A 56,811-nucleotide genomic window follows, 5' to 3' on the forward strand; every position below is an offset into this window, starting at 1 on the left:
ACGGGCACGCTGCCCCGCTGGAGCCCCGCTCTGCGCTTCCCTCACCTCCTCCTCACGGCGAGGCGCGCCCGCCCTGCCCGGCCCCAGCCCTGCCCCAGCCCTTCCCGCCGGGCGGGCGGCTCGCCAGCCGCCTCCACACGGCCCGGGAAAACAAACCCGACTGTCAGGCGGCCTCCAGCCGACAGTACCCGGGCCCGGGGCTCGGTTTCCTCTTCAGAGGGCTGCTGGGGCCACCCCGGTCCGTCCCGGCGCGGTTCGCCGCGGCCCAGGCTGAGGAGGAGCAGGGCGGCCTCCCCTCAGCTCACTGCTGGAGGTGTCCGTCGGGGACCCCGTGCGCGCCGCGCGCTCCCTCAGGGAGAGCAAAGGCCGCGGGCGGGCGGGGAAGCGGCGGGAAGCCCCGGGCTCACCTGCGGGACGCCCCCCGCCTGGCTCCTCCCCGGCCCGGCCCGGCCGCGGCGCCCCCTCCCCCGCTGGAGGGGGCGGGCAGTGCGCGCTGATCTCCGGCGGCGAGCGCGGCTGGCGGGGCGGCGGAGAGAGCGGCGTGGAGTTGGTGGGGATCCCCCTGTGGGACAGAGGCGGCTCGGGACGGGTGAGGAGAACGGCAGCGGGCAGTCGGGGAGCTGAGGGGGACACAGCGTCGCCCGCTTTTCCCTGCCGCGATGGCCGGGGCCGGGTGGGCACAGGACTGTGGCACCGGAGCGTGGCGGGCACGGGAGCCGTCGCCGTGCGGTGCCGCAGGCGCTGCTGCCCGCGGCTGTGGCAGTGGCTCCCGGCGCCGAGGCGCCCTCAGCTCCGTTAAACACGCGCCTTTCCAAAGGCCGAGGGCGTCGGGCCCGCCCGGGTGAGGCGAGAACTCGGCGGCTCTCCCCGCACCGCCGGCGGGTGACGCGCGGGGAGCTGGCGGAGCGCCGGCCGTGCCGGGGCAGCGCTTCCCCCGGGCGCTCCTCGGGGCTGCGCTGGCGAGCGGAGCGGGGCCGCCCCGGGGCGGGCGAGCTCAGCGGTTGAGCGGAGAGGGAGCTGCCGGGGGAACAGACTCCCGGAGCCCTTCTGCGTTTGCTCTGCGGCAGTCACGAGCGAGGGTCTTCCCTCCGAGCCGCGGCTGCCCCGGGGCTGCGGTGCCGCAGCTGGAGGTGCCGCTGCCGGCCTTGGCTTCCAGGTGGGCGGGCGGGGCCCGGAGCCCCCGCGGGGCGCCCAGACCGCCTGCTCGCACACATTCCTCCGGGGATTCCTGGCATTCCTGGGCAGAGGGCACTCTTGACTTCTTTATCTCCCTTTTATTCCGCGAATTAGCGTATTTTTTTGCGAAAGGGTGTGTCCGCGTTGTGTGTGTTCTTTTTCATGGGAAAAGTTTAGAATGGCAGTTCTGCCATTTGTTCTTCTTCCAATTAACTTTGCATCTGATGTAATTTATATCCTTCCAATTCGATGACAACTTTATGGGGAGATCAGTGCTGCGATAAAGCTTCTGCGGTGAGTTTGCATTAGATTAGCAGTTGACAGAACGATTGCTGGGAATTTTATCTTTCCCCTTTTTTTAGCATGCAGATATTTAAAAAAAAAACTTTTGCAGTGCAAGCTGAGTGATTATCAGAATAGAAATAGTGGAAACCTCTTGTTGAAATTTGTTCTGTTTTTCTGAGCATCTACACTGTGTTTATCTTGTGCAGGCTCCTAGAAGTGAACCCTGTAGGTGAATCAGAAATCCCCTAAGTGTATCCTGACTTCTGCTACTCCCAGGGGAACTTGATAGATTCAGTGCCTGACGCCTCTGCTGACAACTGTCAGATGTGTTGTAGTTATAAATCTCTTTATAGAGCTTGTTTTAACAGACCTTGAAAACTTATATAAAAAGATAATTGAAATGGCAAAACCAAGCTGCTGTTTACTTTTTAAAGGTGCTTTGTAAGAACTTGTTTGACTAGCAATTGTGTTTTCTAGAAATGTCATAGTCATTGAATTGTCTTGGGTTTTTTTCTCATGTTAGATCCAGGAGAAATCTGCTTATGCTCACACTGTGTTCTAAGCCAGATGTGGTTACTGATGATTAATGTAAAAGTGTAACAAGTTGCTATAAGTTTTTGTTTGTTTGGTTGGGTTTTTTTATGATTAGTTTGAATTTGAGTCTTTTCTTTTGGAAGACTCAATTTTGGAATTATAAATGGAAATGAAAACTTTCATACAGTATTGAAGCCTGTGATTAACATGTAGTAAACATTATGTTTTAGAAGTTTTTCATGTTATGGAAGGCAATTAAGCTGCTTTTTATTTTATATTATTAATTTCGAGACACAGCTACATTTCTAAAACAGAAGGCTCTGTAAAATAGGAAAGCAATGCTTCTAGGTTTTGTTAGAATTCTCTTAGGATATTAAGATAATCATTCACATAAGAGAAGATGGTTGTTTTTAGCAGACAGTTGGTTGTTTAATATTAATGGAGTTTTTTAAAATAATCTAAGATAAATAAAAAATACAGTGCTTCAAATGAAGCATCTATAAAGTGACCAATATTTTTACCTGTGTGCTGACAACTTAGAGGTGTTTCTGAAATATGTTAATCATAGGAACAGTATTCCTACTTGGTTTGCATACACCTTGAGTTGCAACTGACATTAACTGCTTCTAAATGCCACCTAAATGCAAATACACACTACAAAGGTAACTAATGTTGTGACAGGCCTAAAAGGCCTTGTATTGCTGACTCCCCTGATTACTGAATTTGTGTTGATATTTCCAAGAGCCTGTCTGCTCTGTGAGTGTATCACACAACTGTTTGGGTTTTTTAATTTTATTCTCATTATCTGACTTAGTTACATTTTGCTTTTAAATCTAATGAATCTAGACTGCTTAGGCTGCCTGAATTGCCTCCAGCTTATTTTAATTTCTTTTAATTGCATTATTAGATCTCACTGTCGTTACTAAAATGTCTGAGAATGCACTTAGGTTCCCCTGGCAGGGTTTTTGTGGGAGATGTGAGATTTAATTTTCTGCAGAAATAGTCTAAGGATGTCCTGTATAAGGAATTTTACCTCAAACAGACGATGACAAAGTTGCAGAAAAGAATTGGTGACAGTTCCTTCTTCTGGTGTGCATTGTGTAATAGGAAGTTGATTATTCTGGGAGTATTGGTGAAACTGGTTTGTCTGGGTTCTGCAGTGTCATCTGAAGTGTGCAGGTGGAATGACATGACCTCAAATGTGAATTTTTAAATCTTTTGTCACGGAGTAATAGAAGAACATATGTGCTATGAGTTTATTCAGCCTGGATCATAGTGGGCAGGTTTTTATTTAAAAATAGCTACTGGAGTATTTTGACACCAAATAATTCTGCAGATGCAAAAATGTAAACAAAAGTAGATCATCACAGTTCCATGCTACAGTCTGCTGTTTTACCGTTTCTGCTTTTGAAGTCATACTGATGATGGTGTCATTATTTTTAGAACCTTTTTACCTGTGAAGGTAACCTGAAATCTGTATATTAATACCAAGCACACAAACCTGATTGTGCAAAACAACATTCAGCCTGTAGCAGCATCTACCTAAGTTGATAGAAGGGAACTGCAAAGATAGTACAAGATCACTGGTACTAACAGATTTCTGATAAATAGCAATGAACACTGAAATAATGGGGCATTTTTTTTACTTCTGCACCCTCTCTGCAACTCTGAATGGCATCAGAAATGTTGCAGCAACCTGTTGCCCACATGTTCAGATAAAGCAGGCTTAAGAAATTTGTGTTTCTTCTATCTGTCCCACTTATTTTTTTTTTTAGAGGTAGGAGGAGGTTATCTTCTACCTGATCAGTTCAGTGATACCATTCAGAGGCAGGCTTTGTAAGGAATTGCATCCTTACAGTATTGAGATTAACAAATGTTTTGAATGGCCAGGATGAGATGAAGGTGTTGGAATTTCTCTGATTTTGTTGCTAGGTCTCAACAAACTGCGCAGAGGATGATGGTTCAGACTTGACACATCCTGAACTTAGGTTTGGTAATTCTGTTTTTAATGCATCTTGAATGAGGTGTTTCGAAGGATGTGCAAAAATACAATAAATAGGTTGGGTTTTGCTATTTCTCTTCTAAATTGGCAGAAGAATGGAGAATGCACTCCCTCACTCACCAGGTTAATGTATGAGGGAAGGTGTTTCACGTGTCCATGGAGTGTTTGTTCCAGGCATGTTTATCTGGAAACATGGACACATTTCAGAAGCTGCTTTGACCTTGACTTTGAATGGTGTTAAATCAAAATGGTAATACTTTTCAGTGTAGCCAAGTATGAAAATTTGATCTTAAACCCCAAAAAATGGACATGTTAAGAATGCATGTGCTAAAGATTTAGTGGAGTGGTAGTCATGGAGTTGTTTGGAATTAGAGCTCACTGTATTTTTTCTGATCTTTACCATCTCTGCCAACACAGCTGGCAGCCTCCATGGAGGAGTTTATCCAAATGTAGGCTTATAACCTTTCATTTTAGGTGAAATGAAGTGGCTAGCAAGATTCATAGCCAGACATTTTAGGTACATAGTTTCATTTTTCAAAGAATGCCTCTTAATTTTTAGCCAAATGAAATATTTAAATTTCTATTAGTCCATCTTTTGTATTTAAGAGTTTCATTAATCAGGCTGACAGTATGAGATGTAAAGTTAATATTCTGTAATAACTTTTCACATTCTTCTTGATTTTGCTAAAAAAAAGAGAGCAATGAGGAATAAATGTGATTGGAGAAATGTCTCAGAAAGCACTTAGACTGCAAAAAGCCACCAGGGAGCTTGGTAAGACTGGGAGATGCTGCAGTAATTACCATGGTGGCCCCTTTCTGTGAGGGTCCCCAGGCATTGCAAGGAGTCAGGACCACTCAGATGTGACTCTCAGCAGTCTGAGCATGACCATGTTTTGACTCCAGGCATTTGCAGCAGTTCATGATACTTTAGTTGCATGTGCATCGCATGCACCATTTAAAAGTAGCTGAAATGTGGACATGAAAGGTAAATACAGTGTGAAAAGGAGATGTATTGTCTGGGCTGCCCATGCTTACATAGTCATCATACCCACATGTGTTTGTGTTTCTGTGAGTGTATATATAAACCCTCATACACACTTGCAGAAGCCTGGTAAGTAATTACCAACCTTTTGGAATGTTTTAACCCTATTCTGAATTCTGTTGAAGGATATCTCTAAGAACTGTTGGAGGTGTATTTAATGTACATAAAGATGTGCAAAAGGGGGTAGTTATTTGCATTCTGCTTCAACATAAGCATAATGCAGAAGTAGGGTAAAATGTAGGCTTTTATATTGATATGTGGGAGTGTTTTCAGTGAGTAAATCAAGCTCAGTATATTTTGTTGGCCTTGTTGAAATGGCTGGGTTATGCCTTCATACGTTTATTTGCACGCCATTAGCTGTTACATGCAGGGAGCAAGTGTTCAGCAGTAGCAGCCTTTATTTACAAGAACAATTGGCATGTAGTGTTGCATTAGAATTCCACAAACACTTCAGGCTTCATGAAGAAGCAGCCCTGCCTCTCTCATTTCCCTGGTAATTATGCTATTCCAGTGTGAAGGTGAGGAGTGTGGCAGCTCAGGGTAGCTGGTTAAACCTGTGCTTGCAGGGCCCACACCAGGTCACTTTGGCTGCATAGGCTTTGTAAACCTTTCTAAGTGATTCAGTGCAGCTCACCATGATCTCCTTTCCTCTGTGGAGTTTTTGAACCTCTCTCTTCTATACTCAGCTCATGTCTCTCAGACAGTGTGATGATATCATCTTGTCTGGTGGGGCCTGGGCTCAGGGCCTGCAGTTCTGGCTGCATATTTAAATTTGAAAACGCATGGCTGAGTTAGTTGAAAGAAACTAGATGGGTGTGAAGCCAAGTGTTTAAGGAATACAATGTAATTAAGACAAAGTCTAACAGTAGAAAAATGGAAGGCATAAGTAGCTTGAATACACATGAAGCTGTGGCCTTATGTTGGCTGTGTAAATATGACTCCTACAGCCTATTTTACATGTAGATTCTGTACTTAAATACTTGCATCTCCATAGAGATTAACCCTGCTCTGTGTGTCTTTATATTGGTGAGCCCTTGGTCTTTGCAAGCAGCTGTACTCATAGTTCATTATTAATTTTGTTCAGGAATAAGTTACACATACATAATCAAGGTCATGCAAGTTGCATCTGTTGGGTGGCTGTAAAAGTAGTTCCTGTAGACAAGATTATAGTTTTCATGGGAAAAATGAGAATGTCCACTGAATGTCACATTTAAAGTGAAGGAAAAAATGTTTGGAGTATAGGAACCTTTTATTATTTAATTATGTAAGATGATTTTATACATAAACATGTTTCTGAAGCACTTGTAAAACTTCTTAGCAAAGGTTGCCCTAGCTGTGTCCATTCCTTTGAGAAGAGCTTTCTAAGAGACTCTTAACAAACCTGAGATTTTTTGCTCAAGCCACTAAAAGGATACTCTCTTCTATTTAAACAATGATGATATCATTGGGATGTACTAAGATAATTTCCTTTGGAACAAAATACAGTTTCTAACACTGACAATTGGAGGAAAATGTACTGAAACAACACAGAATCTCTTGTGGAGTGAATGTATTCATGTCAGATGTTTGGATGCAAACCAGCTATTGTATTTGAAATCACAAACCACTTTTAGAATCTGTGAGTATCCTTGTGTCTCTCAGCAACCTTTTCTGTCAATACATAAAGACACAAACATAGAGAATTTGGTAAAGTAGAAGAGTATATATAATACCATTTCCTCTTAGTGTCTTTATTACTTTTTTTCCTTGTTTTTAACCTTTTTTGCAAGTTTTTAAGAAAAGAGAGGCAAAATTGAGTATTGAGTGTATATAGTCAACTCTGAAATAAGTATTTATAAGGTTTTGTTGCTGCTTGCTTTTTGTATTTGAAGTTTGTAAATATTAATTGTAGTGCAGTACTGTCAGATACTCACAAGATAACGCCAGTAACTGGATCCTGTTAGTGGCAAAACCCAACCTGTTCAGGAGCTTTGTCTGAGCCTGTGTGGGAGCTGAAAGAGTAGCGTGGCACAAATGCACTCAGGCAGGTGTTTGTACACAGGAGCCATGAACAAACAGGTGCAGCTCCCCAGCTCCCTCCAGGGCCTTAACCACTGTCACAGTCTGCAGGGCTGGGACTGCTCACTGCACATCACATGGATTCTTTGCTTGGACTGTACTTCAGGTACAGGTTCACTTCTGGTTTAGTATACTTGGAATGTGTTTGATTTTGTTTCTGATTCCCTTTTGCTTATGATTTGGGAAAATATGGAAACATTACTTCAGTAAAGAAAAAGAGAGCTCTTAAATAATGATACAAAGTATATAATGCCAGTGGTAATAGCTTAGAATATTACATGAGAAATTTGGAGGTTTCTTAGCATTTTCATCATAAACAAAATTAAGTCTTTACTTTGCACTCAGTAAGTGAAGTTAGCAGGTCATGTGTTGTTTCCTCTAGGGATAAATCCTGTAAAATTATGACTACATGAATTCATACATAGCAGATAAAGAAAATTGGATATATATATTATGTCCTTGTTTTCAATAAAACTCTGAAAATTTTTGAGACCTGAGTATCTGCCAAAATATGTTGTTGTTGACTTACAGCCATTGAAGCAGATTTTCAATTGGAAAAAAAAAACATCAACCAACCAACAAATAAGCCAACAAAACCTGCTAGTTGTCACACAGCTCAAGCATTTGGCTGATCTGTCACATACTTTCATAGGACTAACAAGATGTTTTACATTTCAAACACTGAGACTTCCTCACACACAACATTTTTCAGCCACAGGGAGTATGAACCCAGCTGTAAGGAAGTGAACAGTATCTTTTGCTCTAACTGCTTCTAATTGTTCCTTCTGCTGACAGTCCTTATTAAATACAGCCTCTTCCTCTCCTTGGAAAGGTGACTGCTAATGTTTTGTGTTGTTGGCTATCTGAATAAGGTGAACTGAAACTGAAATTCTCCTTTCTAAGGCAGCAAGCCCAAAGGTCATCCACTTTACTGCGTTTTGGGAGAAATTAATAAAATAATATCTGTAATGCATAGTAACTGAAGCATGGCTGTTGGCTTTCACTAACAGTATGGAAGAAAAGTATTATTTGGGATTTTCATCCTGCAGGAGATTCTAGCATGTCATCTATAGACTGCCATCTGAAATCAGAAAAGAGAGATTTTTTTCACAGAATAAAAGTGAAAGCAATTGATTGAGAAATGTTGAAATCCTTCCTATAAAAAGGTATTTCTCTGAGTCAGTCAGTGTTCCTGGCTGGACTTCATGCTTCATTATACACCCAAAGCTATATGACTCCCATAGTTAATCACAGCTTGGTCAAAGGAGACAGAAACCAACTCATGTCATGTTCATGGAAGGCACAGAGCTACAGGGCTTCTGGTGTGGGGGCTGCAATCCCTGCTCTCCCAGGGAGGCCTGCATGGCCCCTGGCAGTGTGCAAGGCTGGGTGCTCCTCCAGCAGTTGCTTTTCCCCATGGCAGGGTGGCAGCTGGGACTGGCAGTGCTGTGAATGTCCCTGCAGAGCAGTGCAGGGTTGGGCACACAGCCCTGCAGCCACACTGGGATGCAGCAGCTCAAAGCTGCTCCTGTCCCTTTGCCCTGCACCAGTCACTAATGCACCTGCATGGGGGGCTGGAGCTGAGGGGGTGCAGGGCATGCAGTGCCAAGTGCTTTAGATGGAGTGCTTTTGGAAGAATGTCATTTGCTAGCTTTTTATGATATATGTAAGGCTAATTCTGCCCACAGTGATAGGTCAGCCCTGTCTTGGATGCTGAAGAGATGCCTTGATTTCGTCTTGTGTCTGTGTGATACCAAGTGTAATCCTTGCAGTCTAACACTGGTATATGGGGCTTTGAAAAATACATTCTGTGTGGCTTAGGTTCACAGGAACTCCTGATTGTTTTCAAGTATAGAATTTGTCACCATATCTTTCCTTCCAACAAGTACTGAGATGGGACATGAAGCTTTTGGGCTGATTTAAAAGGGAATGAATATTTGAAAACTCAGTGGTTTGGTTTTTATTTCATTGGTAGAAATTTTTGATCTTTGATGCTGACATCAGAAACACCAACAGCAATAATAAAATAAATCTGAGTAGTTTTTTTTCCTCACTGATGCCTACAGATATAGAATGACATGATATATTGTAGAAAATCCTTTTTGATAAGCGTTTTGAAAGTTTTGAATTTTGACCACTCGATAGGTAGTGGCAGTTTACAGACAGTGCTGGGGAAAAACAAAGGCTGACATTTTCATTGTGTACTGTAAGTATCATAATTTTCTTTCTAATGACTGGGAGTAGTAACTGCCACATTTGCTATAAATATAATTTTATAATTTAATAGAAAATTAATAGAAATTTATAATTTAATATAATTTATAATTAAATTATATTCAGTTATCAATGTATATTAGTTTTATATAGATAAAATTAATTTTATATAGATTAAAAACCCTCTAGCATGAAAAAATCTTAAATGGGAATAAGGAATCTGTTGGAAAAATGGCAGACTGTTTTCAGATGCCTTTCTATTGTTGGATGTTGTCAGTTTGCTGTTAAATGAGTTTTACTGTCTTTTTTTACAGCCCCATATCTAGAATTTGAAAATTTCACTTTTCTCCCTTCTGTTCTCTGTAAGCAGTAAATCAAATAAATGTATCCTACTCCAGAGCTGTCTCCCACAGGGACTAGAAGGGACAGCAGCCCAGGCCCACTTTTCCTTGGCAGAAGCAAACTGTAGCTAGGATTGACAGTGATGAAGTTTCCCCTCATACTTGCAAGGCGTGTTTGTGAGAATGTTTTCCATCAAGTGTGAAACCATTACAGTTTTGGTCTTTCCATGAATTATCCTGTCTGTTTCCTTTTCTTTACTCTCACAGTGTGTAAGTTTTCCTTCCTCTTCTCTCGTAAAGTTGTTTCCTGTCCTTTTTCCATAACACTGTCATTTATTATTGACCTAACACCTTTGTGTGATGTTGCTGATACTTTCTGAATAGTCAGCTGCACAGAGAATCCATTATTTAGCTTGGAGAGCAAGCTCAGTGTTATGTAAGGCTGGAGAACAAATTTTATAGTTCCTTCCTGACATTTTGCTGTGCATGTGAAATATCTGAAGTAAACATTCATAAATTGTTACATCCTGCTTTTTCAAAAGAGACAACTGATTAAATAATGTGGGCCATGAGGATTTTTTTTCTTATGGTAATAAAAATTTGGAAATAATTTACATGGAACCAAATATCATTTGTAATTTAGCCTGAAATAGTTTAAAATTTTCAGAATTCTTAAAGTTCTCTCCTCCAAAGAGGATATAATAGGATATGTCCACATCTTCCTTTAATGAAAAATCTTCAGGTAATGCAGTCTTAGGAGACTCAGGATTGTGATATTGGATGTGGGTGAGTTCCTGGTTTTCTGACATTAGGGGGGCCAGGGAGGAGTCCTTGTGCCATAAATAAATCAGGTCCCTTTTATTCTCCATATCCCTCCCTAGATGGGTGCAAAAGGAGCAGATGTGTAATGGGAGGCAATACCTCTGAAGGGTGTGTGGCTCCTTCAGGGGACCAGGGGACGTATCCATTGGTGGGACAGTGTGTCCCTCCACTCTGGTCACCATCTCTGCCTGGACTGTCTGTCTGTCTGTCTGTCCCGAGCACGTGCTTGGCTCACAGGCTGGAGCTCAAGGTGGGATATGCTTTGTGGAGGGTGTGTGGGCAGGATACAGGAGAGCAAGCTTCCCATGCAGAGTTTGCCATTTAACAGGATTGGGAAAGCAATTTTTCAGAATAAATCTGCCTTGTAGATTTGGCTCAAGAACTGCAATGGGTGGTGGAGACAATTCCGTGCCTTTGTGATGCTGTAATGTTAAGAAGGGGAGAGACATGTCTGGCACAGGAGGATGTTTCTCAAAGGAACTCCTTTCTGCTTGCAGGGAGAGCAGCCAGGGTTCCACATGACAGAGGTTTCCTTTATTGTGAGCAGGTCTCACATAGCTCCTGGTAGCTAGCTATAAAGTAGCTGTGAAAGGAAATGTTTTTAAGGAATCTAAAAAAAGTTTTTGACCTGTTAAACCTTCAGTGTTCATCTCCTGTGGCTCTTTGTAGAGTATCATATCACTCCTGTACAACAAAGTGCTACAGAAGAACATGCAGAGTATTGGATTTTCAGGTATGAAAACCTCTGCTGACAAGTTCTCTTTATAAACAAAAAATGTCATAGTTTCTGGTTTTGGCAAAAAGAAGTTGTTCAGAAAAATGGAACCATTTCTGAGGAAGGATAAAATGTGGGACTTCCATAGCCACCGAAGTCAATTTTTAAAATGAGTGTTTAAGCACCTATATGAAGTCTTTAGGAAGAAATCTCAAAACTGAAAGGCTTGAGGAATTTTGAGTGCCAGTTTTGTTTAGTTGTTCACAGAAGTTTTTAAAGGTTGCTATCCCTGACAATGAAGTTAAAACACAAATTCAGTTTGAAATTTTCTGCTCACCTCAAGCAGTCTAAGGCCATGTTGCTGACAAAATATGTGATCCCATCATTCTGTGGTACCTTACTTGCTGACCTGACAGCAAGATGCTGATGATTCTGTGTCCTTGGCTGTATTATCTGTTTTAGCAAGTAGAATATTTTCAAAAGAAAATAATTAATTGAACTAGTCTTTCCTTACATCCCAATTAATTTGTATGTGATGTTGTATAGGAGATAGGAACTGGTTTCATAATAGAATGGCAGTCGTTCACCTATTTAAAACTTTAATAGTCATTGCTTCTGTCTTCTGAAAATTGTATTTTTAAACTCTGAGATAGCAAATAAAATTACTAGCAAGACAGTATTGTTTGCAATTTAAAGAATTACTTTGGTAGAAAACCTGGAATTAGGACTTACATCACTCTCTATTTCAGAAAAAAGCTTCTTCATTTTTTTAAGTGACTACAAGTATGTAACAAAGAGCCACACAAACAGGGAAATTGCCTTCCCAGCTGCCATTGAACTATCTAACCTCTTTTCATAAGCTGAAGAGTAAACAGACTGTTTTGTCATAACATCTGAGGGCTTCAGCAGCCTTAGAGGAGATTAAAAGCGGGCAGTTGTAGCTGTCAGGGCCCCCAGCTGTCAGCTCCTGCCCTGGATCAGATGTCAGGATCTCAGTCGGTCACAGCAGGAGCACAGGCTGATTTCATTTACCACACTGTGCCAGTCTGAGGTTTTCCAGGGCTGAGGTGTGCACTGAGCCAGCAGAGGTTTCAGATGTTCTCATTTGTGACATGGTGACATCTGTCAGAGGAGTGGGGCAGACAGATGGGAGAGGAGCAGCTTCAGCCCTCTTATCCTCCCCTGTTGCTGTAACCCTGCCAGAGCCTGAGATGTGAGTGTGCAATGTGTGTGCAGGAGAGTGACTGTAACTGTAATTAATCAATTAACATAGTTTCAGGATTTCCTCAGAAAGGCTGTGTGTGATGAAAGCCAGTAGTGCTTTTTCTTTAATTTAAAAATGCTTACAAAATCACAAAACCACTTTGTGTATTGTATAACAACTATTTGATATTATGTAGTTCATGTGAGTATTACACAATGCAGCTTGACATCATATAAAATAGAAATTCTATGTAAAATCTTCAAATATCTGAATAGTAGGGTCATCTGTCTTTTCTTGTTGGTGTCATGGGAATTTATAAATGTAATCTTTTTTTTCACAGTTCCAGAAAGATAAAATGTGTTATTTTAAAAATTGTTTGTTTAGCTCTTTTATTTCTAAATGTTTTATCCTTTTGTACAGTAAAATTAAGAGTTTTGTTAGTACAATACACATGAACAAGACAAATACACATACTTCTTTATGGTTTTAGAGACAAATGAAACACATTAATTTAAGGTAGATTATTAACCTAAATATTGATTCCCCTATATAGTAGGGGAGTTGGTGTTCTGTGGTTATTTTTGAGGAGATGGGGGTTGTTTGGGGTTTTTTTCTGGTTATTTAATATTTTTAGCAACTTCGCAACAAGTTTGAAAGGACTGCTTTTGCAGTCACCCCCAAACAGACATATTGTAATTGTATTGCAATGTATTGCTTATTTGTTCCTTGTGCTGATTGATATAAATCCTTTTTATTTTTTGGCTTTTAGGTTTATTTTTATTGACTCCTTTTTATATTTTTTTAGTTGTTGCCATTGTTGAAAAATTCAGATAAACTTTACTCTTTTTTAGATCTGCTAATACAGCTTGAAGGTGTAGTGTGCAGTTCCATACACTCATTATTTTGTATTGGTGGCATTTCTAATCTGGCTGGGGTTGTTGAGTGGGGAGCTTTTAGTAAAGATGTTCACACACTCCTCCACTACAGATGAGTGCTACCAACTGTGTGTAAATCAGGGGTTTCTCTCAAAGGCTCACATGTGAATGTGCCATGTGGGACTTCAATTTTTAAGCCTGCTGCTGAGGAGGAGCTGGAGTTGGTATTTAGAGAGGAAGAGGTTTTTGAGGGGAGCTTTCCTGCTAGGAGGATGAATTGGGTAGAAATTAATGTACTGTGAACATTGAGCCAAACGTTTTCATTTGCTGTCAGGAAAAAATGAGAACTCTACTCTTGACTGGAGTATCTGAGGGAGGTGCTTCATGCTGAGATAGACAGGAGAGTGAAACTGGCTGCAGAGGGTTGTTTTTCCATGAGACATCCTGTTGTTTTGGTTTCCTCTTGCTGATACCATCGCTCAGTGATCTTGGGTTTGTCAGGCAGCAGTGATGACTCAACTCCCCAGCTCAGTTCAAAAGTTTATTCCCTCCAGGTTTTGTGTCAGACTCACAGTCCTGTGTTCCATTCTTCTATATTCACACTCATACTGTCACTGCACACCCTCTGCCTTTAGACAGTTGGCTCATAATCTGCAACAGACTAGAGTAAATCTGCCTGTAAACCCAGCTGTTAGAGAAAGAAAGAATGGCATTTAACATTACAAACACAGGTAGGGGTGAATTTATTGTTTTCTAGATTGAAACAGTTTTGGCACATATAGGCTGGAGTTAGAATTCCTGTTGGATCTGAAAAAGGCACTGTCAGCCTTGGAAATATGAGCAGTGTTTTTCCATTTTTGTTGCTCAGCAAGTATCTTGTTTTAAAATAGCAACTGGAGTTTTTTTTTGAACAAGCTTGCATTTGGGAGGTTGTAGGAAAGGCTATTCTTAGGGATGACAATGAGATAATGAATGAAAAAGTTTCTTTTAAGATGTCATTAGAAACAAATGTTGAAACCCAAGAACGTAAAAACCACAACTCGAAGAATGAGGATGTTGACCTTCCTTGCAGTGCTTTAGTTACCTGAAACTCATAAAACCTTAAACTGCCTGGTTGTGTTTTGCTCTCCTGGGCTTATGTTTAAATGTTAATATAGCTGGTACTAAATGCTGGCTTTAAAATTATCACTGGTTTGTGAAAGGTACAGTCTTCTTACATCCTGATTAATTTGTATGTGATGTTGTAATGACTTCAGGATAGGAGATAGGAACTGGTTTCATAATCAAATGACAGTCATTCACCTATTTAAACTTTACCAGAGTCATTGCTTCTGTTTGCTGAAAATTGTATTTTAAAACTCTGAGATGGCAAATAATTTCCACTTCTGGGTAGTGCAAATACCCAGAAGTCATGTTTTGACTTAGAAAATTGTACTGGAGTTGTTTATATTTAAAGTAATTTGATTCCAAAGCAATGAGCACAAGCTCTGTGAAGGTAACATTTGTAAAATGACATGTCATTGATCAGAATGTGTCAGTCTGACATTTGTCTCTGTACCACAGCATATTCGCTTTGGGCAAGACAGAGCTTGGATATTGATTTCCCTGCATTATTGCCATTAGTCTTCATTGTCACATTGAATGGTGGAATAAAGTAATTAATGAAATAATCTAACTTGCTTAAAACAATGAGAATTTTGTAATTTTTCTCCTGTTCAGATATAATCCTCTGATAGACATGGAGCCATATTTTGCTGGTTTTAAGCACATGCAGCAGGATTATGAAGTCACTCTTGAACTTGCAAGTGAAGAGACTCAGAAAACTAAAAATGCACTAAATTCTAGGACGGGATCTTATGGTGTCAGCATTAGAGTCCAAGGAATCGATGGACATCCTTACATAGTACTGAACAATACAGAAGGATGTTTGCCAGAAAATCCTCCTCCTCCTCCTCCTGGAAAAGAACAGCAGGTCATTCCTCAGACTGTACACAAGCCAGCTGTGGACTCCAATACTGCTTTTAAGTTGGACGACAAAACCAGTGAACATACAAAGTTTGCTGGAACACAGCACGTGCAACCCTCTATGCCTAAAAAACTGCAGATAACCAATGTCCATGAAAAGGATAGTGGAATGCCAGATTTTAAAGATGAAACTATAAAATCCTCAAATTTGTTGAACTTTCAAAGACATCCTGAACTTTTGCAGCCATATGATCCTGAAAAAAATAACTTGAACATGGATAATTACCAGTCTTCTGTATGCAGTAAATCAAAGTCTTTTGCAGATGAAAAAACTGAAGCAAAGCCTTGGATTTCCTCATCTAAAGTAGTGTCCCTACAGAAAACAAATACATACCTTGCTGAGTCAACCAAAGCAAATTCAAAAAAAATACATCTGAACAGGTCAGTAGAAGATCCAAATAAGCAGCTGCAGGATTGTCCCAGCAGCACGATCAGCTGCAGTGAGGTGTGTGTTTCAGAGACATTTTCTCCTGCAGGAGGGTCCCCCTGTGTTAGTCCCACTGCTTATCCCGAGACAAAGAAACCCAGACCAGATGTTCTTCCCTTCCGCAGGCAGGATTCCACTGGGCCAGTGCTGAATGACTCTCGAAGATCCTCGTCCTCATCAGCCACTCCCACCTCTGCCAATTCCTTGTACAGATTTTTGCTGGATGACCAAGAGTACGCCATCTACGCGGACAACGTTAACCGCCACGAAAACAGGAGATACATTCCGTTCTTGCCGGGAACTGGTCGTGATATTGACACTGGTTCACTTCCAGGAGTAGATCAGCTAATTGAGAAGTTTGATAAGAAAGTTGATGCTCACAGAAGAGGCAGGTCAGGAAAAAGGAACAGAATTCATCCAGATGACCGTAAAAGATCAAGAAGCGTTGATAGTGCCTTGTCATTAGGACTTGATGTAAATTCAGCTTATTTAGGTGAATTCAATAAAAGCTTGGGTAAGTCAACTGAGCACTTGCTGAGACCATCTAAAGTTTGCCTTCACAAGCAGTTATCCAGAGATCAAAAGTCACCTTCCAAAGAGACAAAGATTTCTGCTCGAAGTGTTGGAAAACTGCAAATGCCCAATAAAGACACCCAGAGCAGCAGTTTCAGCTCTTTGCAACACCATAAACAGAATGGAACAGATACAGAGAGCTTGATGGTCAGATCAGCTACACTCCCAGGACAGAGTAAGAGAGAGGAAGTTAAAACAGTAACTTCTACTTTGTTGTTGCCAAACCGAATTGCAGTTACACCTGAATCAGGAGCCAAGAAGATTTCTGTAAAAACATGTTCATCCATCCCTAATATACAGGTAATTTTGAGTTCATTCTTTAAGCTATCCTTTCCACTTTGCATATGAATGGTGCCCTATTGTTAATTATGTATTTTTCTGTTCTTCATTAGAACAAACTCCCATCATACAATACTTCCAAATGGGATTGTTTTGGAGAAATGTAAATATAATTTTTTGTTGTTGTTGTAAGTATAGAAAACCTGATTTGTAAAGCAATGATTGTTGTATGAGGAAAGGAACATGGTGAGGCCAAACAATATCAAGATTCTTTAGCATACATGCACAAAAGTAGATTGTGAAAAGATGTATGCAAAATCAAGTTGTTTTTTCTTTTGGTGTGGAGTATGGTTTCTTGTTGCAGTAAGGCAAAACTCCAGTGGATCTTTCAGAACTTCGGGTCCATAGCACATAAAAGTTTTCATTGATAGGAAAAAATGGGGAATTCCAGTTATACTGTTTGTATTTACAACTCTCACAGGATATTTATCTTTTGACATTTTATCTTTATCTTTTAGGCAACTCCTGATCTCCTAAAGGGCCAGCAAGATCTTGCACAGCAGACAAATGAAGAGACTGCTAAGCAGATTCTTTACAATTACCTTAAGGAAGGGTCAGTATACATATGTAACTTTTGGAGGAGAAACTGCATTTTCTCAATATTTGTCTTCTATTACATTTGAAATGTGAAACAGTAAAGTGAAAGCTATAATTAAATGAAACTTCTCTTTCACAATTCTGTATCTCAGCTGTGTCCTCTAAGGCATTATCTGATCTCAAAATACCCAGGCTATCAGGACTTACATAAGGTGTTGTATAGGATATGATTAAATGCACTTGAAACTTGTGAATCAGAATATGGTTTATCTTTTAAATACATCTGGAATTAAACTTTGAATAATGTAGAGGTTGTTAGAGAATTCAAATAGGGCCTCATGGAACTTTAAGCCTTTGGGTTTTTAAACAACAACAAAGTGTTATTTCCTAAGGTTTGACTGAAACCCTCTGTGCTTTTAATACTTTGTGCACCTGTAACTCTTGGTATTTTCTACTGATAACTTATTGAAATGTAAAGGAAGGTTAAATTAATTCAAAATACACAATGCATTTAAATTTCTTTTAATTCCGGATATAGCAGGTTCTGGGACCTGTTCAAGTGTTATTTTATGTTGCAGTAGTCAGGACTTCTAAAACCTAGAACTACTTCTTATTTCAATATGTCTGAGTAACAGACATGCTGAATATCTGTCTTTCCACAGTCACAGTCCTACAAAAGAGATTTGCACTTCAAGAGCTCAGTACTCTTTTTTTGTTTGGTTGGCTTTTTAGAAAACATTTGGAATACAAATTTTTAACTCCTCTCTTTGAAGATGTAGCAAATCATAGTTAAGATAATTTCTGATTTGTTTGTAGTATTTTGGGGTTTTTGTGGAGATTTTTATTAGATTGGACAGTCTGAATTTGGTTTGATGCTAACAACATGGTAACTTTGATCATATCATTGCTTATTTGTACTGTCTCTTTTAGAAGTCCTGATAATGATGATGCAACAAAGAGGAAAGTGAACTTGGTTTTTGAGAAAATTCAGACTTTAAAGTCAAGAGCTGCTGGAAAGACACAGGTAAAGAATTTTTAATTTGCTTTGGCCTGTTTCAAAGTGGTGCAATATTCAGACAGGGCCTTAAGAATCTGAATCCCCTTAGTGACTTTTACTAGGCTATTCATGTGGTCCCTCAGGAACAGAGCTTAATTTTGATGGGATGAGAAGGATTAAATGCTTATTGTCTATTATTTTATCCTGGGGTATAATTAGTAAAAATGAACATTTTTTTCTTCATATTCTTGTTAATCTAGATATACATGTGCTTTTTCAGAAGATTTTAAGTGTAGTGCTCACAGCACAGTTAACCTTTTTAAGAAATCTCTTAGTATGTGAGAAGGAGTTTGGAGCAATGAAGAAAAATGTTAGCCACACTCACATAAAATTTCTTGGGTAAAGATAAACTTTATTTGCAGAGATAAATGTTAATCTTTTGATTGCAGTGAGACAGACATAGCATGAGAGACTCATGTAGCTTTTGTTATTAATGACAGCATTATTTATTTGCAAAATACATCCTAGAAAATTACCTAAAAAATATATTTGAAAACCTGACTTAACATATAAGCATGCTTTCCTTTGATGTCCATTTTTCATAATTAGTGATATCTCAGTAAAATTGGCCCAAAGTACACATGATTTGAGTCATATGTTGCCTAATTTGAATTTTTCTTTACGTTTGTATATTTTCTGTTTTGTTGTCAACATGCCTTGAGCAATTTCCAAGAAGTTTTATGAAAACCAAATCATGGTTCCTTTGAAAATCTTAGCTGGGCCTGACCCATGTGAAAAATCCCTGGTGAGCTCAGGCAGTTGATGCCACGCTTTGTTAGTCTTGCTCGTAGCTTTGCTTTAGATTACAAAAAAGAAACTGTTCTCAAAGAACATCTTGGCTTTGTGGGAATAAATGTCTCTATTTAATTGTAGGTTTCGGATTCTTCAGCTGAAGTAAAAGTATTGGTGGAACAAAAAGCAGAACTTGAAAGGAAAGTGGAAGAGTTGGAGAAAAAACTGGAACTGGAAATTAGGGTACAGCACTTTATTGTTATAAAGCTTCTGAATATTTTAAATATGCTTTTTAAAATAAGTGACAACTGATCATCCAGCTGATTCCCTTTTGCTTCATATTCTTCTTAATCCAGATATACCTGTGCTTTTTCAGAAGACTTTATTTAAGGGGTGATTGGTGATAGCATTGTTACCCTTTGTTACAAATCTGTTCTTAGTATTTGAGAAGGAGTTTGTGAATAGAAGTGTTAAGCACATGCACAATGCACTTCTTAGGTATCTGCTGAGGTAAATGTTAATCTGTTGATTGCAGTGAGACAGACACAGACTGAGAGACAAACTGTATTAATCATGTAGCTGCTGTCTATTATTTTGCCTAACTTTTGGTGTACAAAATTCAGAATCAGCAAAATTCCAAAGAAGAGAGAGATGCTACAAGAGCAAGTCTGAAAGATCTTCAGTTGCAGCTTGATCAAAGTCTGTGTGAGAAGGAAGCCTTAAAAAAGCAGCTGGAAGAAAATGAAAAGGAACTCAGGCAAAACCTGGAAGAGTGAGTTAATTCTAGCAAAGTTATTATTGAAATTTTACCTTTTCATAAACCTTTTAGATTAAAAGGACCTGTGTCTCTAGAATATGTTGATGGAACCAGACAAGTGACATTTGTTCCTGTAGGAAATGTTTATACCATTTAAAAGAGTCGTGTCTTTAGAATATCTGGAAGGAAGAGAAAGGTTATAAATTCAGCAATCTTCCTCTCAGTGCAAGTTGCTTTTAATATTTCATGGTCAAAATATATAGTTGAAGTATTTCAAGTGTGGGAATAGTTCAATGACTAGAGTACCAGGTCTGAAATAAAATACAACTCCCCACTTAAATACCTAGTTAGAAGATTTCTCATTTTTACCCCTCTGACATTTATTTTTTCTCCCTCATTTTATCCCATTCTCTTCTGGGTAAGATGGGAATGTGTGTCTTTTTAGTACTTGAATGAACAAACTAGTATTTCTACAAGTTAAAAAACTCCTGTCTGATTTTTACTGATGAGGCTTTTTCAAGTGAAGATGGAGCAGGAAAAACACCAGACTGAGATCAGAGATCTTCAAGACCAGCTCTCTGAGATGCATGATGAACTGGATAGTGCCAAACACACCGATGAAGGGGAGAAAGAGATTCTGATTGAGGTAAGTTAGGAACTATCAGAAGTGGGATCAGAAAAATTGCATGAAAAGTGGAGATTAAGGTACAGAAATACATGCTCTGCTTTTCCTCTGCTATTAATCCAAAGCAATGTAGCATTATTAGGTCCCAAGACAGCATGTTAGGATAGCAACATTAACCCTAAAAGGAATACAGAGTGTAAGTACCATTATTTTATGGAGCAGGAGAACAGATGTCTTAATGGCTGACAGACAGGTGAGCTATCCACTATTACCAGATAATAATCTCAGTTTTAGCAATTAGGAGCTGGGGTAAGAGCAGGGAGGGTCAGTTTAAAAAAGGTGTATATGTTATCAAAGCCAGATGAGATTCAGCTAAAAAATTAAAAGAACTCAACAAAGCAGTCTCTAAATTATTTACTTGTTATTGCTGGCACCAGGGGGAGAAGGAATGAGTCTGGAGAGGAGCAGAAGAGTTACAGAGTTTCTGTCACCTTGGGATGAAAGAGGAATTGGCTGTAGCCCTGGTTATACTAATATACTGATGATGAAATAGAGAACACAGCTTATTAAATTTGTTGATAAGGATGTGTGAGAGTATCAGTGCAGAAATATTAAAGATGTTTGCATGCAAGATCTGCTGAGTAGAATAACTACCTTGTTTTGTATGGGTTGATTACTCTTAAAAGAGTGTCATAAATCTCAGGCACTGTAATTGAAAGTTGAACACAAGTAGGGGAATATCACAAATGATGATGATAGTACTGAAAAAACATTACCTTTGAAGAAGGACTTCAGTCTGAATGGAGGGAAGAGTCAAAACCACATCTTACAGAATGTTGCTGTAAAGGTGATAGTGATCAATTTTTCTATGTTGTGTGGAGATGGAGTAAGAAATGAGAAACTTAGCTCCAGAGATTTAAAGAAAATGTTAGAAAGTTTCAGTTAATACCGATAATAAAACAGAGGAAGATGCTGCCTGGGATGATGGTAGGATCCCTTCCACTGTAGGCTTTTAATGGCAGAGTGGGTGATGTGTGTCAGGAGTGGTTTAGATGTCCTGAACCTCCTTCAGTGCAGGGGAAGCCTGCATTCTCTTTGAAAGTACAATTATTCACAGCTGGAGAAATACCAAATCAGAGAATTCTTGAAGTGCTACATTTCTGATTGTTTTTGTTATTCTGTGTTTTTGTATGCATCTTTAGTCTTCAGATTCACTGAGTCTCCAGTTCCTTCCCAGAGATTTGTAGTGGGGAAATGACTTCCAGGGTTGCCCTGGTGGGAGGAGGAAGGGTGTGAAGACGTGGGCTTGATTGGGAAGCACTTGTTTTGTCTTCAGCACTTGAAGAAGCAACTTTATTTATTCTTTCCAGCAGAAAAGAAAGCAAAGAATTATCACTGAGTTTGTTTCTCTTGCAGCTGGGGGAAAATGCTTTATCTTTGGTCTTATCTGTCTCATTGCTAGTGAAAGCACAACGTAGGAGTGACTCCTGCATTATTTGCAGATGGCATAACATACACCATTAAAATATTTTGGTAGTTTTGCAGCATCAGATATGTTGACCTATTATATAAAATACCAGCTATGTGTTATACTTCTAATAATATTAGAGTTGAGCAAATTTTTAGCTTACTATAAAAGCTATAAGAAATATATCAGTCATATGGAACAAAGTTGTCCTTGGGGAGCTCAGGTGCTTTCTGTGAGATGTAAACAGAACATCCACAGGGGCTATTTGACACACAGCTGTGTTTAATTTTGGGCTTTAGGAGCTGATGCAAATGAAGCAGGATCTGCAAGAAGTATTGATAGCAAAAGATCAACAAGAAGAGATTTTGAGAAAGAGAGAGAGGGAGCTCACAGCTTTGAAAGGAGCACTTAAAGAAGAGGTATCCAGCCATGACACAGAGATGGACAAACTTAAAGAGCAACATGATAAAGAATTGCTGGATCTACGGCAGAGCCTGGAGAAAGCAACAGAGGTACGTAAGTGCTAACAATTACCTCTACAGGGGAAGGTTCTACCTCTCTCAGATGCTGTAAACCAGATGCTTTCAGATACTCTTATTTTCTTGGCAAAATAGGCAAAGATTTAGACCAGGAGATTCTTGGCTGCTGAGATTAGGTTTTATTTCATACACATCTCATGTTTTGATTGTTTGTCCCAGCTGAAGTTGTGGTCCTTTCTTCAAGCACTTACTGCATTTACTTAATTGCAAACTTTGAGGGAGAATAGATGGGAGTATAGTGCAGAGAACCGTTTGCTTGGGTTAAAGAGAGTCACCAAAACCTTGAGGGTGCCCTTGAAGAGCACCAGTGTGCTTTACCAGTCATACTGTTGAGAGAATTTCTAGCAGTTCTCTGCAGTTCTTTGCAGCCCACTGTTCCTACATTCAGCTTCTTCTGTCATATCCTGTTCCCTGGCTGCATTGTTCCACCTTGCCCATTCAAATTCTCAATTATCAGTACAGGGTTTTGTGTTTTATTTTGTGTCCTTTTCATTTATTGAACTTATGCTTGTTTACTGAATAATCAAAGGAATGTGAGCACAAGAAAACAGCAGGGATTTGGGTGTTTCAAATGAGACAGGAAGAAAACAGAACTGAAGGAATTGCCTCTTCCAGCATGTGCAGGAAGTCTTTGTGAGAGGGAGAATAGGAACAGTTTCAGATGTGCATATTTATTATTGTTTTCCAAAAGATGTCCTTTGTGAAATTTTCTTTATAGAGACAGCAGGTAGGAACATATTGAAAGATTTTTTTGGTATGAGGACAATTCTCTTGAAGTTTTGAGCATTCTTTTTACAGTGACAGCTTTTTGTGTCTTTTCTTTATTCCCTCATTTTATTTCCCAAATGTTTGGGAATATTTCTGCAGGTGAACTGGGCTTCACCAATATGTCAGAACTGTAGGCCCAGTTTTATGCTTAGAGATATCCATGCTAATTTATGTCTGTTACCTACACTGGTCTTAGGTGGGTTGTAGTTATCCTGCTGGTTGTAACACAGAGCTGAGGGAAAATTAAGCTTGAAGCTGGAAAGAAGTTTCTAAGCTTTATATGCTCTATGAGCAAAGTAGGAGCTCATGTGGAAGATGCTGGATAGGTATTCTATGATTAAATTCTGACAGAAGATTTTATCCTCTTAAAGGTTTGTTTTAAATGTGCAGTCTTCTTCAGAGGTTAGAAAATTTTGTAAATGCTTGTTTGTTTATGCAGCCTAGGACTTGTACTTGAGGTTGTTCAGCTTTGCTTAAATGTGTTGTTTCTCTTTGTTTTACATCATCATGAAGATATTTGACTTGTCTGAGCTGCATGAACTGAATTAGTTTTTTTTCTTTGAGAGAAAAGTAGAACATTTAAATTATCATTTTTTATTAGACAGTAATCGTAGTGACAGCTCAACCTCAATGAACCATCTTTTCAAAGTTAGTGCATGGTAATTTACTGTATTTCAATTATGGAGCTGTAATTACGACTGACAAGAAATGAAAGAGGAGTCTGTTTGGCATAACAATAACACAGTCTGGGAAATGGCTCTATGACTGGGTTGCTGTGGCTTAGAGATATTTATAAATAGCATTTATTTACTTGCATGACATAGTCTATCTAATGGTAAATTTAATAAGATGTACAAAAGTGAAATTTACTTGTATAATGTTGGTCTAAGTACCAGTTCTCTTCCCATTTGAGTTGAATTTTTTGCTTTTATTTGAAGTAAAACTTTTAACATGTTTAATTGGAAAGAGGTGTTTTCTTTCATTTTTGAGGGTTTTTTTTAAATTTTGCTGGTGTTTGTACTCAATGATTTCTTGAAGCACAGCATTATCTTTATATTTATCTTTATGCCTGCTGGCTGAGATTTGTTGTCGAGTTTGATGTATCAATTATCAGGAGAGTGTAACCATTCTCTGCAGGAAGTTTCCTGACTGATCTGCTGTGATCTTATATATATTGTTCATTATTTGGTTTATAATTAATCTGAAATATCCAGGAGACATAAACAATTGAAGCTACTTGGCCTGTTAATTTTTGTTTTAATAGATTACTGCAAGCTGGAAAAATTCTTCCCTGATGGCAGAACACAAGAAACCTACATCAAAGATTAGTGGAAAGGGCCATTCTGTTGTATTCTATCAGCAAAACAGGAGTGTAAATGCTGTAATAGTGGCTTATCATACAAAAAACGTGGATATGGATGTTTGATAGATCAGGTTGTATCAGGACCTCTGTGTACAAGAGTGTTTGTTCTTATGTTGCTTCTAAATCATCCAGATTGGTGCAATGAATGAAGGTGTTCTGTGATGTATAGGCTGTTAAGGAAGTTTCAGCATGGGGAGAGGAAGCAGTTTTTATGCCAGTGTTAAATCAACCGAATTTTCCTCTGCTGGAGGTGTCAGATAGGTTGGCAAGTAATGTGCAGTGCATTTAGTCTGTGTGAATGCCACATAGATCTGTTTGCAAATCATGTTAGAAACATACTCGAGGTTATCTGATAGAAGAACAGAGCAGAGTTGTTTGTCATCATGATTCTGTTCTCATGCTCACTAACATGGTGCTAGTTTGGTTTTTTTTGTTGGGTTTTTATTGTTGTCGTTTTCTGGTTTCTTTTTTTTAATAGAGAATTTGAAATAAAGTCACAAATATTTAAGATATTTTTCTTTGCTACAGTTTACCTTTTTAACTTATTTTTCCGTTAAGTCTTTTGCCTGTGGTGGTCTTGAAATGGCTTTCACTATTCTTGACTTCATTGCTTGTTTGTTGAGACAGACCAGACTACTTCCATTTAACAACGGGAAAAGTTTTGTTCTTCCATGACATACCTCTGTGGGATAATAATTACCTTTAATTTAATAATAAATTGAAAAATTAATGTCTTTCTGATTAAGAATAGATGTCTCCATAACTGCAAGTGCTAGAACAGAGATTAATATGAATTCTACTCCATTTTTAATGTCATAGAAAAATTTCTGTTATTTTATCTGACTCTACAACACAACAGGCCAGGATTGTGCTATTTTAACCATGAGTGCTCTGTTACTGTAGATGAAGTGCCGCTGTTTCAATAAAATTAGGAAATAGCTTTTGGAATGCAATGCTGCAGGTAAAAGGTTCTAGCACATTGCAGCTAATACTGTTCTAATTCCACTGAAATTGTATCAGCTCAGGAGGGCAGTTGCAAACTGCACAGCACTTCAAATTTGCATCTGTATTTAGAGAAGCTAGCTGAACAAATGATGTTGTTCAGAAAAAGCTGTAATCATCACGTTAGGAAGAGGCTTATCTAAACTTGGCCTTGACTGATTTATTTGGCATGTCATATGTCTGACCTTGTTCTCAGAATGATAATACAGACACTCAGAGTTCAGAGCTGATTAATTTATCAAGGCATTTAAGAATGCAGTGAAGCTGGTGATCACGTTACCATTAACACATGTGTGTGTTACATATCATTATGTTATAATTAAAGAGAAGAAGGAATTTTACCAGAGCAAATGTAGGAACAGCAAAAGACAGTGGTTGCCTTCTGCACATGTTATGAACTAAAATGGTCCTCCTTTAAGATAAGAAAAATATATAAATCTCTGGTATTATACATGAGAAGAAGCTTTGGTTTCAGGTTTTTCTCATCTTGTTAATTTAGGTGAATCTAGCACAAACTGTAAAGAACTTTGAAATGAAAAGTAACTATTGAATCTTTTGCTACTTAACCTGATAATATGATGTGTCTTCCTCGAAACTAATAAAAGTCTCCCATGTAGAGCAGAAACTTAAAAACTGGCTTAAGCATTCCAAATGAGATATACTCTGTATGCCTTTTTTTATAGAAATGGTTTGGAATTAGTTGAAATGTAAAATGAAGCATAACTAAATTAGTATATTCTGAGAACCTGTTTTGGAATAATACTGAACAGTGGTTAGCTGAGTTACTCGGGGAAAAGTGAAGGTATAAGTGTGGAGCATTGCAAAACCACTTTGGTGCTTTAAGTGATTTAATGTATGTAACTGTAATATTATATATATATCTGAAAAAAACCCAATGCCTTGTTTCAAGCTGAGGTGAAATCTTGGGGCTATAATGAATCATGCTAAAAGCCCATGGTCTTGATAGCAGTGAAAGAAACAAATGATACAATAAGAAGGACTTGGGCATGGAAACATCATTATGTGCTCTTATCCATACATCCATAACTCATCTGAATCTGCATCCTGAATGCTGTGTCTGAGGCTGGTATGTTCACCTCAAGCAAGATACACAATAATTGAAAAACATTTAGAGAAGGTAATCTAGGACTTGAAATGCCACTGGTGGATATTTTATTTCCTCTGCCTGCCTGAGGCAGCTTTTGTCATGTTGAAATAACACTTTTTTGTTTCAATTCTAGAAGCTGGTTGGTAACAGGTCTAAACTGTGTACAGAGTCAAATGGTGCAATGAGTGACCCAAGTCAATGTTTCATCTTTCATGACCCAACTTCTCTCCCTCTTTCATTTTCTGCCCTCTTTTACCAGCCCTCTAAAAGCCTGGTAAGATTCTGATTAATTCTCAGTGTGCTGCAAACACAGATCGGGTGGGGGAAAGAGAGGGAGGGTACACAGATGTGTGATGGTGGAAGGAAAGCTGCAGACACTCCTTAGACAGGTATTGTTATTGGAAACACCTATTTTAGAACTGTATAGGAAAGGTTTGGAAGACAGATTTGATTTGTTTTCCCCAATGTGTCTGCTCTGTGTGTGGAAAGGAAGTCGGTAATAGCATCATGCATGTTTTCAGGACCCATTTAATGAAGTACCAAACAAATTATAGAATATTAGTGTTGCCAACAAGAATATAAAATGTGCCTCTAAAGCACTCTGAATACCTAAGTTGGTGACTGTGTCTTTAAGTTCCACCTCCTCCAGTCCTTCATTTCCTTGCAGTTTACTCCTCCATTTATTTGGTGGATACATGTGTGGGTTTAGGTGCAGACAGTACCATGAAACTACAGCTAGTGGGTTTTATACTGTATGTAGAGTCAAGAAAGCCTCTCAGCAAAATTGTCCTGCACAGTTCTGTTTGAGTTGGATTGGACCACATTATAGGATAATAAAAAAATAATCCTGTGTATCTGAAATAGTCATTAACTATTGTGGCCCTTCCTCTGCTAGGACTACTTCAGTAAGTCTGGTTGGGAAGTGGGGTTGTTTGTGTGATTTTTCATTTTCTTTGTTTCTGAAGCTTTGCAAGAGCTTGTACAGCCAGTTACTTCTTTAAAGCCATCAGGAGAATCTCTAATCCGTGTTAGCAGAAGGCAGTTTATGTGTTCAGGTGATTTTTCTCGTGACAGTGTAAGTTTGTTTGTGTATGTATGGGAAGTATTTGACTCTGTCAAACAGAGGGAACAACGTGAGCACAGAGTTAGTTAATATTTGACTTCAGTCTATCCAACAACTTCTGACCTTCAAAAGACTGTTAGTATAAGCCAGTCTGAGGATGTCATACATAGCCAGGGGGATAACATGACATTGATGCAGGTACTGGTTAAGAGGTTAATACTTTCCTGGCCCTGGGTTTTATAACTTATATAAACGTTAGGTCATGCCTAAATTGGAAAATTTTGTTTCATATGCTCTGTGTAAAAGAGGGCTGCCTTCTCAGCCTTCAAATGTAGGTATTTAAATCTTTCATTCTATCTCATAAATGAAAACCTAAATAGTTTTGGAAGTAATATTTAAGACATGGTACCATTTCAAGCAGTGAAAATGACCTTTTAAGAAAACAAACCTTTTCTCTAAGCTGTCACCAGTGAATTTTTAAGAAGTTATAGAGTGGCTCTAGCTGAAATGAAATGAGAGACCAGTCTGACTTGCTTGTTAATTTGTGCACTTGCTTACGGAATAATCTCTTGAAGTACAGCAGAGAATTTAAGCTGGTTGCAGTGTACCTTGTGAAGAGAGGGGAAAAAGTCACTGACCCTTTTAATAGGTAATAGTTAACTTCCAAAGGCATAGCCATGTGTTAAAATTGGCTAGGCCTCAGTTTGAGATTATGGGAAGAATTATTATAATCAGTGTCAGGTAGAAAAAAGTTTAAGTGCAGCCATTGAGACTTCTTTTCAGAAGTTTTGTTGGTTTTGTTGTTACCTTTTTTTGGGGAGTAGGTAGGATGGCTTGGGTGGGTTAGTAGCCTAACACTCCATTTGTAAGGAATTTTGGTACTCCTTTTGTAGAGATACAAGATTTAATTATCCATGCTATCCTGTGGTTACTCTGTTATTCATCCTAAGGCTTCCAACTGCTTTAAGAAATAGTGTCTTGGGTTAGAAGAATTGCCTAAAGGTAAACAGTGGGTAAAAATGCCAGAACTACAAGCAGAGGTACAAGCAGAAATAAAGACCTGTTATTTGCATTCATGAACTTTGAAAACTAGATGACTGTAGATGAATAATACTGATTTCAGAAGCTCCCTTTACAGAAGAGCTAATAACGATTACAATTAAAGAGTTGTCCCCATGTAGAGACTCCCTGTGTTTGTCTTTTTTACCCTTTGTGTCAGTCTTTGGGTGCAGAATGGTTTGAGGTTTTTTCCTTTCTTTGGAAATCACCTGCATGTTACCTAAGGAAATCAGTGTCTAGTTTTATTTAAACTGTTTTGTTTACATAAAAAAGAAGAGGAAAAGACGATAGGTATTTGATATCTCCATCACTGCTACCCCCTCTGGATCATCTGAGGGAGCTGGGTAGATATGAATCCCTGAAGCCACATGAAACTTAACATGTTAAGTTAAGTTAAACTAGTCCAGCATCAGCCTAAAAAAGTGGCCCATGAGTCTTCAGAGCTGATTTCAACAGCCAGTATCTTGATACCTGAACTGTTCTACACCAGGAATAGAATGAAGGGAGCAGCAACACCATCTCCCTTTTTCAGAAGGTTTTGCAAGATTATCCTATCATTTGCTTAGATTGCACAATTATGAATATGAAAAAAAAATATTTGAAAATCTGTTATGTCCATTTAAAAGCTCCAGTTTGTGCCCCAGCTCATTTTGAATAGATATTTATTCTTCAAGTGTGGTTGTTAAAGAACAAAGAGGTAATTGTTTGAAACAATTTTCACAGAATAACAGAATCAGTTAGGTTGGAAAAGGCCTCTGAGATTGAATCCACCCTATGGCTGAACACCACAATGTCAGCTGGACCATGGCACCAAGTGCCACATCCAGTCTTTCCTTGAATACCTTCAGGGACAGTGACTCCACACCCTGGGCAGCCTGTTCCAGTGTCTGATCACGGTGGCTGAGAAGAAATTCTTTCTAAAGTCAAGCCTAAACCTGCTGCAGCCCCTCAGTGTCCTTCCTGGATTGGGGAGCCCAGAACTGGACATGCAATTCCTGATATTCAGTTGAACTGGATTCTGAACAGAAATATAAAGGTTTTTAGAAGAATCTGCTGACTTTTGCCTGATCAACATTGGATGTAGCCAAAATGTAATGATTCTAATACATGGCAAATGAGATACTTAAAAACAACACACTTTAAGTCTTCCTTTATTTTGTAAAAGGGCTTAAAGGATCCCATAGTATGTAGTCACTGCCAAAGGGGAGTTTCACCAGCTAAAGCACTGAAGTCAGCCAAAACTATTTTTTAATGATCAGTTACACAACCTCTCTCATGTCTTTGCCAATGTTGAGGGTGTGGTAAAAAAAAAAAAAAAGGTGTGGAGCCGCAGAATATTTTCTGCATTCCTATTCAAAAGTATTTTTCTGTATTCAGGTTGAAACTGAACATTTCATTTGCCGCTCAAGGACCTTGATGGGTGTTCTGTCCAGTTTCTTTGGGTTTACACAATAATGAGTGGTGGGAAAGATTTTGATGCCTTTTATACTATCTGTTCATTGCTTGCAACAAAGTTCAGAGTAGAATACTGTATAAATATATTTGCTTTACTGAGGTTTCTGCAACAAAGGAGTTGGAACAATATTTATTGTTTTATTTTAACTTGTAAGTTAAAAGGACTAAATTGGATATGTTTAAAATACTTCTGGACACATATATAACTACATACAAGGACACAAACCCAAGCTTTGTTAGATTAATTTCTTGTTGGGCAAAATGCCTGAAAGGAGCAGGATGAAAGGTGAGGGAAATGTATTTTTCTGCTGATGTTCCCTAATGTTCCATAGGCCTAGAGCTGAAAACCAAATGCCACATGCATATAAACTCCAGCAGCTGTGACTGTGTGGCTCAGATAAGCAGATCTGTGCTGGGTAAAACTTTATAGATCAGGTGTACGTGCCAAATGAAACAATACACACACATATATATGTATGTAAATGTATGTATTTACATATGTATGTAAATATATGTGTCCTCACTTCTCATCCTGCTAGGAAGTAAATGGAGCTTGTACATACTATTAAAAACATCTTCTGGAGAAAGAATTATAGACATATTTTCACAGACTTTTAATTCCTTTTCTCAACATTGCTTTTCCCTGCCCATCTTCTAAGTAATGTCCTGTATTAAATACAGGAAAGTAAGAGATAGAGAGATTGGTGTTGAGAAGATCCTTTAGTTGTGCATGTCCAAACTAAAGTACCTAGGGTAACATTGTTTGTCGTCATAAAGCCCTTGATATATTCAGGGTACAATTTTTGCTCACTTTAGTGCAACTGCGCACTCAAATCCATGGAAACCAAACCCCAGTGTCTCAAACACCAGGGAAGTTAAGGAGCATGTGGTTATTGATCCTCTGGAAAGCTTGGGCTGAGTGATTTGCCTCAGGAGGTCTCTGGCAGAGACAACAACAGACTCCAGATTCGCTAGGGTTGGTTTTGGGTACCTTAGCTGTGAAACTGTCCTGTCTTTTTATTGCTTCACTCATTTCTGCTGTAAACTCTGAACTTCTTAAGCTAATTGACTAATCCTTTAAGCTTCAGTATTAAAATGTATGAGAACTATTAAAAAGTCAGTAGTATTGAACACTATGGATTATATTCTGCAATGTATGATCTATTTTTGTGGTCAGAAACAGATTTTTTTCAGTGAATCTTTCTTTTAGGATTTGATAATTTGTTTTATTTGGTTTGTGTCCACTGCTGGACTAATAAGTAAAGTTACTGCATGTGTACTGTGGCACAATGACAACATCAGAATGCAGAAGTTTATCTTCAGTCAGTCACAGAGGACTTTGTATTGTGGGAACTTCTGTACAACTGTGTTTCCATTCTTCTAGATGAGCTTCTTTTTCTTTATTCTTAGCTTTTTCCAGAAATTCACAACCCATTTCCAGCTCCTTTTCCCTAATCTCTGTAGCTTAATGTTGCTGATAAGGTTTACATATTCTTAATCAGGAGTTTAAACATTATGAAATTTGAGAAAGTATAATAAAATATTCAGTGGATTCAAAGGTAATGAATAAGAAGGTGATATGAGTGTGGTTAAGAAGTCTTGGAATGATGTGGTTATTAAGAAAAAGGTATTGTTCCTTCAGAGATTGAGGAGATGAATATCTGAACGTAAAACACTACAAATGTAGGCACTAGAAGGCACTGAATGCCCTGGAAAACAGAGCAATGACAGGCAGATTGAAAGGAAAGACAAAACAAATGCAAGTAAATAAGCATAATAAGCAAAATGCTATAGGGTATTTACTTGTATAAATATAATTCTGTAATACAATGCTTTAATAGTAACAGTAAGAAGTTGGTTTACTAAAATATGCTGCCACAACTAGTAAGTGGGACTAAAAAGAAATAAACATTTTCTATATCATAGGGAAGAAACTGCAAAATTTCAATTCACATATGTTAATTTTAAGATCCAAAAGAGCCCACTTCAATTTTTGATGAAATTGCTCCCCTCTCCTCCTGGTTTTTGTGGGGCTTGAGGTTTTGCAGAGGTGTTTTGGTTTTTGGGGTTTTTTTTCCCCTTTGTATGGCAAATATGTCTGAATATAGAGTATTTCATTCCAGGTTTTGTTGACAAGAATCTTGTTTAACCAGTTTTGTCTGTTTTGTGCTCTGTATGTTTATGTGCATAATCTCCTTTAAACTTTCTGAAGAGACTTATCCACAATTCTTTGAACTATAGTTCTTATATTAACGATGTCTGTTAATGTTTTATATTCAACTTAAATCATTACTTTGTGACCTTCACCTAGTTCTGTTACCATGGGTTAAATTATATAAACTTAGTTAAAATAATTGCCAAAACTTTTCCAACATCCCCAAATAAATAAATGTAAAGGATTTATGAGTGGGCACCAAAAGGAGTCATTAACTGGTGTTATGTCATTAAGCCTTGAGGACCATGAGTTGACTCAAGTGTTTATGTCCAGCACCATTACAAACAAGTCACATGTGTACTGAGGGAAATGGATCCACAGCACAACCTCTCCCTGACTGGCTTTTTCCTCACTTGTACTTACTACCCCTTCAGTGTCCAGTTTTTCTTCTTTCATCCTCATCACTCTAACCCATTAATTGAATGCTTTTGCAAACAGCTGTCAACTCCTTGTTTTGAGTGTGGGAGCCAGTCCCTGAATTTTCAGTGAAAATATGCATCCCTGCTCATGTAGGCAGCACCCCAGAGATTACCCCTGGCTGCTGGCAAATGCTGTAGGACAGTTTAAAGTGTTCTTGTTGTTGCTACTTTCAGCTTTAACCTATGAAGCACAGCAGTTACCATTCAGACTTTATCAACATACATAGCAATTTCACTGTCATTTCAATGCAGTGGTTTTCATATCTTTTACTTCCGTGTTTTGGTAGGGAAATGTTTTGCAGAGTATAGTGAGCCATCCCTAATGACAATGTAGAATTGTACCTGTGGGCTGTACATGGTACCCTGCCTGCCAGCTGGGTGGGACTGCAGGAGAACCCTGCCTGTGTACAGGGGTTCCATGGCGAAGGACACAGCAATCCCTCTGTGTGTCACCAGTGCCCTGTATGGCCTGATAGCTGAGCCTTATGTAAGTGTTCAATATATGGACAGAGATCTCTCTCCACCAGGTTCTCCCTAATGGTGTTGCTACAAAGTCTGTCAGAGCTGCATTTCAGTGCCTGTATGCTCTCCAGTGATCCCTAGGCTGTTTGCTGTCATGATCATGTGTTTTCCCAAGAGCAGGCCTGGAGGGGAGGTAGAAGGTAATGTGGGGTGCTAGAGAGGACTGACAATGGAGAATACAAGGCAAGAGCCGTGGAGACTTTTGATACTTCAACTTTCTGTGGTAATATGCTATAGGACATGGCATATGTTGCCAAAAGCTCTTATAATCCAGAAACTTCATTTGTGGCAGTGAAGAAGCTCTGCATGAAATTCTCAGTGCTCTAGGGAAAAATGAATATAAGCTTTTTACTGTCTAAACCCAGTTGTGTAATTTGACTCTTGGAGAAATGATACTATGTGTGCTTTTTCTTATACAAGATACATCTAAACTGTATGTGTATGGCTTGACTTTGTTTAAACTTCACTATCAAATTGAAGATACTTTTGGATTGTTTTGTCTAGTATCCTCAGGGTGATCTTCCATGCCTTATTTGTGTAGTACAGTTGTGTAGGGTAAACTGATAAGATAGATACTCCTGTGTTTCTTTTCAGTCTTTCCTGAAACAACTTGAAAAGATGTTGAAACAATGTGTACAGTGAAACCACTTTGTGAAGAAAATTCCTTGTAGTCTCCCCAGATTATAAGTAACAAAAGTGTTCACTGTCCAACTCCAATACAGTGCTGCTCTCCATATATACCAAGAGTGTTCTACCATCTTGTAAAAGTATGTGTGTGTGAAAGAAAGGAATTTTGTCCTTAACTTGTTAGAGAATTTGCTTTGGCAGGTGTAACCTTTGTAATGATGCCAAGGTCATTAGAGACCTGTGAAGATCTGCTGGCCAAGTGCTGGTCACTCAATCAGCTGGAACTTTAGCAAGGTTTTATTTATATATCCAATTTATTTCCAAGATTTTAAATTAGGTTAATAAAGACAATACTTGCAACTTGCTCCTTATGCTTCTCTACATTTTACATGTAGTCACCTAACTTCTTGCTAACATTCTGAAATATATAGTGAAAAAGGAGATCAAATAATAGTTAAGTTTAATGTTAAGTGTCTGTATCCTAAGATACATACTGCAAAAAGCAGGCTGGAGCAAATCTCTAGATATGATGGCATCAGTGTAATCTGAACTTAATTTTGAACTTCTTAGGTTAAATAATATATATAGAGAGATGTTACTTCTGTGTTTATATATGTGTATGGATCTCTGGGCTGGGTTGTTGTGTTGTTTGCTTTTGTGCATGTGTGCATCCACGTTTAGGTAAATTCTGCTTCCTGTGTTGGGAAAGTAGAGCAAACCATGGTTGATGTAGTGGAATCTCCGGGTCTGATGTGGGTCTACTGCAGTCCTCTCTTACTGTGCAGCCCCGTGTAGGCAGTTGGATGAAAAAGAACAGACAAATCAACATTCCTTCCCCTGAACTCCCCAGCGTGCCTCAGCTGCTTTCACTCAGCTCCAGAAAGGAGAAATGAGACTAAAAGGAGCCACTGGTGGAGTGCTTGCTAATTAGTAAAACTTTGCTGCTTGCAGAAAGCAAAAATTAAAGGAATATATAAATGCTATTGAAATTCCAGTACGTGAAAAAGCATCAACAGAGATTTATTTCAGAGCTTTTAACCAGTCATGTATTTAGAAGAACAAGTTTTTTCAGGATTTTCAAAAGACCAGAACTTGTCAGCCTGCTTATGCTGCCAGTTTTTGTATAATAAGTTCATTGACCCTGTAGACAGTCTGAGTGTTTTCTGAGTTACTGCTTTATCTAATTTGCATGATTTTAAAGCTGCTGCTTGCTAGAAAACAGTCTAGTGAGGGCATTCTTTGTAAACACCCTTTTATGTAACTTTACTTATTCCTTTTGGGTAAGGAGTGGGGAAGATCAGGAGCGACAATCAAAAATAGTATCAATGAAAAGTGATTTCCGTGCTTTCATAAAATATTTCACAAAATAGTTTCTGACTAGTTTGATAGGATTTCTTTTGTTCTTACCCAGATAAATACAATTTCACATGCAAAAAAAAAATGTTGTGCTTCAGTAATGAATGTGTAATTACTTATTGTTACCAGATAATGTAGAGGCCAACGGTACAAAAGGATTTGAGAAGGATTAGAGAAATTAATGGATGATACATTCATGGAAGAAAACCAGTGAGAGCTGGGAGTCTATAATGATGAATGGCTTGCCTCATAGTTGTTCTTCCTCTTGTTGCCTGTAAGCATCAGCCATGGCCATGAGAGAGAATCCTGGTCTAGATTGATTCCTGTGTTTGTTCTGATGTTCTTGCTGTTGTTTGAGGTCTTGGTGTAGAAGACAGTGGGGCTGCACTTGGAAACCAGATCTTTGTACAGAGTATTGTTTTGTACCAGCTCCTGAATGCCCAGAAACAAGAACCACCCATTATATCCTGGGTTCTTTTATGTACTTTGGAGGGGATTCTGAATGAAAAGTCAGTGAAGCGAAAGGGTGAAATCCTTCCCGCTCTTTACAGAATTAAATGTTTATGAGTGCATACTTGGTCTGTGTTACAAGAGTATAGGTGGTATAACAATATAGACAGATAACTTCCACTCATGGCTTCCACAGTAAATGGTAGGGTGTTTTAGAGGGTAAGTGGTAAGGTGATGATTAGCTCTGAAAAGTAACATGCTGCAGCCAGCTGTCCTGCAAAAAAAAGTCAAAAATCCAGTGCCTCAAGTTGTGATGTATTGTTCATTATTATAAATTGTGTTTGTGCTATGTATTGATTTGAGTTTCTGAGAAAAAAAAAGTGTATATTTTTGAATACAAGTTGAACTTGGTATTCAATACAAGTGGAACCACCACTGTTTATTTAGTGTAAAGATCTCTGTATATTATCTGTCATTTACTCTGCAGCCCCACCAGTAGCTGCATGGATGTAGTGTGTTGCATGTTAGTGCTTGGAATCCTCAGTGGGGTGATGCTACCTAAATTTTGTGTTGTTGTGGAAGACGCTCTTCATAAATATGTTCTTCCTTAAAGATCCATATGGCTTTTTCTATCTGTTACATATTTTAGTTTACTTGCAATCACCTAAATGGGAATTGGTAATGACATATTTTAGTGCAATAAAGAGGATGATGTTAAGGTGACAATATGAGATGACAAGCATGAGACTGTTAAGGTGTCATATGTTACTTTATCTGTTCATATGCCCAAGGAGAAAAAATGCTAAATATTAAAGTCTCTGTTGATAATTTAATGTTGTATCCTAGCTGTATTTGCTGTGATGCCTTATGGAACTCCTGTTGGAAAACAGCATCAATTTTTTTTTCCTAAACATGACATAATTTGTTTTCACTAGAGTGCTGCTGTCCTTGCAAGTGAAAAAAATGCTGCACAAGAGGAGCGAAATAGTGTAGAAAATCAAGTCAAAGAGCTGATTGAGGAAAATAAACAATTGAAGAGAACACTTAGTGAGCTAGAGAGGAAAATTGAGGAGCTGCACAAACAAATTGATAATATGAAAGGAGAAGAAAATTCAGTGAAGGAAAAATTAAAGACATATGAGGTAAGTTAAGAAAACAAGCCCCTTAAGTAGTCTTCCTGTTTGCAATGTGTTCATTGTAGAATAAAAACTGACCAAGGGGAGGATGGACAATGCCATAGGAAAGGGTAAGGAAAACCCTGATTTATGTAGGAAAGATTTTCCCATCAAAAACCAGAATAAAACCAAGTCACACCTTGGGACTGGGAAATCAGTAACAGGCCAGCGTGAAAGGATTTTACAGCTTTTACTTGTCAGATTAGCAGCCTGGCCACTGTTTCTAATTGTATCAAATTGCATCATTGCAGGAAGAGAAGCAACAATTAGAAGAAGCTTTGAAACATGCTGAAGAGGAGGGAAAAGAATTGTTAGTGTTAAAAGCTGCTTTGGAAAGCCAGCTTGAAGATATGCAGGTAAGAACAAGAAGAATTTGGATAATTTAAATTTTAAATTTTCTGTTTACCTGAGTCACTGTTCCTTTCTGTAGAGTTACATCTCATTCTTTTTGAAGTAGACTTTTTTGTAAAGTTTAGGCCTCACTTCAGTGTTCAAATGTGGTATGAAACCATAGCATTCATCAAATTAAAATGGTTTCCTTGATGAAGCTTTTTTTTTTCCATTTCCATGGATCAAGCAAAATTTAGGGGAAATGAATTGCCAAATAAATAAACTGCCTCAGGTTTCACAAATCTATTATTTTCAATGATCATGCAACTCAGGAAGGAATTTACATGTAAAAGAATAAAAAGCTGTACTTGAATATAAACAAAAATATTGTTAATGGACACATATCAGGACGTTTGCTTCTCTATTTTTAGGAGCCTGTCTTATTTGCAAATGTATGGAACTGGAATATTTAATCACAAAACCAGAGACATTTTACATGTATCAGTTGGATTTGCAGCCTCTTAAAATCTGAATGAAATCCTCTTTCCACCTTGCTCCTTAGTCCACCCAGTGTCCTGGAAAGGTTATGCTTTCCCTCAGATTAGCCCAGAAATTAAACATGTGAGGACTGCATCTGCTTCAAAGATGCATTGGAGAGAGATGTTGGCAGTGTTGTGTATGAGTCAAGAGTGGGTGATTCAGATCACAAGAAAATTCAGATCTATTTATTAATGAGAGGAATGTGTATAAATCTTGAAGCTGTTCTTATTTACCTCATATTTGGTGTCTGCAAAAGCTACAAACCTAATTTTTCTTCTCTGTGATTCACCTTTTACATAAACCAAAGGATTGATTTCAACAGTATCAGTTTAGAATTCTCTTAGTTTTTCTTCTAGAAGCTAAAGTTTCAAGGGATTCTATCAAAGAAGTCAAACTCAAAAGTGAGGTACATGTAAATTGCTAGAGCCACTGTTTAATATTGAATGGATGTTTTCCCCAGTTGTCTTCAATGTAAATTTTACATTTCTATTTTGAAAATCTAAAAATGAAACTTGTCTCTAAGTGGATTAAAAGCCCAGGAAAGACTGTGTTAACTAGCATGTTCTCATGGTTCAGTTAATTATGATAAAAAATAAAAATAACGACAGAAAGAAAATACTTCTATGTCTTTAAAATTTAATTTGCTTCAAGAATATAAGGTTTGAACAATATAGGTGAGTTTTGTTTTCACAAAATGATGTTTTGAAGCTGTTGTAACTTCATGAATAAGTGTTTCCTCTGAAGCTTTTGGTCAGGCTTGGTGTTTGGTTGTCTTAATGTTTATACTTTTTTCATGTTAAATTTGTGTACCTGCTCTCCCTCACTGTTTTTCCTCGTTTGCTTGTCTGTATCACTGATAATCTGCACAATCACTGTAGGGTGCATTGCTCATCACTGGCTTGCATTTAGAACACTTCCCTAAGAACTCCCTTCTGTCACAGTCTGACTTGACCTTGCTGTATAACATGGATCAATGCACCATACACACCTCCTGCATCTTGATTAGCTTTGGGGCAAGATGCTTGAAAAGTGTGGATTTCCTTTCTGTTTATGCATCCTTCAGGGCATTGTGCCAAATAAGCTGCCTCCAAGCAGGGTCTCCAAATGAAAGAATTCTAGGGAAGGTGACAGGAGAGTCTGTCCTGACGTTTTATTCACAACTTATGTCTAAATTCTGGCACCCTAAATTTAATCCTTTTTCTGATTCTGCACTCTTGTCCACCGGATATGAGCACTAACAGACCTCAGGATGTAATCAGTGCGCCTTTTGTTTAGAACAATTCAGCCTTTCTGTCTTTAGAGTTGTTCTAATGAATAATGTTGTGCAGTAGGTTGATTTGGCCTTGTGTTGCCATTGACAATTGAGACGACAAACGGGCACTGTAATAATGTGTATCCCAGTGGAAATGTAATTCCTGACTGGCCCATCTTGCTTTTTTACATAACACAAATTACTTGTAATGGTGGTCTAGTATAAGAAAGAGAATGACAATACCAATAGAACTGTAACAGTTACTGGAAACAGCCAAGTCTATTCCTCCTCCATTCTGGATTTCTAGTCAGGAAAGTTAAAGCTGGTATGCACTTAATTGTAACAGATGGTTTGTATTAGTGCTTTCATCTAAAATCATCCTCTATATTGAAATTTTGTTTGTGGATACGTAAGTGAGGAGTATTTCTGTAGCATTTTGTGTTATGTTCTAACCTATGCTTTAGGGTTAGCCACCTCTGTGTAGGGCAGTGTTTCAGGAAATGAAGTACATCTCATAATTTTTGTACCACTGAGAAGGGAAATGACCTAATTATTATGCCCTATAACCATAGCATATATGGTACTGTGATATGTTAAAAACTAATAATTATAGCAACATTATGGATGGCAGCATGAAGTAATCTGTGCTTCTTAAATGAAACAACAGAACATGGGATCCTTTCAATGGGTGGAAAAACAGGAAGTTTATCTTTTCATTGTGGTAGATAATGGTAGGCATCTAGAATTAGCATTGCAGAGCATTGTAAGTTGAAATACAGTCTTAATTTTCAGTTTTCGGCTGAGATGAATTACTGATTTTGTAAAGAGAACATTCAACTAGTATTGTTTGGAAAAAATAGAGGAATATCAGAATAATCTTTTAGGTTAGTGTGAAAACAAATTACTCCTTTTCATTTCCCCCTTTTGTTCTCTTTTCGTATAATAACACTTCAGCTTCTTCACAAAGTAATTAATTGCAACTAAAGATTGGCTTTAAATTGGCAACTGACAGGCTGTTTGTCTGACTTGCAGTTACACTGTGACAGGCCAGCCAATTCCACTGAAAAGTGCTCCAGGATTTTTGTACATGAAGGGCACTCAAATTAGAGATTTTACTTAAATTGACCATTGAATTGTCCTATAGGGCATCCAGATTTCAAATACTGAAATTCGGTTTAGTATACTGAACAGGCAAACACTGAGGAAACTGCAGCATTTGAATTGTTGATAGCAACATTCCCATGGCATCATGGTTAAGAAAAGAGGTATAAATGGACATTCAGTTGTTTCTAGCATGACATATCAGTGTTTGTCCTGCACTAGCTAGCAAAGTGTAAAACCTGAAAATTGTCTTAATTTTACAGCAGCTGCTGGTGTTACTGTGATAAGTAACATACCTTTAAGGCATTAGAAAAGATGGTCTACATTTCATTACATCTATTTTTTAATCTACTGCAGGAGAACATCCGTTGCATTTCACAGGAGCGACAGCAGTTAAGTCAGCAATTAAAAGATGAAACTCAGCAGAAGGAGCAGTTAAAGCAAATAAAGAATGAAATGGAGAATGAAAGATTGCAACTGAATGAGACTGTTGAGAAGTTACAGGAGGAGGTATGAGTTCACACCCAAGAGGCTGCAGGGATCTGAATGTTTAACAGATAGAACTAAATGAACTGGCAAATTACAAAGAATTACATATTTTTAAATGTGTAAAAGAAAGTAAAATGAAAAGTTTAGTTTTAGCTTCTTTAACCTAGAGGCTCTTACTAAAAGCTTTCAGGGCTGGAACAATGATTGGAACACCACTATTACAAAATGGCATTGTAAACCAGTTCTGTACAAACCAGATCCCAGACCCGAGTTCAGTTCTCATGAACAGTACAGTGATATTTCTGACTTTTACATCTGATTCTCAAAATTTCTGCATCAGATTGATTGTACTATCTGTGTGTAAACTGTGCAGCTCATACTGACATACTGAAGTGTGACTGCAGTTCATTGTGTCACTAAGCTGGAAGAACTGCTGACAGACAAAAAGAGAATAGTCTTGCCACACATGCTATTAGAAATTAACTTTACTGTTTTGTGTTTTCCCACTTCTGCATAGAAATTAATTTATTTGGGAAAGTTTGATAAATTTTCTGTTTGAAAATACTGAGCTGAATACTGAAGCTGGAGGAAAAAAAAACATTTGTTTTATTAAGCATAACAGAACCTTTTGTATATGTACTTTTTGCCCAGATGTCTGAAATGGTGGAGATCTCAAGAACATCAACTCTGGAGCTTCAGAGCCAGCTTGATGAATACAAGGAGAAAAATCGCAGGGAATTTGTAGATCTGCAGAGGCAATTAAAGGAGAAAAACATTGAGGTAGAAAAATCACGCCTGATGAACATAAGAATGCAAGATGAGGTAATGACTCATAAATTCAGGGAGAAATTCTCAACTTTGACCTAGAATTCAGTGCAGATAGTTTTCACAATAATGAATGTTTGCTGTCATGCTTTTGTGTACTCTCATGTACATCATGAGAGGCTGATCTCAGCGTGCTTTTGGGTTTGATTTTCCATGGTGGTGATCAGCCTGTTATTTCTGCTGGGGTAATGGGGGTTCCTGTTTGGGACAGATAAATGCAGTGTTTGTCAAATGAATGCACCTTAAGTGAAATAACAAGGATTCTGTTGATGATCTGCTGCTCTTTAATGCCCACTTCTGAAGGCATTGAGAATTTACAAATATTTTTTGTTAGGGGAAAAAAACCCACCAGTTATTTAGGAAAAACGAACACCCATACAAACATACATTCTCCTTTCATATGAGCCAAGGTGGAGCTTTAAATCACAAAGGTTTCTGTGCAACCAAGAATTAACCAGTCTTGAGTGTCTTCCTCATAGTATGTAAATTTTGTCATAAAGACAATCCAGTCTTTTAAAAATCTTCATATACCTGCTCTCCAGTTGGAAAAATTATGAGAATACATTCGTCACAGGTGTTTTCACTGTATGGAATATTTTTCTAGTAGGATTTTTCCAGTTTAGAACTCTTATTTTGCCTTTGTTTTAAATTAAATTTAAAAGAACAACAATAGAAGAAAGAGTAGTTCCTGTATATTGTTGTGTCTTCCTTTTATATTTATTCCATTCAGGGATGGAGAGCCTTTGTAAAGGGATGAAGACTCATGATGAAAAATGAAAGTTAAAACAGTGATTTTGAGAACATAGCTCTTGAGCTGAATGAAGTTGTATGTCGATATCTACACTAATGCATAAATAAAATATGTAAATGAATGTTTACACAGCGTAAGCATACTGTGTTTGCAGTTATGTCAGTATAGGTCATAATCCAAGTTTATTTTCTTGGCGCCATCTGGTGGATAAAACAAAAATTACTGTGAAAAGCCAGTAACTCAATGGAATTCCTGTCCTGCTTCCAGATCTGTGTGTTTGCAGTGAGTCCCCTTTGCTGCCATCCCTTGTTTATAGCAAGCACAGTCTTAGTGAATTCCCCTGTTCTTATTGCTTCAGCTGCGTCTGATGGAAGAGAACCTGAGGGACCACCAGAGAGCCCAGGACGAGGCAATAACAAAAACTCAGTTACTGGAACAGACTGTGAAGAGCTTGGAGTATGAACTGGAAGCCAAAAACCACTTAAAAGATGATCGGGCAAGACAAATCAAACTAATGGAGGTAAGACATTTCTTAAGGGTTTGTTTCTTTTTTAAAGAGATAAAAATAATTTTGTTTCACATTAATTTTGCTTGGAAGGAATCTACACAGCTTCATGTTTTTGAAAATCCTTGTAGTGACTGCAGGAATGAATGTGGTATATTTTAAATGTAATTTGTTAGCATATCTACTGTAACATGATATGTTATAAATTAAAATTTTCTCTCATACTTTTAATTAACTCCTTTTTAATTAATTTTATCTAGTGCTTATCATACAGATTTGCATGATTTTCATTTCTAGGCCCATCATTCAGAACTTCAAAAGTATTTAAAGGTGTAAGTTTTGTTTAGCCTTTGATATCAGTTCGTTTCAGGAGTCTGAATAACATTGTGCCTCTGCCTTGTTACTTGTTCATAACTGTTCAGTTCAACTAGGCTGTCATTTGACTTTCATAAACAAACATCTCTATGTCATTGTACTCAGATAAAAAGAAATTTGTCTTCCAAATGTATAATGCAATGCAGACACTCAAAAAAACATTACAAAATTTATCTTATATTCTTGAAATTGTTGAGAGTGATTAAAAAAAAAGGAAACAAAACACTTATTTTAATTCTGTCAAACAAATTCACTCTAAAGCCTTATCTACCTTTTGCTGTGTGTTTTAAGACACATTTCAGTTCTCAAGCTTAGTCTTTCAGACACTTTGGGTCCTTACAGTTTAAAGAAGAATGCCCTGATAGCAATCTGAAGAGGATGGAAATAGTGTGTTGAAGTTGCTTTTCTTTGTTCCACTTAGGACAAGTTGTCTCACCTGGAACTTGAGCTTGATGAAGAAAAGAATAATTCGGATTTGTTGTCTGAGAGGATCAGCAGGTGCAGAGAACAGGTACTTGAACAAGTTTTGCAGCTTTTGCTTAGTGATTCTATGAAAAAGTGTTATTAGGATCACAATCAATATTGATCAACTAAATAATTATTAGCGATATGATTTATATGCTATACTTGAGCAGAGTATGTAAATCCAAAAAACCCAAGGTTCACAAAAATGCTGAAATATGCTCCCTCCACATCATCACAAACCATTTTTTCCTGTTATTCTAACTGGAAAACAGACACAGGATATATATAAAGACTGAAGACTAGTAAGCCTGTTGTGGAGTCTCTTATATTGAAAGATCACTATTTTAATCATACTGAAAAGTAATTCAGCATAATAGACTCTTAATTTCAAAGAAGGAAGAGGAGGAGCTTCAGGAAATTCTGGAATTATTTAAAATCAGCTGAACTAAGAACGCTAGCCAGTTTCAACAGAGAGGAAATTTTATTTTCATTACAAGTGTAAAAACTGATTAACATATGAGAACATGTAACATATAACAACTGGAAAATATTTTCCACATAAAAGCATCAGTCTTTTGTTCCAGTAATGTAATATAAGTTGATAGCCCACAAAGAGGAGAGGAAGGATAAGAAGGATTTATTAATGAGGTTGTTTCTCATGGGCCAGAAAATTTAAAGTAATACTTGCCAAGCTAAGTCAGAACTATCATAGTAACTCAAACAAGTAACAAAAAGGTTTTTGCCTCTATAAGAAGTTGTGGAGACTGTATGATGAGGCCTCAGTCAAGATAAAAAGTAATCCAGGTATGCCCTGTCAAATAAAGGAACATTTTACCTCTGTCTTCAGTAAAGCCCATGAAAGTGCAGGTGGGGGAAATTGGTGTGAGTTCATTGGAAATGAGACCATGGAGTTGGAAATTACCAAGTCTTAGGAGAATTAGGAGTTCATTGGTTTGAAAACAGAGGCCTTAATAATGTTATTCAAAATTTCTGAAAAACCTGAAATAAGAAATCATAGGTCCTATAACAAAGATTTATAATAAACTAGTAAAGTTGAGTATAGGGTCTAATTACTGCAAAAGTAGCCAGACATCCATGCCTGAGTAGTCAGGATCATGCAAATGTTGTAATTGTTGTTATAGTTAATGGAAAAAATACAGTGATGTGGCTGTCTTGGAATATCATGGTCCAGATAATGTTCTTTGCCTTATTTTTGCTTTCTGAAAGATGTGGAACTGATGCATAACTCCTTACAGCATATCTGCTGCTGTAACTCTACATGAAGTACTGCAGCTCACAGTAATTCCTAAAAGCTCAGGGGACAGTTAGCATTGAGGTATCCATAATAATCTGTTCTGTTCTCATTTCTCTTTCTCCAGAAAAAAAATCAAACAAACAACTACTGACATTCTTTTGAATAGTTGTAGCTTCAGAGGGAGAACAGAAAGTAAAATCTTAGTTTCTGTGTCTTTTCAATGAAATTGTGTGTTCCACTGAGACAGCTGGAGAGTTTAAAGTGAGGTGGAGCTCAGCTTTCTCTCACACATCCTTGAAGTGCCAAGGCACCATTACTTCTTTGTTTGAACTCGGGCTACTGAGACTCTATTCGATTGTAATAAAAACTTTCTGCTATTGTTCTGTTGATATTGTTCAGACACAGAGTCAGTGGGTGAAATAGAATATAAAGGACCTGTAATAATGTGGGGTCATGCTGTTGTTAAATCAGGAAGCCTTTAATACTGCAGTCTGTGCCTGTGTGGTAAACCTAGGATAAAAGTACTTTAGTCATAGCTGCCATGGAAGTTAATTTGCTAACTGAATGGAAACTAAAATACAGTTTGGTGACTAAAATGTTACATAATGGGTGAAAGACATGTTTATTTTGAGGTCTGGAATTTCTCATTTCACACATGAGTTATAAAGGTTGCTTTGTTTTGATTTTATGCCAGAATGACTAAGTCGTCAAATTACTAAAGAGTATTTCAGGGTCTGCTAAGCATTCATAATGACATGAGAAATTATAATGGATTTATTTTGGTAATATCTGTATTCCTCTATATTTTAAAAACTATTATTATAAATATATTATTTTAACATACTGATAATGAACTATAATACTGAAATTTCCAGTAAAAACAAATTTAAACAACTGGTTCTATTTTACATAAAGCTGAATGTTTGAATAAACATTGGCAAGAATAATAGTTCACATTTCACTTGCCATGAAATGTTATTCTTTCTTAATTTAAACACCCTTTTGAATCTGAATGGCTGCATGACACACTGTTCTCATCTCCTTTTGCCTTGTTCTAAGAAGTACCACAGCAGAGTGGAAGCAGAAAAAAATATTCAGGAAAAGTGGGTCAAATCCTATTAGTTTTTAAATGCTAATGTATTAGTAAATCTAGACAGACCAAAATGCTCAAATCACACTAACACAGACACAAATAGAAAGCTAGAGCACTCAGCTGCTCTTTGAGTCTAAAGAGGCCCTTGGGCAGGGACAAGCATGGGGAACAGGGACAACCAAAATTATATTTTAATGAGTGATTTTTTTCTGTGAACAAGTGAAATGAAGTATCTCTTGCCATATTGACTTTCCAAACATAATTGAAAAATCATCATGATACCCTCAATAATTCTTGTGTTCTGTGACAATGCAAGCAAGAGTCTATTGACCTTAGAGTTGTTTCCAGTAAGTGCGCAAAATGGACTTATTAGTTTTCATGACAATTTTAGAATAAATAGATAGGGATAAAATTACACTGACCCATATAATCTACTTCCTTCTGGTAAAGTGTTCCCTGTGGAGAGCTGCTCTTTAGTTGGCACTGGCTGCGGGTAGCAAAGAAATGAAAATCTGCATATGAAGGTTGTTTTTCAATTTTGAAGCATCAAACGGATTTTTTTAGCTTTAACTCTCTTCTTGATTAATCATTGGGTTTTTGGGTCACATACTTGGAAATTGTCTAAGGTATCTATTATATACATATATTTGTATACACACACTACTTGGGAATTAACAGGAAACATTGGCTGTAAACCTGTGAGAAGGTAAACAATACTGATGGCATCTGCATTATTATTAGAAATCAAATTGCTTTCACTGTCATGAATTCAACAGCTGCTTTTAATCCTAAAGATGGCACAAAATGATAAAGCTCTGTAAAATCTGATACAGTTGCTTTTCTCTTGTTAGCATTCTTCAAATCCAGCTGTGATAAGTGTTGCCTTAAGCTACAGAAATAGTTTATTCTTTTAACACAGTTATGAGATATTAGACATAGGAAGGGTAGAACATGGAACATGAAGTCCCACATGGTACATACACAGAGTATGGCCACGAAACTGGTACATCTCACTGCTGTGAAATAAGTGGAACTTCAAGCACATTTTGTCACAAAACTCTTTTTCTCCTTTGTGCATGTTAATTATGTGTTTTAAAACTGTTTAACTGTTGAAAAACAGAAGAAGATAAAACAGTTTATATCTCCTCCAGCAAAAATTCTATCTGCTGCCCTTTTCTTTTAACACGCTCTTGTAGATATTTGTATGTAGTTTACTGATCCTAATCAGACCTAGATCTTTTTCTCTCCCCCACTACCTTTCTGTGAGGTTGCTTTTACCAAGAGTTGTCCAACAACCGTAGCAGTCATCTTGGAAATATAATAATTGTCCTCTAAATAATTCCTTAGTTTGAATCTTGGGAAGGCTGCACAAATTTGTTACAGCCTCTGAGCACAGTAAGAGCACAGTGGAACCTCAGAGTGGTCCATTAAGCAAGTTCCTACAGAAAACAAAACTCCTTTCTTCAGTTAACAGCTACATTTTTAATTAGTCCTTCATTTTACCACAAATTTAGCTGTATTTTTTCCTGTGTCTGTCTCGCTAAAGCAATTACAGCAGAATAAATTCTATGTAATCCCTCCCATTATATCTTTTTTCATATATTTCATTAATAAATACAGCTATTATACACATGTGATTCTAATTTGTGTCAATAAAGTAATACTTTACTAGATAATATTTTACTATATAACATATAAAACATTGTTATTATTAGGCTTCCATGTGACAATGAGAGCTTTTAAGAAATCACCCAGCTGTTGAGAACACAGCCACGTGCTGCCATTGGTATTCTATGAGCTGTTATGACCTCAGTTTTCAGGAATGCCTTCTACTACTCTGTCCCCATCCTGTGACATAACATATGCAATTGCGTGTGCTGATGCCATTATTTGTATTCATATATCAACTTACAAGCTCCAGAAAAAGTGAAAATGACTTCCTTTAACCATAATTAACTAAAAATGTATCTTTTAATATTATGTTATTGTTAAAAAAATAAGGCCTAGGGCAAATTTTCATCTGCTGTACTTGTTTAACCTTCACATTTTTAACATTGCTTTTGGATTTTTTTTATGCAAGAACTCCCAATGGCATTTGCAAGTCCTTTACTGAGATAAATCTGTAACTGAGAGTAGCTTAACTGGGATGGTGTGTTCATGCAAGTTCATGTGTAACTGATGCAAAGCAGGGAAGAGTGCTGTGGCCACTGAAATCTTTATCAGTCTTTTTTTTGCAGGGCCAGTAACTGATACAGATATTCACTGTGTTCCCCAGATGATATCTGTCATAAAATGCCCTGTACAGTGTAAACCACAAATGCTGTGGTAGCATTTGCTGTGCCTGTAAAAGTATCTTTAGAGATGTGCAGGGAGTCTCAGAAAGATTGGAAGCAAGATAAGTATTTCCAAAGCCATACAAACTTTGTTCTTCAGCACCAAAGCTTCAGTAGCAGCTCTTAGGTAGTTTGGAGTTTTTCTCTGAGCTCAATTCTTTTTCCAATCAAATCCAATAGTGAGGTAAAACAAACTAATTTTACATTCTTATCTTGAGTCTGTATTGATTAGGTAGCTTTTTAACATCTTTACACATGGAGAATATATCTTCCTTGTGGTTATTGAATATGGAGCAGAAATATTAACAGAAACTGTAGAAAAAGTTGTCTTTCAACAAAACAAGCAAAACCCAACCCATTTCCAAATCTAGAAGTTGGTGCCCTCCAGTACAACAGACATGAAATTGACTGAAGGAGGGGAGCAATGTTTGAATCCATCATACAGCAGAGTGTTGAAAAAAGAGATTTTACTACTCCCACACATACAGAAAACTGCAATTCTCTGTGGAGTGTTTCACTGAGTTCTGGGCACTTGTTTGCAGGTACCAGGTTGTGTTTAATAAAGTGAAACTTTACTTAGACAAGTCAGCAGCTTAAAAGTAAGGTACCATTTCAGAGATTGAGACTTAGGTATGAAGAAAACAACTGAAAAGATGTTTGAAGAGGGATGTGATGTTCCAGACCTCAGTGTCCTGCCAAGTGATGTCTTTTATAGAACAGCTTAGAATTGAGTTCTTTGCTAGAGAAGATATATGGTAAACATCAAGAATATCCAATGTGGGTGTGAAATGCCTAGAATGAGTACTGGAAATAACATGGACTTCTTGAAGCAACAAGTTTTGTCCAAGATTGTAGCTGTAAAACTCATCTGAAATCACATATATGTCTTGAGTTATGAGAAAGAACACATTGCTTATTGCATAGGTATATGTAGTTTATATATACACATACACACAGTATAATATAGGTAAATACAATTTAAGTCTCTTATTAAAATTTCTGTCTTCTTTCTCTAATAGATTGAACAAATGAGGACAGAGCTGCTTCAGGAGAGAGCTATAAAGCAAGACTTGGAGTGTGACAAAATTTCCTTGGAAAGACAGGTAATTGTCTGGTTGTAAATGACCACTTTGAGAGGAGCTGTTCTGCCAAGGCTGAACAGCCCCTTAGGAACACTGCTGAAGATATCATTTAAAGTAATTGGGATTTTAGTTGAGTGTTTTCTTCTGTAGTAGTAAACAATTCTTCTGCAGCTCAGTGGTCTTTGAAAGCAAGGTTACTTATCATAGCCCTTAGGTGAGATCCAGAGGAAAGATACCTCAACAAGCCATAGTATTATTTAAAAACTCAAGGACATAAAACAGATTGTAATGGGAATTTAGAGAGCATGCTAGTACAACACACCTAATTAGGTGCCTTCCATTATGTGACACTGATCTCATCTTAATTGTTTGAGAAAAAAGATTGCCACCTACTGGTATATACTATGTACATTCTTATACTTTAGTTCTGATCTTCCGGTCATAGTCCTTTTTTCTGTGTTTGAGATCTGAGATCATGCCTTGAATTTTTGTAACAAAGAGCTTTATTTTTCTGTTCATCATGTAACTCTATTTGTTGGGGTATTTTTTTCTGTCAATTCTTTGACTAGGTCCCCATCGAAAACCTACATTACCTAGCTTCAGAAAAATATAAGTGTAAATCTTAGCAAAAAGTCTCCTTTTAAAAATCTTTTTTCAGCTGTTTTGTAGTAGGAATATCCTTGGAGAGTTAAGAAAGGCAGGGGGAAGAGAAATACTCCAGGTGCCCTGGGTTACCAGTGGAAGTAGGGGGACACCCCAGTAATAGCTTTGATAAAGTAAAGCGGTATTGGATGTAAATAATTTCCTTGTCTACTTGTTCTAGCCATACACCAGTGATTTACAGGACAAGAACACAGAATTTTACACAAGAATTGGGTGTAGCATAAAAATAAAAAGCATTTGAAAAAAAATTAGCACATTAAAAATACTGCTGGAAGGTGCTTGCAACTACCTGAGATTAAAGTGTCCATTTAATCCTAAAACTTGAACTGAAGCTGAACAGTAAATTCTTTTCAATAAGCCAAAGTAGTAGAAAATTTGTTTGTAGTAAACTGGAAAATCTCAATAACTTTCCATGATCACTGAATACCGTACTGCTCACTGTACATACTGATACATGTCTTCCTGGAGACATGAATTTGGTGTTCAGGTGATATTTGTCAATCTCAGTAAGAGTGTATTAACCAAGTGTGTTCCAACCCCAGAACAAGGACATGAAGAGCAGAATCCTTCACCTGGAGGGCTCTTACCGATCCAGCAAGGAGGGACTCGTGGCTCAGATGGAGGCAAGAATCACAGAGCTGGAAGAACGACTGGCAAATGAGGAGAGGTAAAACCAGTAATGTTGAGATCAAAACATGCGCATTTATGCTTGTTATTATGGCCTCTTGCTAATATTAAATCTCTCTTACAATTAACCTGGTTTTTTTATCAAATTAAAATGGTTACTGTTTCATAAAAGTATTGCAAATTTTCTTTTTTACTGCAAGCACAGTAGAAGTTTGTCTTAAAATTTAAAACTGGGCGCAGTTCTAACATGGTTCCATAGCTCCTTATTTTATAGAAGTCTAATATCAGGAACAGGCTTAGAAATATTAACTGTACTGTAGCATCCATTTTCATGTTCACTATTTGTTTAATCTTGGAGGAGTATCCTTTTGTTGCTAAATGTTGCTATGATGTCAGAAGAAATTCTCCTTATTCATTTCTGCTTATGAACAAATTTCCCAATATGTTGCATGGAATCAGTAAATCCAAGCAGGGAGCCTAAGTATTTATTTAATTCTTATAAGATTGTTAAAGAATTAAATTATCAGGATTGGGAGCATTTCAGTTCCTTTTTCACAAACGTCTTGTTTTGGTTTTTTACTAGGGATAGAGTCAATTTCCAGCTAAGTAACCGCAGACTTGAGAGAAAAGTGAAGGAGTTAATGTTGCAAGTAGATGATGAACATCTGTCATTAACTGATCAGAAGGACCAGGTAGGAGGAAAGACTAATATGCAAATATCTGATATCAATCCTACTATCCTAAACCATCATGTATAAAAGATATAAGACAAATAGGGGTAGATTCTGATTACTCTGTTTATGAACTCCTATTTAGTGATATTTGCAGCTGCCATTGCATCATGTGCTTTTGTCTAGTACTAAATTGTTACTAATTTTGAAAATTATTAAAAGAAAGTTACAGAAGCAATGCTAATTTAAGAAATAAAGCAACTAACACACAGTTATTGATCCTATAAATATACCAACAAGTAATCTGTTTTGCCACCATAAAACTTTGTTTAAAGAAAAAAACTGTTTACTGTTAAATATAGGCTGTAAGTCTGAGCCCACACTGATGTTCCAACAGCAATGGGCTCTACCATTACTGTGGTCTTTGTGGATTCAAACATGGTTTGTTTCAGCACCTGAGCCAACAGTTAATATTCTGCCTCAAGAATGAACAGTGTGTTTCAAATTGCAGACATCCATTACAGAAATGATCTTAAAAGTCCTCTGGGTTTTTGGAATGTATTTTATAGTACCTGTCTGTTAAAGTTGCTTAACTTAGACACACTTATAACTCTACTCTGTTGTAATTGATAACCAGCTCTTGCTATCACATAATACCGTCTCACTCTACCAAAGCTCTTTTTGCTTGCTGCTGGTTTTTCTCTGTAAAAAAAAAAGTATCAGAACATTTTTTCTTAAAGTCTAATGCTGACTTTCAAATATTTCTGAAGCAGAGGATTACAGTGTCACTACACTGGCAAAGTTTTGTCTTTATTCTCCCTCTCATAGATGCTGGAAGAATAAAATTCCTTTGTTAAAATAGTCCTCTAATCAGATGACATGTAAATATTGCAGCTGAGTTTGCGTTTGAAAGCAATGAAACGTCAAGTTGAAGAAGCTGAAGAAGAAATAGACAGACTGGAAAATGCTAAAAAGAAACTTCAGAGAGAACTTGAAGAGCAACTAGACATAAATGAACAATTGCAAGGACAGCTTAACACTGCAAAAAAGGAATTAAGGTAGGATGAGTTGTCAGACCTTCCAGTTCTGTATCACACCACTTCTCACACATTTGACCACTTGCTCCTGTAGTCCATAAACTGAGGGCTTCCTCTGCAAGTTTGGCATCAGCACACACAGTTTGACACAGACCTGTGAAACTCTCCAGGTGTCCCAGCCTTCTTTCCAAGATCTCCCTACTGAATAAAGTCATCGAGGCAGGGAATATAAAATGGAAAAAAGTGGTGGGACTTGACACTCTTACTATTTGTAGCAGTAAAAATTTCCCTAATGGCTGAGAGGTACAGTCATCCTGTGTGAGTTTTCCTTGGCCATCTGTGAACATCCCAGTGTGCAAAGTTTACAGTTTCCTCTCTGCCACTTTACTTAGAGGTGCTTGAAAATGTGATTGCTTGATCTTGTGCATGTTTCCTTCATGTAAGATGTGGTCTATGATAATCCCTGCTGCAGCACTTTGACATCCTTCAAAAATGTAAATCCTGCCTGTCAATGTTGAAAGCTTTCTCTTAAGTATTCTGTGTGTAGATGTGGTGTTTTAATAGCAAATATGTGTATTTTTGTTTTAGTAGACTGAAGAAGTCACCAAGTAAAGTGTTGGCTGATTCTGATGATGATGACGATGATGATGATGATTTCAGCACGGATGGTGATAGTCTCTGTGAAGTACCTTCAGGAAATAATTTCTCAAAAGATGAGGACACAAAAATCTAAATAAGTATGGATGCGATTCCTTGAAAGTACTGGAAGAATAACATAAATTATCAAGAAACTGGATATTCTAGAAGCCAAATGACATAAAGGGATTTAAGAGTTGGGAATATCATGTTTCCATCCATATTGTGCCATTTTCTTATTTAGATCTCCACTGTTTATTATAGAAAACCGGATTGCATTGTAAAACACCTATAAAACTATATATATCTATAAACTGCTACTGAAAATGTGGGAATAATATTTCACATTTGAAATGGGATTTTGCTAAAATTCTGTTCAAGTAAAAAGCCATCTGATATTAATTCAAAATTAGTTTTTAGTTATTAAAAGCTTTTCCCTAAAATTAAGGAAACTATGGAAGATTATTTAATAATTGTAAGTAAGGAGAAATTATGTATAAAATGTAAATATTTTAAATTTAATCTTTTTATTGACTACTTTAGTACTATTTTGTAAAGTTTCAAATATTATATAAATCCGTTTGATATGTAAAATCTTGAAGTTTATATTGAATGCTATGTTTAGGTTTTCACTAAGAGGAAAACAAATGAAAATGAATACATTTCATGCATTACAGAGCAGATTCATAGTTCCTGGGCCAGGAAGTACATTTAAATACCAGTGTAAGTTTTATTGTATGTGTTCTGTATATTAGAGGTCAGATGTTAATCCTGCCTGCTGATTTTAAAAGGACCATCACATCTGCATGATGAGAGAGGCTTGGCTTTGACTTCCATGTCAACTTCATTTGGGAAGCTTTCTGTTCTCAGTAGGGAAGGGTGAGAATGATGCCACTCATTACTTGGTATCTTTCATTTCCTGAAAGGAATTCAATTCTGCCAGAGGCAGAATGTTGTAGGCCTGCTGATTTGAAGACATTGGAACAGTCTTATCTTGCAAGTTTCTAGAGAGTCCCACTTGTTCCAGTAAAATTACTTGTGGTCTTTGACTTAAGTACATGCTTAAATCTGTTAATTGATATGAAAATTTTATGCTGCTGGCAAGAAATTGCACCAACGAAACAGAAAGCATGTAATCCGATTTTTCTTTCTAAGTTCTTCTTGACCATCTACTAGTGATATATTGCAGTGCATGGTCATATCTGCAGATATATATTGGTATTTCATTTTACAGAAGTATCTGTATTTTGGGTTATCCATCTCTTCAACAAACTTCGTGGAAAATTTAAAAGAAAGAGCATTGAAGATTTTATTTTAAAAACATTTTCTATTTTGTTGCTAAAAATATTTTTTGCCATTTGTATTACACCAGGCTGGTTTTGCTCCTTTGCAAATCTAGACTTCTAAGGAAAGGGCATTACTACAAAATTTTGTTAATAGACCGTAGTTAGGTCCTGTCTATTTATCAGTATTTGTCTGCAGTTACAGGTTAGTGAGCACTTGTTCATTGATTTGATCAAGTAATCATGGAATTGTAAAAAATACTTTGAACTGAAGTTGCTGGGAGCTTCCATTATTCCCACAAAGGAATCTGCTGCAGAGAACAAATTGAACAGCTCTGCCAATGAGGCTGGCAGATGTGGTTAAAGCAAAAGTCCTGACAATGGCAGTGTCCATTTTCATACAGTTACATGAAATGAAACTCCTGCCAGCGAGGTCAGAAATATATTCCTGCTTAACAGATCACACACTCTTTGCCATGTAATTCCCTTCAACTTGCTTTTGATCATTTGAGTTGTACAGGAAATAATTGGAATGGCAAAGTTGTCTCTGAATCTTATATCTTTTCCAGTAGCATGCACATGGAATATTTTGCAGTATTGGCATTACTATTTTGACATCACAGGAACAGCCTTTCATCCAAGAAGACCTGTGCTACACTGTGCTGACAATCATCATAGAAACTGCTGTGATTTATTTGTTGTTTCATTTGCATGATTATGTAGACTTAACTTCAAGCAACTGATTCCAATCCACAGTACTCTATTCTATAATTTTCATAGATGACTTATTTCAAACCACTGGAAAAAAATCACTTAATATTGCATCTACCTCCGTTACACTAAACTGTAAAAGAAAAATTCACTTAAATAAACAGTCAGTGCTCTCAGTTCTACTTTGTGCGTTTACCTTGGTATGATAATTGAATTTCAAATAGAAGACATGTTTAAAACATAACAAGAAAATAACTATCTGGGAAATATTGATACTGTAAACAAATTTCTGCATTTTTTCTCTTTGGATAGCTACTTTCTTTGTAACTTGTAAAGCAGGTGGCAGGTGTAGCATCTAGAAGACTCCTCATGTGATCTTAGAAGGAGGGAGACAATATTGTTGCAGCAATTCTTCTTAGTAAAACTCTTCTTTTTCAGAAAAAGAACTTGTCTTTAGTTTCTTCACTTGGACTTGCCAGTGGCTTTTTCTCTTTAGAGTTCTCAAATAATATGACTAAAAGTCTTAAGACACTGAAAAGGATATTTCAATTCATTCACCAAGCAGTTGATAGCTCTGTTTCTCGATACCTGTTAACTATGGTGATGGTAAAATCATCTTCATTGCCACAAACAAAATTTATAGTAGCTTACAGTCATCTTATTTGTTTACTTTACCTCCTGTTTGCTCTCATCAAAGCCCATGTTCAAAGTTTAGAAAAATTTTTCTGTTTTTTTTTTTTTTCATGTAACCTGTTTTTAAATTAATTTCAGCAGATGCTCTTGACCCATAAAAGGAAGCAAGAGGGGGTATATGTAAAGAAATATGGTTAAAAGACATTTAGTGCCTAGAAGTTTATACAAACATCAGAGTTGTAGTGTATTACAGAGACATGGCTTGAATTCTGAGCTGTACAGACCTTCAGTTTTCTTCCACAGTACTTCAGTATCTCTTACACAAACAGACCTGAGCTAAATGATGTTTTCTATAAGCCTAAACTGATGACTTTTACAGTGGATGCTTGTCTCTCTGTGTAAGTAATCTACGGTGAACAGTGAACTTTTGGTCCTTGCTGGGATTAATGGCCTTGGTTTTCTGAGTCTGTTATGGTAGATAGGAGAAGACAAATTACTTCTACAAGAGGTTTTTTTCTGTTTTAAATCAGCAGCATTTGGCAAGTGCTGCAAAGTCTTTACATGGCAGCTTCTATACAGTGCAAAATATGTAAATGTTAAGCAAGTGAAGAAAATCCTCCTGTCTTCCATAGACTCCTAACTTACTAAGTAATGAAATTAAAGATACTCATCACAATAATGCATTTTAATGCCCTTGAGTTTGGAAGGCATCCCTTTTCATAAAAGCATTAAGATCTTTCAGACATCATATCTTGTTAGTGCCTGAAGAAGTAAAAAGGAGAAGTTGTCATCTTGCTGTCCCCTGTACCTGTTTATTTAAGGAAACTCCTGTACTATGCAAATACTTTAGTTCATCACTGTGCTTTTTAGTGTTCAATCACCAGGCACGTTTCCCCCCACAATTCTGGGTGATGAGACTGTAACTTGTTGATTAATCTGTGTATTTCTCTGATTTATCCTCTTTCTTCTGAACTTAATTCTTCCCTTTTCCTGATTAAATAATCTGTTCTGATTTATAAATTATTTTCTAAACTGTTTCAGAAGCCATGTGTTTTCCTAATTTTTTACAGACCAGCTGTGTGCTTTGCTGAGTGAGCTACATAGTGCAATAACTTCAGCTTTTAAGCCTTTTCTGGATCACACAGCATATTTTAGTAATTAAATGTTGATTCTTTTCGCTTACTGGAGCTTCCTGTCCTGTGAGTAGAGCAACACATTTCAGCTG

At 37.5% G+C, this 56,811-nt stretch overlaps 1 protein-coding gene across 4 annotated transcripts; it reads left to right on the forward strand.

Moving 5' to 3' along the window:
• The first annotated feature begins 512 nt into the window (after positions 1 to 512).
• CGNL1 (cingulin like 1) lies at positions 513 to 55,129 on the forward strand. 4 transcript variants are annotated; one of them, XM_054272859.1, is made up of 19 exons: positions 513 to 589; positions 14,988 to 16,593; positions 17,091 to 17,185; positions 18,100 to 18,193; positions 19,100 to 19,201; positions 19,582 to 19,730; positions 20,226 to 20,361; positions 22,108 to 22,320; positions 36,690 to 36,896; positions 37,181 to 37,285; positions 40,510 to 40,662; positions 41,293 to 41,463; positions 42,576 to 42,737; positions 43,519 to 43,608; positions 49,263 to 49,346; positions 50,531 to 50,655; positions 51,199 to 51,307; positions 52,181 to 52,344; positions 52,912 to 55,129. In XM_054272859.1, the coding sequence occupies exons 2-19, from the start codon at positions 15,007 to 15,009 to the stop codon at positions 53,054 to 53,056; spliced, it is 3,891 nt and encodes a 1,296-aa protein (XP_054128834.1). In that variant the 5' UTR covers positions 513 to 589; positions 14,988 to 15,006; the 3' UTR covers positions 53,057 to 55,129. The 4 variants fall into 4 exon arrangements, with proteins under 4 accessions (XP_054128834.1, XP_054128836.1, XP_054128837.1 ...); XM_054272861.1 differs by having other exon boundaries at positions 52,915 to 55,129; XM_054272862.1 differs by having other exon boundaries at positions 18,103 to 18,193.
• Positions 55,130 to 56,811: the final 1,682 nt, after the last annotated feature.

The sequence above is a fragment of the Melozone crissalis genome, unplaced genomic scaffold, assembly GCF_028551555.1.
Source record: "Melozone crissalis strain CALT ecotype California unplaced genomic scaffold, PUWL_Pcris_2 ptg000014l_1, whole genome shotgun sequence".
In the NCBI taxonomy this organism is placed as follows: domain Eukaryota; kingdom Metazoa; phylum Chordata; class Aves; order Passeriformes; family Passerellidae; genus Melozone; species Melozone crissalis.

Excerpts from the sequence above, each read along its gene's own strand:
- CGNL1 (XM_054272859.1), top strand. The coding sequence starts at position 15,007 with ATGGAGCCATATTTTGCTGGTTTTAAGCACATGCAGCAGGATTATGAA. Across the intron at positions 20,362-22,107 it reads AGAAAGAGATTCTGATTGAG|GAGCTGATGCAAATGAAGCA; the intron begins GTAAGTTAGGAA and ends TTTGGGCTTTAG. Across the intron at positions 50,656-51,198 it reads CGACTGGCAAATGAGGAGAG|GGATAGAGTCAATTTCCAGC; the intron begins GTAAAACCAGTA and ends GTTTTTTACTAG.